The following is a 71,222-nucleotide window of genomic DNA, read 5'->3' as shown; positions in this document are numbered from 1 at the left end:
AATAAATAGAAGTAAATTAAATAAAGTATTGATATAATTGGAATTGCGGAAGCAAATACCAATTTACTAAAAAAAGAAAAAATATCTAATCGAAATCGAAAGAACTTTTGTTTAAGATTAAACAAAAAGGTTCACAAATAAAAGTGCTAGTGCCACAACTAGTCCATGAATTTTTAAAGCTTTCATAAAAGCTAGACTAAGCAATAAAGTACCTCGTATTTTACCTTCTGCTTCTGGCTATCTCGCAATACCTTCTACAGCTTGTCCTGCAACAGTACCTTGACCAACTCTAGGTCCAATAGAAGCAAGCCCTACAGCCAATCCAGCAACAATAACAGAAGCAACAACAATTAGTGGGTTCATGGTGAGTACTTCCTCGTGTCAACAAAATGGTTAAGGATACAATCAACCAATAAATTCTTACTTCTAAGCTCTATTGGGGAGAAGTAAAGTAACTAAAGTACAAATTGAAATGATAATGTGAATTGTCCGGACTACATAGAAGGGAATTCCATATCCATATATCGGATTAGATAATGAATCTAACCTATAGGAATATATAATATAATATCATACACACACACACACACACAAACACACACACACACATTTGTTTCTTCTATTTTGTTTGCATATTTTCTCATTTTGTATTGAACTGGATTCTAAAATCATTGCTTAAAGTGGAAACCCGCATAAAAGAGGACTCCACTTATAGACATTAAGGATATTATAGTATAGATCATATCCTGACTCCACCATCCTTAATGCATCTGTACTTTGAAAATTCCATAATATAGTCTATTCTATTCTCTCTCCTACAACTCTAGGCTATATATTCATACGCATTTCTAACTATTTTTTTGCAACCAAGCAGATTATCTGGACCCATGCATGAATTGAGCTAAGCTGCAAAAAAAATACTATTTCCAAAACTAGTCAATTCAATGATGACCCTCCTATACCTATATAGGTCGCGGTTAATGTTGCAAAAATAAGAGCTGGAATACCGCTTGTAAATAATCCAAGAAAAATGACCGGTATAGGGATTACTAAGGGGACTAAAGAAACAAGAACAACAATGACTAATTCAAACGCCAATATATTCCCAAAAGTCAAAAGCTAAGCGATAATGGTTTTGTGAAATCTTCTATAATGTTAATTGGTAAAAGGATCGGAGTTGGTTTAATATATTTCTTAAAAAAGCTCAATCTTTTTTGCTAAGACCAGCATAAAAATATGCCGCTGGCATGAGTAAATCTAAAGCAACAGTAGTATTTATATCATTCATGGGCGCAACTAATTCCCATGGGGTAACTCTATCATTTTCCAAGGTAAAAGAGCACCCGACCAATTCGAAACAAAAATTAGGAAGTCTTGATATTCTTTCATGGAGTCCCTTCTTGAATCTTAGATTGAAAAAAAGAATGCCCCTTAGGGACCTTTCTTTGGATACCAAGATTTCTGACATCTTATCCTCGTATTTTAAAATTCTCAAATCGAATCAATTAAGAACCAATTCAAATTCATATATATGTTTGATTTGGGAGGCTACCAATTCTGGAATTTCTTCTCGAGACATCCCTGTCAGTCAACTTCTCTTCGGGATGGGTCGTTGGTCTTTGTGGGAGATAATGCGTCAGTCATGGTAGAAGTTACTCCCTGAGTAGGCATGGGCACCTGCCTAGCTGAAGGAATTTTCTCATCTTGAGGTGTCGGGAGGAGTAAAGGAGATTGACTCTTCTCTGTCATTAGCCTTTTTTATTGACACTTGCTCTTTATATAGTCAATTTTTTGGAGTATCGGCACAGATCATTGGTATTGGATGTATCATTAGGTTGTGTCGAGTCAAATCAGCGGAGCTTATTGTACGAAGCTACTGGAGCCAAGTCATACATGTATGAATTGGGCGGCTCTATCCCAGCCAACTCAAACAGCGTACGAACGAATCGCATGCAGGCGAGCCGAAGGACGACAGTACGTACATAAAGATAGGGGCTTTGATGCAAAACACGCATGACAGACCAAACCAAGAATATCATATATATCATAATAATTTTGAATATCAGCTATTGGATATGCTCCATCCAACAGTTGAGAGACGGCAAATCTAAACAATACCATCCATGGATAAAGTTTTATCTCACAAGATTCTGCCACGTGGGTTTTAATTGAATCCACACTGTCGTCTCATATTATGCTAGTAGTATTTTTTTTCCCATGCCAAGAATCTGATTCTCCAATAAAAATTTTAGAAAAATCTAGATTCTATAGACTTGGGCCCTATCTAATATGATTCGTATGGAAGGAAATAAAATATCGAGAATACATTTCACCCTGCTATTATATATTTCCCGGCGTGCAAAGCATGTATAATTTACTAGTCAGGTATAGAATAGAAACTAGCGGTTATATATGAGCCAACGCAATGTCTCGCTTAGCGTGAGACCTAGCATGCTCTCGCGTCAGGCGCCTCCCTAATGGACCGGTGTAGTGCGCACGAAGCCACATGACCCCTTTTTCACATTTGTTTCTGTTTTCGCTTTATATTTCATTTTTTATACTTCCAAATATTCTAAATATATTTATTATAAAACAATTTAAATCAAATATTTGAAAGATGTTCCTCATGTAGACCAAAAAATGAATGCAAAAAATTTAAAATGTGTATGAAATAAGTTGATCATTTATTTGAAGAAATATCAATCAAACAATTGTAAAATGTTAAATGTGCATAAAAAATATTTATCATGTATAAAAAAACTATAAAAGAAAAAACAATGTGTATGAAAAAAATGGTAAGCATGTATAAAATATTTAAACGTGTATAAAAACTATTCCCGCCGTATACAAAAAGAATGTACAGCATACATAAATAAAAGGAGACATTGAAAATCATGTATTTAAAAAGGTAATTATGTATTTGAAAGACGTTTAACATGCATATAAAGATGTTCTTGATGTATATAAAAATGTATATTGTGTGTGAAAAAATGTTTATTTGCCATTAAAATGATGGTCACCGTGTATTGAAAAATGGTGACCATGTATTTCAAAAATGTTAATAAAATATTTGTGAAATGTCAAACGTGTATTAAAAATATATTGGATACATACCAAAAACGTACAATGTGTATGGTCGAAGCAGGCATAAAAATAGTTTTCAAAAAATATTAATCATGTATATAAAATGTGTTTATTATTTATACAAAAAATGTTGAATGTACTGAAAATTTTGACAAATATTGAACAAAAAGTAAACCAATGATATTCGACAAAGAAACAAAAAACGATGAAACCCAGTAAAAACTAAAAATACAAGGAAAACAGAAAAATAAAAGGCAGAGAAAACCAATGCAAAACAGTGAAAACCAAGAAAAAAACAGAGAAAAACGATGGAAACCAAGAAATAAACAAAGGAAAACAAAAAAATGAAGAAATGAGAAAAGGAAATTAAAATAGCCCACAAAGAAATAAAGAAAAATGAAGGAAAAAAACCAGTGCGTGAAAGAAACGAAGAAACCTGATGAAAGAAAAACCAAGAAAAACCAAAAAATGAAGAAATTTGGTGAAGAAACAAAACAAACGGAAAAATCCTAGTGCAAGAGTCCATCGAAACCGGTTGAACGAAACCAGTGAACTCAATCGAAATGTAGCAAACGGAAAATAAAACGAAAATTGGTTGGCCCGGTGATACATAGGTAAGGGGAAATCCTTCAGCGAGACGGAAGTTGTAGTCATGTTGAGCAGAGATATATATGCATTGTCCGCGCGCGGCGCAAAAGAAAGCTTCACTTTGTTGGGTCGTAGGCTGGCCCATATGCTTGGTAGTTCCATTTCAGTTACTGGCTATCGGTTGGTTCTTGCCCACTGAATGAAATAGATAGAATTCCATGGGAGCCGGACGTACGGCCCCCCGACCCCCGACGTGTGGGTCCGGATTTATATGTCAGTGTGTGTGCAGTATGCCAGAGGAGCCACGTCATTCATGTGTGTCAGAAGCTGAACCCGCAGAGATGTTTTCTAAGAAAATAAAATGTCACTGAGCCAGAAGCAGAAGGCAGTCGCGTCGACATCCCTGGGCCGAGAAGCACCGAAGCTGTGAAGCAGGCTCGGAATTCCATGTTTGTGATAAGCCCCGGGACTGTGGTCAGGCTTGGGCTGCGCGGCGGAAAGCGACCTGACGGCTTCGTTCCGTCGCTGCACTCGCCGTCCCGTACAAGGCATGGCATGCATGCCGCCGTGCGAGGCGTGCTCCCTTGGAATAATGGAGAGGAACCTCTGACGCAGCCGGAGTAGAGCGCAGGCGGCGCCTGTAGGCCGGATCGGGCGGAGCGCCGCCGTCCATGACGCGAGGAGCAGGGCAAGGACGATCGACCAGAGCACTAGCAGCAGGCTGTACTGGCGCGCTGCCCTGAGCCACCGATACGTCGTTGCCGGCGTACGTTGCCTACGTGGGCCGACCGAACGGTAATGCCGCGATGCAAACGGCGCCCTGCCGTGCCGACTGCCACTTAATCCGCAGCCGGGACCGCGCAAAGCACCACTCCCACACCTACGTCAGTACTACTACGCTGTAATGGCACTCTAGCTGGGCACCGTAGTCGTTCTTCAGAGACCACGGCGCACATAACATCACCACACGTCACCGTGCCGTAGGGCCTTTTTTGTGAAACTCGTGTGCGCGCGTACGTCTACAATGCCGTTCCGTTACTCCGAAATCGAACGCCGGTGGCGCACGATCTTTCCGCCACCGTGATACTACTATCTGTTGGAGATCGAGAAGGGCGGTGGCAGGGTGTGCTTTACTTTGCTTGGCTTTGCTTTGCCTCGGCAGGCATGTTGTGGCAGCTCAAGTTCAGGATACCGAGGCTGCCGGAACGGGGACAGACGACAACGACCACTGGGAAAACGTAAAGAGAAACTTCTGAACAAGAACGTCGTAAAAGAGAAAGCCGGTGGCCGAGATTCGATCTCGATCGAAGGCAAAGGGCACATTCGCAGCCGGCCCGCTCCATGCATGCCACATAGAGGAGTACGTACGTGCTACACAGAGCGGTGCCCGGCACGGCCGACTGTGCTCGTCCGCTCATGTGACCGAGGCGACGCAGGAAGCAGCCAGCGCGGAATCCGAGGATGGCCTACGTATCTCGGCCGGACGATCCGGCCAAGGTTTCATGGGCGCCACCATGTGCTCGAATCCATTCCCCTCGCTTTTCTTTCTCCCGCTTTCGCCGGTGCGCGTCGGCGTCCGGCGTCGGTCGGATTCGATTCCTGCCGGACGGCGCGCGCGCACTACCGCGTCCGAGGGCTATCCATCTATCCATCTATCCGGCCGCCACCATCCACCGTCTCGTCCGTGCTCAATGATGACAAGACGACGGCGGCGACGACGCTTCCTCCCTCGTTCCCGGTGGAACCGCCGTGATCCCGTTCGGAGTAACTGGTCCCGATCGAGAGGACGGGACGGGGACACCGCGGCGCGCGGCACGTCCGTCCGTACGCGCATTATTGGCAGGCACCGGCGAGAGCAGGTTAATCATCAGGTGACAGCTAACTGTAAACCGACGCCTTGTGCGTTAGGTCGGGCAAAGCTTGGAGCATTTGATACAGATCGGCTCTTCCTCCGGGGATAGCTCGCTGTAGGCACCGTATGATTAGCTGCGGCTTACTTTACTATGCCGCACGTACGTACAGAGGAGTACTACGTGAACAGATAGTAATATACTGTCATGGATCCCGCGAGATTTTTACGGGCTTTTAAATTTGGGGGACAGGGGGGGCGAGGGTCAATAATTTATACTGCCGGTGCAAGATCATGGACCATGTGCAAAGGCCCTCCTGGTGGCATCTTTCAGGTAATAAAACTAGTTTACATTTGAAATTCAGAATCAGAGAAGGGGGCAAGAGAGGTGCATTGTAGCCTCGACGAGGAGATTGGTAGACAAGTTGACAATGGCTACCATCGAGGTTCGAGGAGAGTGTGCTTGTCTAGCCTTGGTTCTCTTTTCTTTTTTTACTTTTGTATGTATAGGGTTCGTGGCGGATCGGTGTAATTTAATACAGAGGTGTTGTCTTATAGGCCACTGAGCAAATTTTCAGCCCAAAACGAATCGACGAGCCGATACGTGTATTTTTTAAAACAAAAACGATAATCCACCAGGGCCTTATCGTTTCTCCCGTACTAGATTATCCTCCACCGGTAGGCCCCAACAATGGCAGGGGACGAAATAAAATTACGGTGAACTGAGTTTCTTTTACCTTCTTGTCCCCTGACCCCGCATCGCCTGAGCCGGGCGACACAGGAAAACCCCTAGCCGTCGCCAGCCAGACCCTCTTCTTCCGCCCACCCAGAATAACCAACCTAAACCATATGATAATGGATCTTTGGTACGGCCTAGAAGACCCAGGCAATCTTAATTTGAGGGAGATTTTTATGCCTTTTTTTTTAATTTAGGGAGACAATTGTGGCGAGAGTCAATAATTTATCCTGGCAACGCAAGATCATGGACCATGTGGAGAAGCCCTCCTGGTGGCATCTTTCAGACTGAAAACCGATTAAAAATTTCTTCCGCAAAAGAAAACTAGTCAAAACCTTGATTTCAGAATAGAAAACGATTTTAGTTCAGACAAGAAGAATAATGTATCAGTAGGTGCATTGTACTACTAGCAACTAGGGCAGCTATGCGTTTGAGCCTCGGCGAGGACATTGGCACGCAAGTTGACCATCGCTACCATCGAGCCATCGAGGGCAGTATATGCCGATGCATTTCCTTTTTTTTATAAGCACCCGCGGCGGCGCTCGGCTTGCTCGTGCCGATCGCATTACCGTTTCTCCCATGCTCGACCATCTCGCCAGGTCAACATGGACACACGCAAAACTAGCCTAGGGCACGGCGGTTATGTTATTGCAGTCGATTGTTTCCACCGCCAGCCCGTCAGAAACTAAACTGGAAGGGAGTTTGACATTCGTCGCCAGGCCAACTCGTTTCCCCGGCGCACTCCTCGAGAGAGACACTTGGGATGGTTTCAATCGTTCTTGAACTTTTCACTAGAGTGGCGTGCACCCTGGGAGGCAGGGCGGCCCCCTGGGTGGCGTCCGGCGTCCGCGTGGCACGCATTGCCCAGGCCACGCATTGAAGCACGCCGTGAGCTGCCTGCACTGTGCTGCACGCACGTTAACTGATCCGGCACGGACGTCGCCATGGCGCGCCTGCGGTGCACGGACGGCTCGCACTGTGGGCTTCATCACGGCCCGATTAATTTTCACCGGCGCAGCGTACGTGACTGACTGCCACCTCCGTGCGCCGGGTGGTTTATTGCTCCACTGCCGCCGCAGCGGCGCGCCACACGCGACCGCGCACGGCACGGGCACGGGCACGAAGCAGTTGTTTAACTGCGCAGTGACTTTCACCGTGCAGGCTCGATCGGTAATTCCTGGGCGGGGCGGGGCGGGGCGGGGGCGCGTCACCAGACAAAGATCGCAGAGCGCATATGCGGGCCTGCGGCACGCGAGGCGAGACGTGGAAATCAGCTCCCCACTTGATGTGATTGATGATAAATACGCGTGTCAAGTCGCTTCGTACGCCTCCCTTTCTCGTTCCGCCCCCATCCCCATTCCCATCTCCTCGCTTCGCAAGCTGCGCCGAGTCCCTCCCACCCATGCTGTCCTGCACCTACTAGCTGAGCTCGCTCGTGCTCCCCGTCCGAGCCCAGGCCGCGTTCGTGGGGGGCTGGATTGCTCGGCGAGCGGGCGATGGACGTCGTCGTCGGGCTGCCGTCGTCTCCGCCCGAGTCCGGGCGCTCCTCGCCGTCTCCGACCGCGTCGCCCGAGTTCGAGTTCTGGATGGTGGGCAAGAACCCGGGGACATTCCCCTCCCCCGCCCTGCTCACCGCCGACGAGCTCTTCTCCGATGGCATTGTGCTCCCTCTCCACACCCTCCAGGCCCCTCCTCCTTGCCCCGACGCCGGCCAAGACGACGGCGAGGAAGACGCTGAGGAAGATGCCGACCCCAACGTCGACGTCAACGACTCCTCGGAGCCGCCGGAGGAGGAAGGGGAGCCTGCCGCGCAGCCGCTCGCGGAGGCCTGCGCCGTCCCGACGCCGGACCTCCCCGCGGTCACTTTCAAGTGGAAGGACATCTTCAAGGCCACCGGCGAGTCCAAGGAGCGCGCCAAGAAGGCGGAGCGCCGCGTCAGCACCGTCAGCGGCAACGCCGAGCTCATCAACATCAACATATGGCCCTTCTCCCGGAGCCGCTCCGCTGGCCACTCTACCTCCGGCGCCGGCGCCGGCGCTAGCAGCAAGGCCAAGGCGAGCACTCCCAGCACCGGCAACGCCAGTGCCGCTGCTGCCAGCACACCGGTGGCGGCTACCGCGACGGCGGCGGGGCGCAAGGTGAGCAGCGCGCCGTGCTCCCGGAGCAACTCCCGCGGCGAGGCCTCCGGGTCGGGGGTGCCGGCCGTCGCCATCGCGGCGGCAGCGGAAAAGGCCGCTGCGCAAGCGCCCGCCACGTCCATGCTGAGGCGGTGGGTTCCCGGCGGTCAGGGCAGAGCAGGCCTGAGCGCGAACGGCATCCGCCTGGGAAGAGCCAGCCCAGTCTGGCAGCTGAGGCGCAACAAGCTACAGCAGCAGCAAGCCGCCGCCGAGCAGAAGCAGAGCAGCAACGCCACCGCCAGCGGCAAGAACAAGGCCGTCCCGGAAGACGACGCGGCGACGAGCCAAGTCCAAGCGGACGCCGGCGAAGCAGCAGACAAGGCGACGGCGTCCGCTGCTGCAGACGCAGCGCCGGCGACCGTGAGCGCGCCAGCCGCCGCGTGCCGGAACAACGCGGCCTGCGCGGAGGTGGCCGGCGAGGAGTGCGTGCCGCCGCAGGGGCTGTTCGGCCTCCGCACCTTCTTCTCCAAGAAGGTGTACTGATCCCGACGAGCCACACCGCGCCATGCGTTGCCGTGGCGCACTCGCTGAATGTACATAAGACTCGAGCCGGTACAGGCTCGTCTCTCTCGTCGATCCCTTGCACGACCCCCTCCTCCGCCACCCGTTCGTTCGCTAGCTTAAGCATTCTTTTTCTCTTGCTTATCTCTGCACTGTACCACGCATCGCCATGAATGATAGCTCAGCTCAAGCTGCCGTCCCCTCCATCATGAACCGTCCAACTCAATGTCCATGTACCACTAGCCAGTAGTAAAACCGTAACACGCAAAAAAACACATCGATGTGGCGTGTAACTCCCTTGCACGGCGAGACATTGGTTAATGGGGGTTGGTTGAGTGGGAGATGCTAAATGATTTGGGGGCAAAAGGCTGGAAAAGTCAGGGAGGCCTCTGCGGCGCCTGTCCCGCCCGCCGTCCATGCACGCACCGGAGCCGGATCGACGATGGATGGATCGGGGCGGATGGGCATGCACTGCTCTGGGCTGCATGCCGCCACGGGCTACGCAACAAGGCGTACGCCGTTGGACGCCTCTGCACATGCGCCCGCTGGCTTGCTAAATCTGCTGGGATCTTGTGTGGTAGCGGCCTGTATTATCGATGGCGATGCATCACACCACACCCCAGTCGACGGTTCAGGACTCCTCCATCAGCCCCGTGCCCACGCTGTGCTTGTTCTAGGCCGCGCATGACTCGTGGCCATGGCCATGCATGCAGACATGCGCTGCTGTCTGCACCATGATAGCAAGAAACAATTTGCTCATGGGACCAATCTCGATAGATGGATGGATGGACAGAACCAGCAAAACGGTGGTAAAACTGGTCTGCTAGCGTGGTGCCGAGCGGTGTAAAATTAAGTAGCCTGTGCAGATGGCGGCGTTAAAGAAAGAGCCGATCTCTCCTCCTTAACTGTACAGCTACCGAAGCTAGCTAGTGGTGGCGAGCCGGTACTGCGGTGAGGTTCATTGCTCCTGCGAGGGAAGTAGCCTCTTGCAGAAGGCAGAGGGACTAGCAAGTGGCGGTGGTGGTGCTGGCGTAGTGCTACTACTCCTCCAGATCAACCTTGCTTCGAGTTAAAGATCGGTGATGGTCGAGCCTTGAGAGAGGTTAAAGCGCGCAGCATCTGGTGCTGCTGGTGTGGTGCTAATCGTAATCTAATCTCTCGACTCAGAGTGAGACAGGCAGGCAGTGCTGATTAGTTGGTTGAGAAGAAAAGAAAAACGGCGAGGCAGTGGTACGGCTGCGTGCGCGGGGGCGGGGCGCAGGACGTGCGGCGGCCTGCCTGCCGGCAAGTGGGCCGGCAGCGGCTGACCCCGGCTGCCCGGATGGCGAGTTAACTTACTGCTTGATTGGCTCCACGCAGAGAAGTCCAGTGAGCCAGTCCGGCCTTCGAGGTGCAACGCAACGCAACGTTGGTTCGTGCTTGCCTCTGCACTGGCCGGGCGCATCTGGCGATCTTTTCCTTTGTGCTGCGGCTTTGCCTGATTTTTCCATGGGGGGAGGGTACGGCCGGGGCCGGGGGCGGAGGAATCAAATCGGCTTTGACGTATCATACGGCCTGCGATCTGGGGAGGGGCGCCCATCCCGAGCGGAGCCGGCCGGCCGGCCCGCCCGCCCCGACACGGCGAGTGGAGCGGCACCCGCCGGGTGCCGCATTGATCGGCTGGTGGACGGGCGGGGTGGTGGCGGTGCCGTGGACGTGGGGGCGGGTGGCCGCGCGCGGCAGCGCAGAGCGGGGGGCACATGCCGTTGTCGAGGTCGGGCTTTGGCTGGGGGGAATGGGATCGATGGGGCCGTGGTGATTCTGTGTGTTCTCATCGGACGGTTGTGTTTTGTGGCGCCCACGGATTGGACGCCCTGGATCCTCGTCGGGCAGAGTTGGAAAACAAACGGCCAGTTTGGTCGATGGATCATGGACGAAGAAGGTAGACTGGCTAATTGCGTCCCAGGATGAAAACTTATGGCAGGCACGAAAACGATATTTTAAAGTTTCGGAAAAATCTAAAAAGAAAAAAGGATGTTAAGAGGATGATTTTTTTTTGCGGGTAAATAACTTGTACTCCCTCCGTTTCTTTTTAGTCTGCATATAAGGTTTGATCAAAGTAAAGCTTTGTGGAGTTTGACTAACTTTATATTAAAAAATATAAACATTCACAATATGAAATTAATATTATCAGATGCACCATGAAACATATGTTCATACTATATAGTTTTAGTATTGTAGATGTTTATATTTTTTTATATAAATTTGATCAAACTTTGTGTAGTTTGACTTTGACCAAATCTTATATGCGGAATAAAAAAGAAACGGAGGGAGTATTACTCGACTCATAGAATTACAATCATCAACAGCTAGCTGGACAGTTTTCTCAGGACCAGAACCCAACCAAGTCATGGTTCTACCTTTGGTACGAGCAAAACTAGCTAGACTGTCACTAATCCTATTTTGGGATCGAGATATATGAGTAATACATGATTCACGAAGACTCAAAAGATATCTAATTTCAGTAACTATGGAAGAATACACCGATCTATCAACTTTTTTAGACTGAACAAGCTTAACTGCCACAATGGAATCCATCTCTATGGATATCGGACAATTGCTTCTCTGCAAGGAAAAGGAGAGACCCTCCATGCATGCACACAACTCCGCTTCAAGAGCATCTCTGCACGAAAACAGTACTTGACAGGTTGAGAAAATGATATTACCATTGTTGTCCCTGAGCACCATACCTGCACCGGCAGATCGCTCGTCCGAGAATGAGCCATCACTGTTTAGTGTAACCCAACCCGAGCTAGGAGGCTGCCAAGTTTCAGGGGGCCGCAGCAGCACCTTATCACATGTGATAATCTGTTTTCCTTTCTCCGGGTCAGAAGCTAAGTCCACCTTCAGGCACAAGATCGAATTCAAATAGGACACAAGAAAACGCTTCGAAGCTTCCATGGTCGGCATTGGTTTATGATGAACAACCTCATTGCGGATATGCCAAGAACGCCACAACGTAAAGAGAACCATAGAACGCTCCACGTCTGGAAGTGGCTCAAGAACGTTTAGCAACCACTCGCGCCCATTGTTCTGGATTAAAGAGAGGGTCGGCAGCCGCCATACTTCTGACATAGTATCCCATAATAAGCGTGACTGAGGATGTTAAGAGGATGATGTTCTATTGCCATGCAAAATTTAAAGTTCAAACATATTACGAGATGTGACCTATAAAAAAGACAAAATCAACATTGAATAGTGCCGAATATTAACATCACTACTCGTTCTGAATTTGTCCTTTTCATATCTCACGTTCCGTAATGTGTTTTTACTTAAAATTTCACATACAATAGAACATCATCCTCTTAACATCCCATAATTTTTTTCTTCTTTTTTGAAACTTCCAAATTTGGTTCCATGAAGTTTCTTTTGAATTTTTGTTTCCGTATGATATTCTCCCCTTGACTACATTTGTTGTTTCTTGATCCGCACGAAACTTAAAATACTTCGAGGTTGGATATTGTTGGGGAACATAGCAGAAATTCAAGATTTTCCTACGTGTCACCAAGATCTATCTATGGAGAAACCAGCAACGAGGGGAAGGAGAGTGCATCTACATACCCTTGTAGATCGCTAAGCGGAAGCGTTCAAGTGAACGGGGTTGATGGAGTCGTACTCGTCGTGATCCAAATCACCGGAGATCCTAGTGCCGAACGGACGGCACCTCCGCGTTCAACACACGTACAGCCCGGTGACGTCTCCCATGCCTTGATCCAGCAAGGAGAGAGGGAGAGGTTGAGGAAGACTCCATCCAGCAGCAGCACAACGGCGTGGTGGTGGTGGAGGAGCGTGGCAATCCTGCAGGGCTTCGCCAAGCACCACGGGAGAGGAGAAGGACTTGGGAGAGGGGGAGGGCTGCACCAAAGGCAAAAAGTAAGAAGTCCTCCATCTCCCCACTATATATAGGGGGGGCCAAGGGGGGGCGCCGGCCCTAGGAGATCCAATCTCCTAGGGGGGCGGCGGCCAAGGGAGGATTCCCTCCCCCCCAAGGCACCTAGGGGTGCCTTCCCCTTGTGGGACTCTTCCTTTAGGGTTTCCCCCACACTAGGCACATGGGCCCTAGGGGAAAGTGGCGCCCCAGCCCACTTTGGGCTGGATCCCTTCCCACTTCAGCCCATGGGACCCTCCGGGATAGGTGGCCCCACCCGGTGGGCCTCCGGGACCCTTCCGGTGGTCCCGGTACAATACCGATGACCCCGAAACTTGTCCCGATGGCCCAAATAGGACTTCCTATATACAAATCTTTACCTCCGGACCATTCCGGAACTCCTCGTGACGTCCGGGATCTCATCCGGGACTTCGAACAACATTCGGTAACCACATACAAACTTCCTTTATAACCCTAGCGTCATCGAACCTTAAGTGTGTAGACCCTACGGGTTCGGGAACCATGCAGACATGACCGAGACGTTCTCCGGTCAATAACCAACAGCGGGATCTGGATACCCATGTTGGCTCCCACATGTTCCACGATGATCTCATCGGATGAACCACGATGTCAAGGACTTAATCAATCCCGTATGTAATTCCCTTTGTCTAGCGGTACGATACTTGCCCGAGATTTGATCGTCGGTATCCCGATACCTTGTTCAATCTCGTTACCAGCAAGTCTCTTTACTCGTTCCGTAACACATCATCCCGTGATCAACTCCTTGATCACATTGTGCATATTATGATGATGTCCTACCGAGTGGGCCCAGAGATACCTCTCCGTCACACGGAGTGACAAATCCCAGTCTCGATTCGTGCCAACCCAACAGACACTTTCGGAGATACCCGTAGTGCACCTTTATAGCCACCCAGTTACGTTGTGACGTTTGGCACACCCAAAGCACTCCTACGGTATCCGGGAGTTACACAATCTCATGGTCTAAGGAAATGATACTTGACATTAGAAAAGCTTTAGCATACGAACTACACGATCTAGTGCTATGCTTAGGATTGGGTCTTGTCCATCACATCATTCTCCTAATGATGTGATCCCGTTATCAACGACATCCAATGTCCATGGTCAGGAAACCGTAACCATCTATTGATCAACGAGCTAGTCAACTAGAGGCTTACTAGGGACATGGTGTTGTCTATGTATCCACACATGTATCTGAGTTTCCTATCAATACAATTATAGCATGGATAATAAACGATTATCATGAACAAGGAAATATAATAATAACTAATTTATTATTGCCTCTAGGGCATATTTCCAACAGATATGATGTCGAGATCGCCACCACGCATGAACCAATGCTGGATAAACCCGTTGTACGATAGGTCCGGATATGATGTCGAGATCGACACCACGCATGAACCAATGCCCTCTTCTCCGTCTATCCAGCCAAGTCGCACCACCAACGAATATCTTCGCACCAGACCCCGCTGGGCACCGTCAACTTCACCAAAGTCGTCCTCGCACACCGCCTGATGAAAGCCGCCACTCGAGAACACATCTCCTTCGTCGTCCCACAACAACCCTTCATCACTTCCACAAACAGGCCACCCGATCCGGACCTCTCCGCCACAATCGGTGCCGCGTGGGCTTTGCCCGACGACGTACCCTGACGCGCCCCAACGTAAACGAGAGGGGCAGATGACGGATGGCAACTGAGGTTCGTTGATGGCCTGCCTCGTCGCTTCACAAAGTTTTTGTGAGCCTCTTACCTTTCAAGGGGTAATAGTAATGCTAAACATTGGATTGCATAAAATGAGCGGCTCACATTAGTTGGGGCCATCTTAAACTTTCTATAAGAAAAAAGAACGAAAAAGTCGGTTCATGTAGGATTCTTTCTTTCCTTTGCAAAGATATTCATATATATCACAGAAGTTTCAGAAGTACAAACCATTTCAAACATAATAATAAATACATCAATGTCTCTAGTCTACCGAATGACCACTACCGCCGTCAGAATGAGCCACCGACGCGCCGCCGCCGTCGCTCCCCTATCGGACTTGGCTTGACCTTGAGGATGACGGGCGAGAACTCTTTGTGCACGTGCCCGTAAGGACCAGCACTCTGTAGTCGCGGTCGTCAGTTCGTCACAATTGAGCCCTTGAATTGAATAGACCTGACACAACTAACAACAATTCTCACAATCACGCACACATGGCAAGAAACCCTAATCTGACCGTCCGAAGAAGACGGCGGAAATCTACGACGAAGCTCCATCAACTATCTTCAAATGGACAAAGTTGAAGAGGGCCGAAACCCAGGAGACAAACTCAAAGAATAAGCATCATCATCTGCATGAGTGCCACACCCGCGAGCGCTAAGAATCTCAACATAAACTACTAGCTGAAGCGAAGGGACCGGGATTTTCTCCCCACTATCGGCCACTGGAGGGGCAGGCGGAAGAAAGACGAATCCACGGTTGGCGGCAATGCCTAAAGGGAGAGCCGAGGGGAAGGAGAGAAAACTGAGCTTGTGTCACACACATGTCGTCATATAAAATTGTTGGATCGAGTAGGATTCTTTGCATCCATAAACGTGGCATGATTGTCTATAAATTGGTGTTGTGCTGCATAGGGCATAGCTCGTCTCTCTGCATAAATACTGGTGGTGTAGTTGAGCTGGCAGCATGGCACAGACTTTGTCCGAGCCTACCCGCTCATGCAACGAGCGGTGACGTCGTCACACGCATCGCACGCACGGCGGCAAACGTGTGCCACCACGCCCACGATCATGTCGCCCCAATCCCAGTAAGGCTGGTCACAATGGATAAGAACAGCTAGTAACTTATACACTTCCCTAAACTATGTTACTACCTTCATAGTGGATAGAAACATCTATGTAGTGTCATGCAATGATATATTTATTAGGTTATAAACTCATTATTTCTTGGAGTGTGTGATGTTCCAGTAATTTAGCTAGTTACCACAAGCACCTATCTTTTCATTAAATATGTGTCACATAAGCAAAGTTGTATTGGAATGTGTGATGTTAATCTTAAGCTCCTTCCCAACCAGCCTAACACGGACAGGCAGAGACATGCATGGGGCGCCCGGCCGCGCGCCAAATCAAGAGAGAGGTGCTCCACAACTTTACCCAGCTGATCGGTGAGGTGAAGATAGAAGGGGGAAAGATCGGGGGTGGATCTGGGAGGCGATCCGTACAATGGCCAGCCGGCGCACCGGTCGGCACCTCCATGTGCGCGGCGCTGGGTGCTGCTCCTGCTCGCTTTGCCCTGTCCAATCAGACACCCACTCCATCCAATTCATACCTGCCACTGCAAATTTGTTATGAGCAGTGTACCGTACGTGCTCCAACTATTTACCTCTGTTACGTGGTCTGAAAAGTCTCGCCCGACACGGACCAAAACTGCAAAAACCTAGCTTCACGTGTGCGTTTTTCGCTGACTGACTGAGATCCAATCCTTCTCGGCCAAGCCGGGTGCCCCAGCCGTCAGACTGCCTGTTTCTGCCGGGTCGGGAAGAGAGATCAGCATGACTGCACAAAGAACCTCATCTACTGGAGTAGGAGTATGTCCGAACACTGTAAAAAAACTCAGAGATGGCCCGAGTCATGGGTGCGCACATCAGTTTTTTGTATCCATACTTGGCGATGTGACGCGACACTTGGCCAGAGTGGTGCGATACGCCCCATAGCGGGCTGTGTTCTGACGGAGGTGTGGATCGACTGCTGTAGTTGACAAGACTGTCCCTCCTGCAGTGCAACGGCCGGCTGGATCTACAGCGGAGCGGTCACATCGATCGTCCATTTCCTCGCAAGTGGCATGCAAAGGTCCATCCAGCGGACGGAGGTGAAAGGTGGAGACGGAGATACGACCCGACCCGTACATGCAGTAGGCACGGTAACAATAGAGGACAAAATTTCTATTCTGACATCTACAGCAAACTTAAGCACGAATTGACCCTCCTTCTGAAATATTTTCGATTCTGTCCTTTTTTTGGTCACGCCAACATCCATGGCGTATAGGTTGCATGGGAGACGCCGCGGTGTCTGGCGTTTGGCCCTGACCCACACTCGTCTGGTTGGCGCTGACATGGCAAAGACGAAACGCCATTGATCTTGACGTCTGGTCGAAACACCGAAGCCGTTGGCGTTTGGTCCTTTGTATTTCTCAGCCCGCACATATGCATACAACAATTAATCGGTTTCTTCATTCTTTGTCCTCGTCCGATGCACCACGCCAGTACAACGTTGATTGGAACTTTAAAACTCAAAAGAACATGTCTATAAATTCTTGCACTCCATCTCCTCATTCTATAATTCTGTGCTCAGTCCTTTCCACTTCTCTCCTTTGTCATTCTACTCCAGTACTCCTATGTGCGCCTCGTTGATGCCGCGGGCTGAAGTGGCAGTGGCGCCGCTCGTCTGGGTGTGCCCGTCGCCAACAGAGCCCGGAGCACTAATGGCAACCCTGGGCGCGCGCAAACACAAAGTAAAAAAGAGTACCCTACAAAACGTAGCTTAGCTTTTTGATAGTTTTCTCTTTTATTAAGGCATCTTCAAGGCAGACTCGCAAACTCCCGCAAACGTTTGGACCGCGCTATCCAGACCGCGCAAGCAATCTAAAATGGTCCTGTATCGGTTCGCAGGGCAGTCTAACCGTGATTTATCCCGCAAACCATAGACAAACGTGGGGCCTTTGCGTGATTCCGGACCGCTCCCAAGCTCATTTCTGACCGCCTGGCTCACCAAAAAAACCACCCGCCCCTCTTATGCTTTTCTTCTAAGCACGCGCCGCTAACCACGCCGCATTCATGCCGCCGCAGAGCATACAACAGCCGACACTGATGCGGAGATGTGATCGGAGGGAGGGAGGATGGCGTTGACCGACGCGACCTCTCGGCAGCCGCCGCTTCAATGCGAACGCAAGTTCTCGAGGAACCAACTGGCTGATGTGCCGCATTGAAGCGGACCGCCCCTTCGCTTGGCCCTCGCCACAGCTATTGAACCAGATCGAACGCCGCGTGAAGGAGGAGCTGGCCACGCCCCCGCACCACCGTGGCGTCTAGATCAGACACCACGTAAAGGACGAGCCTGTGTCCCCGTCACACAGCCGGTACGGCCGCATTGACGTGACGTTCTCGCCGCCGCGCCGCCACCGCCTCATCGTCAAGGAGGAGGTGCCGCCCGCGATCAAGAAGGCGCGGGTCCGCCTCCTCCACTACCGCAGCGGTCCCTCGGTCTCAAGGGCCGTCATGTCTAAGGCGAAGTGCGCAGCTCGACAACAGGAGAGGTATGACCAGCACAATGCCAGTCGCCGCTCCGCGTTTGCCAAGGGCGACGTGGCCGCCGAACTGGGTCCGCAACGACCCAAACCTCGCCACCGTGTGCGCGCTCAACCGCTCTGTGACCACCGCGGAGACGGCCGTCAGGCGTCGCCGCTGCCTTGACGGCGAGTTCGCCAAGATCGACGAGGAGTGATCGCTTAGCGACTGCTCTGCCAACGCCAGTCGCGACAAGGCCGCCGCTAGGGCTCCGAAGGCCACGTCGGTAGTGGTCACAACGACACTCCGCACAACGCAGCAGGAGGCGGAGCGGCTCCCCTGCGAGCGGCAGGTAGTCGCGGCCCTCCGGTGTCGTACCTCCGCTGGAGGGACCACGACGATGACGACGACGGAGGCGGCGGTGCGGCAGGGCGTGGCGGCCACGAGTACGAGGTGGTCGTCGGGCATAGGGTTTATGTTCTTTTTCTAGTTTTTTAGTTAAACGGTCAAAATATCGACCTTTTTATGTAAATTATATCCGAACTTGAATGAAATCCGTCCGATTTGATCGAATTTCTTGAGGTTGGTTTGAATTGTTAGCTGGATGTACACGGCTGGGTTGGATGTCGTCCTCTCGTATCCGTGTCTGCGGACTGATCCTCGCGCCTTTTCATGGACGAATGCGGAAAAAAATTGCTGATTACTGTTAAACATGTTCTTAGGTGTTACTCCCTACGTTTATAAATATTTGTCTTTCTAGATATTTCAAATGGACTACCACAGTATATAGACATATTTTAGAGTGTGGATTCATTCATTTTGCTTCGTATGTAGTCACTTATTGAAATCTCTAGAAAAATAAATATTTAAAAACGGATCGAGTATAAGAGAGAAGGGAAAGAAAGCACCCGCGTTGCACATACAGGGCCAAGGCATGCATGCATTGCATGCACACCAGGAACAGATGAACAACCAAGCGAGGAAGCATTCGTGTACATGCATGCGTATAGATGGTGACCAAGCGCCAAGATCAGTGCGTTTCGTCTTTACCATGTCAGCGCCAACCGGACGAGTGTGGGTCAGGGCCAAACGCCAGGCACCGTGACGTCTTTTATACAACCCAGACGTTATGAACGTTGGCGTGACAAAAAAAAGGTCAGATTCGAAAATATTTCAGAAACAGGGTCAATTCGTGCTTAAGTTTGCCGTATAGCTTAGAACAGAAATTTTGTCCAACAATAGACGAGCATGGAGCGCCAAGGGTGGTGGTACGCGTGACGTGAGGCGACGCACGGTCGATCCCCGTACCTGGGGTCTGGGGCCGGCGGGGCAGCGGCCATTGGTCACGCACGCGCGCACGTACGCTGCTGCACTGGCGACGGCGCAGCGCGAGCGCGATGTGCCGGCCGATGCGGGGACAGCGGCGGGTCCGCGCCTCCCCACGCCGGCCACGCACCGTGACCCGCACTGTCAGCGGCTTCGGTGGCTCCGCCCAGCTTCAGCCAGCGATCGACGCTCGGAGGAGATCTGGACTTGATGGATGGATCCTGACGCGCGGCTACGGGAGCTCTGGTGATCGGTCTGCGGCGGCAGGCGGCAGCGGCGACGGCCTGTGGCTCGGCGAGGGTGACGAGAGAGCGTGTGTGCGTGCGTGCGTGCAAGGGGTTGTGGGGAGATGGGTCCAAGGCCAACTGAACGTGGGGATCCCGACTGTCTATTACAACAAGTTGTGTCCGACTTCGATGATGGAGGGGTGATGACGATGGCGCGCCTTCGGCACGCTTCAGTGCGTGTAGTCGTCGCTAGGTGGTCTATAGATCTAAATTTAATTTTTATTTTTGGTGTTCGTTGTACTGCTATGATTGAAGATGAATAGATTGGAAATTTTTGCAAAAAAATAATCTCCCCTAAATTTGCTACTGGTTTGACGGTGTTGGATGTCCAAACCGCTCCGCGAACATTTAATGTCCCTCGTTGGATGACCAAAAGTGTTTGAAACACACGGTTCGACGATTTGCTGAAGAGCGTTAGAGTTGCCCTTAGAGCTCCGAATCACGTAACGATTTTATACACGGTGTATCATTTCTTAGGGAAGGTGTCTCGTTTATTTTTGTGAAAGAGGATTTTCACGGTGTAGTTTTGTGGCACTCTTGGGAACTTTATTTTTTTAGAAGACCTTGGGATCTCGTTTTCTGCGTGACTTAGTTCTCTGCTTGTTTTTAATGTGTTTCTTCCTTATTTAGTCTTTTTATATTTTTATTGTTTTCTTTATTTTCATTTTATGTATGCAATTTTTTTCCATTTTTCCATCTATTCTCTTTTCTTCTTCCTTTTTGCACTTTTGTTTGTTTGTTTTTTTATGTATTATATGTGGTACAGAAAGCGAATATTTTTTACGTAATAAATATACATTTATTTTTGAATATGTGACATTTTGGTTTTTAAAAAGTGCATGAACATTTGTTTTCACAAGCAGAATTTTTTGTTGATCAACATGGACATATTTCTTTTCCAAAAATGAACATCACATCAGCAAATAATGATTACCCTATTTTCCAAATACAGAAATAATATTTTATACCTGGTATATAAATCAGTTATAAAATAAATAAATGGACACTTCTTTAAAATACACCGATACTTTTCCATAAGTTTGAATCTTCTATTTTCCGCAACACTTGAATATCTCCATTTTATAAAACTGGCAACATCAAATCAGTGGAAAAAATATTTATAAAGATTTATATGGGAAATACTGTACCTTTATATGGCCCATTTAAATTTCGTTGCACGCGAGCTGGAAGTCAGAGCTCGCAATAACTGAGCTATAGGGGCGCGCCTGATATCTTTGGACCCTGCCTGCGGACTGCAGTCGCGCTAGGATAGTAGATGCCGAATCTGCTTAATTTTCAGTTTGTATTCACTGCTCGTTCGACGCTCCATATAGGCTTTGAAGTTGCAAGTTTCAGACAGAACAATTCCCAAAAAAAGTTGCAAGTTTCGGACAGAACAGAGAGGGAGCACATAGGAAGTTACACCAAAACTGGGCCGCAATTTTGAGGTAAAAGCACAGCAGACCCAGGAACTTGTCCGGCCCGTGATGTTTCAGCCCATAAACTTGCAAAACTCCACTCCGCCACCCACAAACTTGCAGCCCATGTGCAAAAACACCCAAAGCCAATCCCGTTGCGACATCTGGCCGAGGCGGAGCCGAGGCGTTCGTCGCTCCCTTTTGAAGAAACCCCCCTGACATTTACCAGTACTGAACCCGCACTCCACATCTATGGCGACAGTTGATTCAGTATAGAAAGAAGACTGGCTGTACTAACACAAAATGCTACTTGTATTCAGTTGGCAAAGGACAATAGAGCACAACGGTAGATCCTGGGTTCGAAACCCGGGCCAAACCCTTTTTTTGCCATTTTTAACATAGAAAAGATTCAGACTGAAACATAGAAATCAGTTCAGAATTTGCTGTACATATGTGGTTTGGCAAACTCTGTTTTGCCCTGTCGTTTCATCTCTCCACAGAACTCGCGCGCTGTGGCGACGGTTCCGCTCCAAGATGACGTCATCCGTCTCGGCGGCGTCGCCGGCGACCGGCGCAGGCATGGAGCCGCCGGAATCCGTCGGTTTCGTCCGTGAACCTGGAGCTATCCCCCCCGACTATGGTATGCCCTGTTATGCTCTGTTCTGCGCCAGTCTTGTTGCGTCTTTTGTGGGGGTGGGGGTTTGGTAGGGTTCTTGAACTAGGACGATCGGTTGGATTCAGACGGATATATAGATGATTCGAACGGCTGTTTGCAGATGAAGTAATTAGGATGGATGGATCTTCTTGGTTAGCCGATGGATTTGTGCTAGGGTTTGCTTGTTTCGGTGTCTGTAGTTTGAAATTTGGTTGGATGTCGTATTACATGTCAAAAATTGTTACTTTTTATTGGATTGTATGTGCACATGCATCTCTCCACAGAACTCGCGCGCTGTGGCGACGGTTCCGCTCCAAGATGACGTCATCCGTCTCGGCGGCGTTGCCGGCGACCGGCGCAGGCATGGAGCCGCCGGAATCCGTCGGTTTCGTCCGTGAACCTGGAGCTATCCTCCCCGACTATGGTATGCCCTGTTATGCTCTGTTCTGCGCCAGTCTTGTTGCGTCTTTTGTGGGGGTGGGGGTTTGGTAGGGTTCTTGAACTAGGACGATCGGTTGGATTCAGACGGATATATAGATGATTCGAACGGCTGTTTGCAGGTGAAGTAATTAGGATGGATGGATCTTCTTGGTTAGCCGATGGATTTGTGCTAGGGTTTGCTTGTTTCGGTGTCTGTAGTTTGAAATTTGGTTGGATGTCGTATTACATGTCAAAAATTGTTACTTTTTATTGGATTGTATGTGCACATGCATTGCTGCTGCTGAAGATGGTTTGTGATTTGAGCATTTCAACAAGATTTATATGTGAAGAGGGATTTTGATTGCAGCATCATTATTAGGCTGTATGTTTAATTTGTAGCTAATAAACACAACTTGTGTTTGCTGTTTTGCAGTTTGTGATTCTGCAATGGGAGTAGCAGTTGAGAGCATCTTCTTTACTCTGGAAATTGAGCACAGTGGTCTGTTTTGTGGGCCAAGCAATAATCTGGAATATTATGGGGCTACTCTAGAGATATTGGATTATTGCAGTGCAGCTAATTTGAGCTATTCTGTCCTCCAAGAGCATCTGAAGTGGCTAGGCTATGGTGTTGATGAGCAGAACATGTACTGGTGCAGACCTGGGCATGAGTTATCAGATGGATTGGTGCATATTAGGGGAGATGCAGATGTCCAAGATATGAGCAAAGTAGGTGCAGATCACAAGGTACTTCACATGTTGGTTGATCATTCAAACTTCATACAAATCTGCAGGGATGATGTGATATATAAAGGAAGCCCAACATTGGCAGTTGTTAGCAGTCCTACAAAAATGCCAAGTAGGGCTGTTTGTGAAGCTCAAGTTTTGAATGAAGATCCCATATCTGAGATGGCACCAAAAGCAAATAATGCCAATGAAGATGGTAATGAGGAAGCAGAGCTAGCAGACACAGATACTGACTTCAGTGATAGTGATTATGAGATTGATGAGGGAGATGATGATTTGTTTGATGACAACATTGATTTTGATGTGCATGAAGAAGAGGAGGTGGAGGAGCCAGATGTGGAACCTGAGTATGTTCTTGATGATGAAGATTTGCACCTGACAAAAGAAGAAGAAGAGTACTTGAATTACAAATTCAGGGCTTTCAATGCAAAAGTTGACATGAAATCACCTATTTTTAAAGTTGGTATGGTTTTTGCTGATGTGAAGGAGCTCAGAAATGCTTTAACAGCATACTCTATTAGGCAAAGAGTTAAGATCAGGAAGGTAAAAAATGAGCCATCTAGGCTGGATGCAGTATGTCAGAAAGGTTGCCCCTGGATGTTGAAGGCTGGTAAAGACAACAGAACAGGGGGTTTTGTCATCAAGGCATATGCAGCTGAGCGCAGATGTCCAAAAAAATGGAAGTTGAGGTCCCTCACTTCAAAATTTCTAACAGCATACTTCATAGATGAATTTAGGGATGATCAGAAGATGTCACTTGGAACTTTCTCAAGGAAGGTTACAAAGGAGTTCAATGTGACACCAAACAGATGAAAGTTAGCTAGAGCAAGGAAACAAGCTCTCAAGGAGATACATGGAGATGAGGAGGAGCAATTCAACAAATTATGGGACTATGGAAGTGAACTGAGAAGATCTAACCCAGGTTCCAAATTTCTCCTATCCACTGCTCTTGTGAAGGACACAAATTTTCCATTAGGGAGGAAATGCTTGAAAACCCTTTACAGGTCTTATGATGCATGTAAAAGAGGCTGGCTCAAGGGCTGTAGACCAATTATTTTTATTGATGGATGTCATATGAAGACCAGGTTTAAGGGAATTTTGCTGAGTGCTGTTGGCATTAACCCAAATGATTGTATATTCCCTATTGCCATGGGCTGGGTAGAAGTGGAATGCACTAGTTCGTGGGAGTGGTTCTTAACCACAGTAAGAGATGATCTTAATGTGAGAAACACTACTCCATTTACAATAATGAGTGACAAGCAAAAGGGCTTAATAAATGCAGTTAAGAATGTTTGGCCAGATTCAGAGCATAGATTCTATGTGGGACATATATACCAGAATTTCCATGAAAAACACAAAGGGGAAGTGCTGAAGCAGGATCTATGGGCCATAGCAAGATCTCCAAACAAAGTTAAATGGAGAGAGAACTGCCAAAGGATGGATGGGCACTGCTCTGCTGCATTTCACTGGACTGAAAGATTGGATGTGAATACATGGGTTAAAGCTTATTTTAGTGATTTCAGCAAGTGTGACATTCTGCTAAACAACAATTCAGAGGTTTTTAACAGGTAATTTGTCACAAAATGTTGTTTTGCTTATCATATAAACACACTTGCATATTATCATGTTTATTGTGCTTATCATATATAGCCTATTGTGCTTATCATCCATAGCCTATTGTGCTTATCATACATATGTTCTAAATGGCTTATCATTTCCATGTGCAGCTATATTCTGGATGCCAGAGAGATGGCAGTTCTATCTATGCTAGAAAATATCTTTTATAAGATAATGCACAGGATGATGATTAAGCAGAGAGAGGCAGTGGAAAAGTGGACAGGAAACAGAATTTGTCCTAAGATTTTGAAAAAACTTGAGAAAAACACAGCTTATGCTGCTAATTGCCATGTTTCTCCAGCTGGTCAAGAACTGTTTAGAGTGCAATCAGGCAACTCCAGCTACTTAGTGGATATGTGCTTGCACAAATGTGAGTGTAGAACGTGGCAACTGTCTGGTGTTCCTTGTGGGCATAGCATTGCTTGCATGAGGGAAGAGAGAATTAACCCTAAGGACATGGTGCATGATTGCTACACAGTGCAGACCTACCTGAAAGCATATGGTTATACCCTGGTTCCTTTAAGAGATCCAAAAGACTGGGAGAAGATTGAAGCTGACAAAATCTATCCTCCAGTGTTCACAAAGCAGGTGGGAAGGCCAAAGAAAAATAGGAAGAAAGCTCCAGAGGAGAAAATCAAAGGTGGTGTGAGGTATTTGAACAAAAAAGGAGTAACTATGCATTGTTCTATTTGTGGCAAGCCAGACCACAACAGGAAGGGCCACTACAAGTACCAGGAGGCCCTACTTGGAGGAGGATATGAAATAGATGAAAATTATGATGACCCTTCTTTTCTTCAGGTAACTTCTACAAATATGACATTTTTTCTCACTTTGTTGTTAAAATGTTAGAGCTCCTTCTGATGATGATTGTATGCTATGTGCAGAACATTTTCCCTGGGCTGGCAAATCCTACACTAGATCCCTCACGGCAGCCACAATCAATGGTCTTCAACATGGCACAAAGAGAGAGATCATTCAGAGCTCCTCATAGAGAGCATGGACCATTGCCTCAGCAATCCTCTTTTGTTGCAGCTGCAGGTGATTCCATTCCACAACCTAGAGTTATTACAATCGAAATGAACATAGGCAGGAGTACAAGAGCAACCCGAAGAGCTGAAACAGGGGAAGGATCACAACATGTTGCAAGAGGTAATAAAAGACAGAGGGGAGCTGGAAGAGGAGCTGCTGATATTGCAGGCACATCTGTAGCTGCTGCTAGGGGAAGAGGAGCTGGAAGGGGAAGGATCTCTGGAAGAACTGCAGGAGGTAGAGCTGGAAGAGGAGCTGGAAGGGGAAGGAACACTGCAGCAGCTAGTACTGGAAGAGGTGCTGGAATATCTTCAGGTGTTGACACATCTTTAGGACTTGGATTTGGTACTGGAAGAGGTGCATATTACTGGTTGTTTGGAGATGACAGGGCTACAGAAATTCCAGATCTCAACTTGTAGGCCATTCCATTAGTACACCTACAAGTTCATGAATGAACTTCATTTTGTCTCACCAAATGTAAGAGTTCATGGATGAACTTTCTTTAGTGATGTATTTTGTGACAGCAAACTCCATGGTGCTGCTGCTAAACTTAAGTGTATTCTATGACAGCAAACTCTTTTATGCTGTACTTGTTTAAATGATGTTTGAACTAATCTCTGCTGCTTAAAATATGTGCTCAATTTCTGCATTTTTCAGTCATTGTACATATGTACATCAAATTCTGAATTTTTACTGTCATGGTACATATGTACAGCAAATTCTGAATTTTTTCAGTCATGGCACATATGTACAGCAAATTCTGAACTGATTTCTATGTTTCAGTCTGAATCTTTTCTATGTTAAAAATGGCAAAAAAAAGGGTTTGGCCCGGGTTTCGAACCCAGGATCTGCCGTTGTGCTCTATTGTCCTTTGCCAACTGAATACGAGTAGCGTTTTGTGTTAGTACAGCCAGTCTTCTTTCTATACTGAATCAACTGTCGCCATAGATGTGGAGTGCGGGTTCAGTACTGGTAAATGTCAGGGGGGTTTCTGCAAAAGGGAGCGACGAACGCCTCGGCTCCGCCTCGGCCAGATGTCGCAACGGGATTGGCTTTGGGTGTTTTTGCACATGGGCTGCAAGTTTGTGGGTGGCGGAGTGGAGTTTTGCAAGTTTGTGGGCTGAAACATCACGGGCCGGACAAGTTCCTGGGTCTGCCGTGCTTTTACCTCTTTTTTTCTTATAGAGAAACAAGGGAAATGTTATTAATCAGCCGACTGATCATAACTTGCGCATCCGCCGGGCGCTGCACCGTCGGATCGCTTTGTGGCGATTTCACTCGGGCCGTGCTGGAAGTGTTCACAAGGAAGCGTGCAGGCCCTGCGGTCCACTGGTTGATACTTTCAACATTCAGATGAGTACGTGTGCGTTTTGACATACAACCTTCGACGTCATATTGCATTGCTGCCTAACTAGTACTTGTAGCTACTTCCTTCATTTTGTCGCCACTTCGCTCACACAAGACGTGTCTCACGTGACATGCTGGCTTCTGACAATTTTCTTTTGCAATTTCTGCTACATCACCAATGTTGAACAAGTTTCTTTCGTAACATTCGCTATGTTGCAAAAAAATGAGGACGAAAAAGAAAATCTGCAACAAAGCCTTTGATGCAAAAATAAAAATCTACAACAAAATCGCAGTTGTAAGAAAGTTTGTAAAAAGATGAAGATGGAAAAATAAATTCTGCAACAAAGCCTCTGTTGCAAAAAATCTGCAACAAAATTTCAGTTGCAAAAATAATTATGCAACAAGACCTCTGTTGCAGAAATTTTCTGCAACAATACCTATGTTGCAATAATGAAGGGCGCCTATGCACCAGATCTGATGGCCCGCGAGCCGGCCGATCTTTTAAAAAGACCAGCCGGCCGGCCACGTAGCGGTCTCCTTTTTTAATGGGAAAAGATTCCCTTCAACCGACTGATTTTTCCAATGCACCCGTGACCTCCCATGGACGACACGTGTCCCAGTCATCACATATACCGCTTCGTCCTTGATGCCTTATCTTCTCCTCCGAGCACTCCCATCCACATCTTCTCTCCTTCCCTAACTCATTCAGTGTCCTCCACCATGCACGCATAGGATGGAGAGCACCCATGAACGTAGATGCAAGCAGCAGCTAGTGACTTCAACAGCAAGCACTCATGGGAGCATGCGAGGTAGCCGGCCGACGTGACCGGCGACAAGGTTTGGCAACGCTCAGGATGGGAGCTCGGGGATGGATGGCCTTGCGGTTGGTGCCAGCGATGGCGGGGATGAGCAGCACCGCTTGTTCCTGCGGGCGCACGCCGGTAGCGGCACGATGGTGGGGATGAGCGGCTCCGCTTCCCCTCGTCGTCGTCCCACGGGAGCTCGTTGCGAACGACAATGGCATTTTTCTGCAACATCCAATAAGTTGCGAGAAAAATTTCTGCAACATTGGTCATGTTGCAAAAAATTATTCCGTCACACGATATAAAGGTGAAGACAAAGAAAATAAATGCAACATCACCTCAGTTGCAAAGTTTTTCTGCAACAATACCGCTGTTGCAAAAAAAGTGAAAATGAAATGGGAAAAAAATCTGCAGCACAACCTACGTTGCGAAAAAATCCCGCAACACAACCTATGTTGAAAAAAATATCCACAACACAATCTCTCTTACAAAAAAAATTCTACATTTTTTGCAACATCACCACAGTTGTAAAGTTTTCTGCAACAATACCATTGTTGCAAAAGTTACATCACATCTCCGCACAAAGTCTCTATTTCAGCAACAACCAACTTGATGCAATTTTGTGATGCTCGTGTGGGGAGATCTAACAGCGTGGGAGGTGGGCTTGTTTCTGCAACACCGCGCTTGTTGCAAAAGGGAGGTGGGGAACGTGGGTTGTACATTGGATGGCCAGCAGCGCGTCCATCCAACGGCCAGCCAGGCGGCGGATGTTTCCAATTCATCCACCGGCGGACGCCTAGTAGCCCTCGAGAAACAATGGGTCGCAAGTGAAATCATGAACTTAGTCATACAAACGGCCCGGTACACACACAAAGGTAAATGAGGAAAGTATCATTTTCCCCCTCAAATCCTGTCTGATGGACCGATTTCCCCCCAAAGTCTAAAACCGGATCAATCAGCCCCTAAACTCTCCAAAACTGGATCAATTCTCCCCCATGGTGGTTTTGCACCAGATTTAGGTGTTTCTGACTAGTCTCCTTGCTGACTGGACAGTGCTGACTTGGCAGATGCAACTTTCCCCAATTTTTAATTGCAATCCGCTCCCTCGCCGCGTAGCACTCTGTCGTCGTCCCCCTCGCCGCGAAGCACTCTGTCGCCGTCCCCTTTGTCGCCCCCTCGCCGTCCCCTCGCCGTCCACTCGCCGCAGTCCATGGCGTCTGCTAGCTCGTCAGGCAGTCATCGGTTGCCGCGGTCCATGGCCTTCTCAGGGCAGTCGCCGGTGCCATATCGGGAGCCACCGATGGCGTACTCGCCTGAGAAGGTGTGCCACTGCAAAGTCAAGGCTCCGAGGTGGATTTCGTGGAGCATTGCCAACCCCGGTCGTCGATACTACAACTGCAGCCAATCTCTGGTAACTAGATCTGTGCCCGCCGTTTCTGTTTGTTGTTTCGTTGAGCAGCAAAGTTATAGTCTTTGCGTGATTCTTTTGACAAAATTGCATAATTTTTTGAATAGGGATATGACTGTGGGTACTTCAAGTGGCATGATGATCCCCTGGATAAGTTTGTCAGTACGCTACTAGGTGACCTGCGAGATGTTGTGAATCGGCTGAAGACAGAGGTTAGGAAGCTCAAGACCGAGAAATCACAGCTGGAGCATGCTCTCATGGATGCCAAGTGCAGCATTGGTGATGCTGATGTTTATGTGCTAGATTTGAAAGCGCAGCATGCTCAACAAATGGATGTTCTTGCTAAGGAATTTCAGAGAAGCAAAAAGATGTACAAATTTGCCATCTTTTTCTGCATTGTGTGTGTTGTTATCATGGCTTTGAAGATGTGATGTAGTATCTTAGTGAACCACCTATGTAAGCTCGAGTGAACAAATGTATTTGAGTTTAAAATTTCAAAAGTCTGAACTTGTGTCTGAAGTTAACTGAACTTTTGGTTGTCTGAATTTTTCTGAAGCGTTGTCTGAAGTTAACTGGACCCACCGCTTTGACAGCCACCCATTTAAGGCCAGCGCTCGCCCAGACAGCACTAGCCCACCCACTCTCATCCACTCGCCATTCCCCATTCTCATCCACCCCCTTCGCCTCTCGCCCACCCACTCCCATCGCTTCTCGACGCCGGCGATGGCGCCCAAGAAGAAGACTGCAAGAGATGTTCGCCGTGCTCAAGACCGGTGGGAGGAAACTGTGAGAAGGTTCTGCAAGGGGGATTCAGAGAAAAGGGCCGATGTGGAGGAGATCTGCAACAGATTTCCGAGCTTGCAGATGTGCGTGGACCACGCTAGGGGCCTCATCGTTGTGGCAACTGATGTTGAGAAGAAGACAATGTTCCCCGACGGCCGTCCCATTCCAGCTATCTCTGTTTTCCTTTAGGCTATGAATGAGGCGGAGAAGTCACTAGATCCGCGCCAGCGTGCCAGGTGGTACGAGTACCGCTCCCGCCGTCGCCCCCCTCCACCTCCAGTTGAAGGTCTCGTCGGCGTCGTGGTCGCTGTACCAGCTGCAGTGAAGCAGGTTATTGTGCACTCTAACAGTGACGGAGAGTGCAGTGAAGATGTGGAGGAGGACAGCAAGCAGGAGCAGGATGTGGAGGACAGCGAGCAGGAGCAGGTGGTGCTGGATGTGGAGGACAGCGAGCAGGAGCAGGTGGTGGTGGATGTGGAGGACGACAGCGAGGGGGAGGTGGCGCCTGCCGACGACGACGTGTACGTGGTGGCGCCGGTGATCCTGTAGCTCGGCGACAGGAGCATGCCAATCGAGGCGGAGACTTACATCTGCGTCGGCATTCGCCACTCCGACCGCATCAAGAATATGAAGGACATGTAGAAGTGAAGACAGAGAAGTTAAGTTTCTAGTTCAGTGTCTAGTTCATTATGCACTGAGAAATGCAGTTAAGTTTGTAGTCAGGACTGGAGAAATGCAGTTAAGTTTCTATGTTAAGTTTGTATGAGGTACTGGAGAAATGCAGTTAAGTTTCTATGTTAAGTTTGTATGTTAGGTACTGGAGAAATGCAGTTATGTATGCACTGTCAGAGTTTCTAGTTAAGTACTGAACAAATGCAGTGATCAAATGTACTGAAGATGTTCAAGCATAAATGTTTTCAACTCTGTTGTCCTCTTTGTTTTAATCCAAAAAATTATAGTAGCAGAAATTGTGCCTCAAATTAACAGAAGCAGAAATTTAGGACAAGTGTGGCACAAATTTAGCACAGTATCACAAATTTTGTAATCAAATGGATGGCCCTTTCTTAGCATTTAGTGCCTCCTTGTATGCAACAAGGTTGAACACACAATGTTGTGGAACTCTAGGTTGAGAGCTTGGTTGTGAGCTCTGTTGAGAGCTTGGCTGTGAGCTTTGTTGAGATGTAGGTTCATTGATCCTCAGGGTTCCTGGTTTTCTTCTAACTTCCAACTTCTTTGGCCTAGGTTGCACAGCCATTGCCTTGCCTTTTATATCAGCAGCCTGCAAACAAGTTTTCATTAGTATAAACAAAAAAGCAACCAAGTTTTCATTAGTAGAAACAAAAAGCAACCAATTTTTCATTAGTACTAACAAGTGTCATCTTAACCTGCTTTTCAAGCACAACTTTCTGAGTCTGAAGAGCATCAAAAGCCTCTTTGTCTTGCTTCTTTTGTTTTGCAGCTTCTCTGACCAAATGAGCATTTCCATGATGTTTAGCTGCATCATTGTTCTTACAGCTTGATCTATTATGTCCTTGCCTTTTGCAAGAACTACAAGTGATCTTGCCACCTACTTTGCTCATATTAGTATCCTTAGGTTTTTCTCCTTCCTCTCTCCTTCTTTCTGTTTTAGGCCTTCCAGGCAAGCTAATGTGACTAGGTGGTTGTGGCTTTGGATTTGTTGAAATAGGCCAACTCTCCTCTCCCTCCAAAGGTTGTAAGCAATGATCATATATCTTGTTGTACACTTCTATGGAGTAGCAAGGAGCAATATAATCATCAATTTTCTGTCCTGTTTTATAGATAGCACTAATGGCATGGCAGCAGGGTAAACCTGACAGCTGCCAATATCTACATGAGCAAGTCCAGAGCTGTAAGTTAACAGTAAATTTGAATTTCTCATTCTCTTGCACTTCAAATCCATCTTTCCCATTCCACAGCACATGGCAGAAACCTGATCTCCTTATGTTTTGCTTCAGTTTTTTGAAAATGTTGGGACATATAGTTCCTTTCCAGTTAACTGACTTCCCTCTATTTTCTTGTACCCTCACCATAATTTTGCACCTGATCCACTCAAGCATTGAGACAATAGCAAGGTACCTAGCTAACAGGATGTAGTTGTTGAAAGATTCACACATGTTGTTATCAACTGAATCACAATTAGACCCCAGCTTCATGTAGGCCCTACTCCAATGTACTGGATCAGTGTTCATCATATCTTTTGCACCCTCAACAGTAAATTGTGCTAGCCTGGCCCTGTTGTAGTTGAAAATCACTTTGTTTGGTGATTTTGCACATCTCCAAAACCTTTTCTGAAGATCATGGTCTGGGTGTTTTCTCTTCCAATTAGCATATATGTGTCTTGCACACATTCTATGCTCAGCTTTAGGAAAAATATCCTCCATTGCCCCTATAAGTCCCTTTTGTTGATCTGACATAAATACATATCCATCTCCTTGATTGCTTATTTTCAAGTCCTGGTTTATTTTGGCAAGAAACCAGAACCATGACTCATAATTTTCTTTCTCCACAACAGCCCAAGCAATAGGATACATCTGGTTATTTGCATCTCTTCCTATAGCACACAACATCTGTCCATAGCAAGCACCTTTGAAAAAACAACCATCAAGGCCAATAACTTTTCTACAACCTGCCAAGAAACCTTTCTTCAAGGCATCAAAACACATGTAAAACCTTTGAAATACATGTGACCCATCCTTTTCATTATGGTCCAACTTCACCGCAACTGTGCTTCCAGGATTAGTTCTCAGCAGCTCTAACTAATAATTAAATAATTTTGAGTACTCTCCTTCAGTGGAATGCAATAGTTTCTGCATGACCATTCTCTTTGCCTTCTTGCACTGTGCAACTGTCACATCAGCAAATAAGTCCTCAAGTACAGTTTTCCTCAAATCTTCTAACTTCCAACTTGGATTTGCTCTTGTAAGCCTGCCATATTTTGTAGCAATAACAGTTGATGTGACCAGTTTGTTATCTCTTCTTGGAATGCAATGGTGCTCATCTACAAAGGTAGACACATGTAGCCACTTATTTCTAGTAGTTTTAGAAGCATAGATCATCCAGTTGCAGCCAGGCCAAGTACACTTTGCACCTACTTTATGATTTTCATCCTTTGTGAAAGCAATATGCACATGTTTCTTAATGCCATATTTTATTAGAGCTTTCTTCATCTGATGTCTTCCTCTAAAAACCATTCCTATCTCAAATGTAGGAATTTCTGATTTGCTGTCATATTTTCTCCATTCACTTTTCCTTCTCACTAGCTGTGTGCCCCCCTCACCATCACTTTCCTCATCAAAAGAGTAGTCATCATCTGATGACACAACATCATCTTCTATGCCATCCAGCTTCTCATCACCAGACAATCCTTCAATCACATTATTATCTTTGATGACAGGCCCCACAACATCCCCTAATTTCTTTGCTCTCTTCTGCCTCCTAATTTCCCTTGCTAATTTCCTTAATTTCTCTGCCTCTGATTCTTCAGCAGAACTGTGCTCTGACAAAGGCTGGTAGTCAATGTCACTTTCATCATCACCTTCTTCTCCTTCTTTTCCATTTTCATGTAATACTTCATTAGCACTTGTTCCAATTTCAACATGATCTGTAGATGTATACTCAAATTCAGAAGTAGCTGCTGGGTTCTGTCTTTGAGTAAATTGTGGCATTGTTCCTCTCTGTGGTGTACCTGCTGTTGCTTTGGTCTTTGCAGATTTTGCTTTATTTCCTACTGGAGCTAAAGAAGATGCAACTGGACATGAAGAAGATGCACCTGGACATGAAGAAGATGCACCTTGGGTTGCACCTGGAGTTGGAGGAGGAGCACATGCACCTTGAGCTGCACCTGAAGATGTAGTTGTTGAAACTGGAGCTGCAAGAGGTACTTTTCTTTTTTTAGCTGTAACTCTACTTGCTCTACTTTTCTTAATCTTCACTGGACTCTCAAATGTAGTAAGAAAGTCATTAGCCTCACTTATTATCCTCAAATTTTCTTCCTCAGCAGCTGTCCTTTTCACACCTACAACAACTTCTGGCTCTACTCTTTGTTCTGCTAAAGCTGAAGGAAATATGCCCTAGAGGCAATAATAAAGTTATTATTTATTTCCTTATATCATGATAAATGTTTATTATTCATGCTAGAATTGTATTAACCGGAAACATAATACATGTGTGAATACATAGACAAACAGAGTGTCACTAGTATGCCTCTACTTGACTAGCTTGTTAATCAAAGATGGTTATGTTTCCTAACCATGAACAAAGAGTTGTTATTTGATTAACGGGATCACATCATTAGGTGAATGATCTGATTGACATGACCCATTCCATTAGCTTAGCACCCGATCGTTTAGTATGTTGCTATTGCTTTCTTCATGACTTATACATGTTCCTATGACTATGAGATTATGCAACTCCCGTTTGCCGGAGGGACACTTTGTGTGCTACCAAACGTCACAATGTAAATGGGTGATTATAAAGGTGCTCTACAGGTGTCTCCAAAGGTACATGTTGGGTTGGCGTATTTCGAGATTAGGATTTGTCACTCCGATTGTCGGAGAGGTATCTCTGGGCCCTCTCGGTATGCACATCACATAAGCCTTGCAAGCATTGCAACTAATGAGTTAGTTGCGAAATGATGTATTACGGAACGAGTAAAGAGACTTGCCGGTAACGAGATTGAACTAGGTATTGAGATACCGATGATCGAATCTCGGGCAAGTAACATACCGATGACAAAGGGAACAATGTATGTTGTTATGCGGTCTGACCGATAAAGATCTTCGTAGAATATGTAGGAACCAATATGAGCATCCAGGTTCCGCTATTGGTTATTGACTGGAGACGTGTCTCGGTCATGTCTACATTGTTCTCGAACCGTAGGGTCCGCACACTTAACGTTATGATGACAGTTTCATTATGAGTTTATGTATTTTGATGTACCGAAGGTTGTTCGGAGTCTCGGATGTGATCATGGACATGACGAGGAGTCTCGAAATGGTCGAGACATAAAGATCGATATATTGGAAGCCTATATTTGGATATCGGAATCATTCCGGGTGAAATCGGGATTTTACCGGAGTACCGGGGGGTTACCGGAACCCCCCGGGGGGTTATTGGGCCTACATGGGCCTTAAGGGAGGCAAGAGGTGGCCGCGTGCCCCTCCCCTTCCTAGTCCGAATAGGACAAGGGAAGGGGGGCGGCGCCCCCCCCTTCCTTTCCCTCTTCCTCCTCTTTCCCCTTCTCCTTATCCAACTAGGAAAGAAGGGAGTCCTACTCCCGGTGGGAGTAGGACTCCCCCTTGGCGCGCCCTCCTTGGCCGGCCGCCCCCTCCCCTTGGCTCCTTTATATACGGGGGCAGGGGGGCACCCTAGGACACACAAGTTGATCTTCGTGATCGTTCCTTAGCCGTGTGCGGTGCCCCCCTCCACGATATTACACCTCGGTCATATTGTAGCGGTGCTTAGGCGAAGCCCTGCGACGGTTGAACATCAAGATCGTCACCACGCCGTCGTGCTGATGGAACTCTTCCCCGAAGCTTTGCTGGATCGGAGCCCGGGGAGCGTCATCGAGCTGAACGTGTGCCAAGAACTCGGAGGTGCCGGAGTAACGGTGCTTGGATCGGTTGAACCGGGAAGACTTACGACTACTTCCTCTACGTTGCGTCAACGCTTCCGCTTCGGTCTACGAGGGTACATAGACAACACTCTCACCTCTCGTTGCTATGCATCACCATGATCTTGCGTGTGCGTAGGAATTTTTTTGAAATTACTACGTTACCCAACAGTGGCATCCGAGCCTAGGTTTTATATGTTGATGTTATATGCACGAGTAGAACACAAGTGAGTTGTGGGCGATATAAGTCATACTGCTTACCAACATGTCATACTTTGGTTCGGCGGTATTGTTGGACGAAGCGGCCCGGACCGACATTACGCGTACGCTTACGCGAGACCGGTTCTCCTGACGTGCTTTGCACATAGGTGGCTTGCGAGTGACAGTTTCTCCAACTTTAGTTGAACCGAGTGTGGCTGCGCCCGGTCCTTGCGAAGGTTAAAACAGCACCAACTTGACAAACTATCGTTGTGGTTTTGATGCGTAGGTAAGATTGGTTCTTTCTTAAGCCCGTAGCAGCCACGTAAAACTTGCAACAACAAAGTAGAGGACGTCTAACTTGTTTTTGCAGGGCATGTTGTGATGTGATATGGTCAATACATGATGCTAAATTTTATTGTATGAGATGATCATGTTTTGTAACCGAGTTATCGGCAACTGGCAGGAGCCATATGGTTGTCGCTTTATTGTATGCAATGCAATCGCGTTGTAATGCTTTACTTTATCACTAAGCGGTAGCGATAGTCGTGGAAGCATAAGATTGGCGAGACGACAACGATGCTACGATGGAGATCAAGGTGTCGCGCCGGTGACGATGGTGATCACGTCGGTGCTTCGAAGATGGAGATCACAAGCATAAGATGATGATGGCCATATCATATCACTTATATTGATTGCATGTGATGTTTATCTTTTATGCATCTTATCTTGCTTTGACTGACGGTAGCATTATAAGATGATCTCTCACTAATTATCAAGAAGTGTTCTCCCTGAGTATGCACCATTGCGAAAGTTCTTCGTGCTGAGACACCATGTGATGATCGGGTGAGATAGGCTCTACGTTCAAATACAACGGGTGCAAAACAGTTGCACACGCGGAATACTCAGGTTATACTTGACGAGCCAAGCATATACAGATATGGCCTCGGAACACGGAGACCGAAAGGTCGAGCGTGAATCATATAGTAGATATGATCAACATAGTGATGTTCACCAATGAAACTGCTCCATCTCACGTGATGATCGGACATGGTTTAAGTTGATTTGGATCACGTAATCACTTAGAGGATTAGAGGGATGTCTATCTAAGTGGGAGTTCTTTAAGTAAATTAATTGAACCTAAATTTATCATGAAACTTAGTACCTGATAGTATCTTGCTTGTTTATGCTTGATTGTAGATAGATGGCTCGTGCTGTTGTTCTGTTGAATTTTAATGCGTTCCTTGAGAAAGCAAAGTTGAAAGATGATGGTAGCAATTACACGGACTGGGTCCGTAACTTGAGGATTATCCTCATTGCTGCACAGAAGAATTACGTCCTGGAAGCACCGCTGGGTGCCAGGCCTGCTATTGGAGCAACACCAGATGTTATGAACGTCTGGCAGAGCAAAGCTGATGACTACTCGATAGTTCAGTGTGCCATGCTTTACGGCTTAGAATCGGGACTTCAACGACGTTTTGAACGTCATGGAGCATATGAAATGTTCCAGGAGTTGAAGTTAATATTTCAAGCAAATGCCCGGATTGAGAGATATGAAGTCTCCAATAAGTTCTATAGCTGCAAGATGGAGGAGAACAGTTCTGTCAGTGAGCATATACTCAAAATGTCTGGGTATAATAATCACTTGATTCAATTGGGAGTTAATCTTCCAGATGATTGCGTCATTGACAGAATTCTCCAATCACTGCCACCAAGCTACAAGAGCTTCGTGATGAACTATAATATGCAAGGGATGAATAAGACTATTCCCGAGATCTTCGCAATGCTGAAAGCTGCGGAGGTAGAAATCAAGAAGGAGCATCAAGTGTTGATGGTCAACAAGACCACTAGTTTCAAGAAAAAGGGCAAAGGGAAGAAGAAGGGGAACTTCAAAAAGAACAGCAAGCAAATTGCTACTCAAGAGAAGAAACCCAAACCTGGACCTAAGCCTGAAACTGAGTGCTTCTACTGCAAGCAGACTGGTCACTGGAAGCGGAACGGCCCCAAGTATTTGGCGGATAAGAAGGATGGCAAGGTGAACAAAGGTATATGTGATATACATGTTATTGATGTGTACCTTACTAATGCTCGCAGTAGCACCTGGGTATTTGATACTGGTTCTGTTGCTAATATTTGCAACTCGAAACAAGGACTACGGATTAAGCGAAGATTGGTTAAGGACGAGGTGACGACGCGCGTGGGAAACGGTTCCAAAGTCGATGTGATCGCAGTCGGCACGCTAACTCTACATCTACCTTCGGGATTAATATTAGATCTAAATAATTGTTATTTGGTGCCAGCGTTAAGCATGAACATTATATCTGGATCTTGTTTGATGCAAGACGGTTATTCATTTAAATCTGAGAATAATGGTTGTTCTATTTATATGAGTAATATCTTTTATGGTCATGCACCCTTAAAGAGTGGTCTATTTTTATTGAACCTCGATAGTAGTGACACACATATTCATAGTGTTGAAGCCAAAAGATGCAGAGTTGATAATGATAGTGCAACTTATTTGTGGCACTGCCGTTTGGGTCATATCGGTATAAAGCGCATGAAGAAACTCCATACTGATGGGCTTTTGGAACCACTTGATTATGAATCACTTGGTACTTGCGAACCGTGCCTTACGGGTAAGATGACAAAAACACCGTTCTCCGGTACTATGGAGAGAGCAACAGATTTGTTGGAAATCATACATACAGATGTATGTGGTCCGATGAACGTTGAGGCTCGTGGCGGATATCGTTATTTTCTCACCTTCACAGATGACTTAAGCAGATATGGGTATATCTACTTAATGAAACACAAGTCTGAAACATTTGAAAAGTTCAAAGAATTTCAGAGTGAAGTTGAAAATCATCGTAACAAGAAAATAAAATTCCTACGATCTGATCGTGGAGGAGAATATTTGATTTACGAGTTTGGTGTACATTTGAAAAATTGTGGAATAGTTTCGCAACTCACGCCACCCGGAACACCACAGCGTAATGGTGTGTCCGAACGTCGTAATCGTACTTTACTAGATATGGTGCGATCTATGATGTCTCTTACTGATTTACCGCTATCGTTTTGGGGATACGCTCTAGAGACGGCCGCATTCACGTTAAATAGGGCACCATCAAAATCCGTTGAGACGACGCCTTATGAACTGTGGTTTGGCAAGAAACCAAAGTTGTCATTTCTGAAAGTTTGGGGCTGCGATGCTTATGTGAAAAAGCTTCAACCTGATAAGCTCGAACCCAAATCGGAGAAATGTGTCTTCATAGGATATCCAAAGGAAACTATTGGAAACACCTTCTATCACAGATCCGAAGGCAAGACTTTTGTTGCTAAATTCGGAAACTTTCTGGAGAAGGAGTTTCTCTCGAAAGAAGTGAGTGGGAGGAAAGTAGAACTTGACGAGGTAACTATACCTACTCCCTTATTGGAAAGTAGTATATCACAAAAACCTGTTTCTGTGACACCTACACCACTTAGTGAGGAAGCTAATGATGATGATCATGAAACTTCAGAACAAGATACTACTGAACCTCGTAGATCAACCAGAGTGAGATCCGCGCCAGAGTGGTACGGTAATCCTGTTCTGGAAGTCATGCTACTAGATCATGATGAACCTACGAACTATGAAGAAGCGATGGTGAGCCCAGATTCCGCAAAATGGCTTGAAGCCATGAAATCTGAGATGGGATCCATGTATGAGAACAAAGTATGGACTTTGGTTGACTTGCCCGATGATCGGCAAGCAATTGAGAATAAATGGATCTTCAAGAAGAAGACTGACGCTGACGGTAATATTACTGTCTACAAAGCTCGACTTGTCGTAAAAGGTTTTCGGCAAGTTCAAGGGATTGACTACGATGAGACCTTCTCACCCGTAGCGATGCTTAAGTCTGTCCGAATCATGTTAGCAATTGCCGCATTTTATGATTATGAAATTTGGCAGATGGATGTCAAAACTGCATTCCTGAATGGATTTCTGGAAGAAGAGTTGTATATGATGCAACCAGAAGGTTTTGTCGATCCAAAGGGAGCTAACAAAGTGTGCAAGCTCCAGCGATCCATTTATGGACTGGTGCAAGCCTCTCGGAGTTGGAATAAACGCTTTGATAGTGTGATCAAAGCATTTGGTTTTATACAGACTTTTGGAGAAGCCTGTATTTACAAGAAAGTGAGTGGGAGCTCTGTAGTATTTCTGATATTATATGTGGATGACATATTACTAATTGGAAATGATATAGAATTTCTGGATAGCATAAAGGGATACTTGAATAAGAGTTTTTCAATGAAAGACCTCGGTGAAGCTGCTTACATGTTAGGCATTAAGATCTATAGAGATAGATCAAGACGCTTAATTGGACTTTCACAAAGCACATACCTTGACAAAGTTTTGAAAAAGTTCAAAATGGATCAAGCAAAGAAAGGGTTCTTGCATGTGTTACAAGGTGTGAAGTTGAGTAAGACTCAATGCCCGACCACTGCAGAAGATAGAGAGAAAATGAAAGATGTTCCCTATGCTTCAGCCATAGGCTCTATCATGTATGCAATGCTGTGTACCAGACCTGATGTGTGCCTTGCTATAAGTCTAGCAGGGAGGTACCAAAGTGATCCAGGAGTGGATCACTGGACATCGGTCAAGAACATCCTGAAATACCTGAAAAGGACTAAGGATATGTTTCTCATATATGGAGGTGACAAAGAGCTCATCGTAAAAGGTTACGTTGATGCAAGCTTTGACACTGATCCGGACGATTCTAAATCGCAAACCGGACACGTGTTTACATTAAACGGTGGAGCTGTCAGTTGGTGCGGTTCTAAACAAAGCATTGTAGCGGGATCTACATGTGAAGTGGAGTACATAGCTGCTTTGGAAGCAGCAAATGAAGGAGTTTGGATGAAGGAGTTCATATCCGATCTAGGTGTCATACCTAGTGCATCGGGTCCAATGAAAATCTTTTGTGACAATACTGGTGCAATTGCCTTGGCAAAGGAATCCAGATTTCACAAGAGAACCAAGCACATCAAGAGACGCTTCAATTCCATCCGGGATCTAGTCCAGGTGGGAGACATAGAGATTTGCAAGATACATACGGATCTGGATGTTGCAGACCCATTGACTAAGCCTCTTCCACGAGCAAAACATGATCAGCACCAAGGCTCCATGGGTGTTAGAATCATTACTGTGTAATCTAGATTATTGACTCTAGTGCAAGTGGGAGACTGAAGGAAATATGTCCTAGAGGCAATAATAAACTTATTATTTATTTCCTTATATCATGATAAATGTTTATTATTCATGCTAGAATTGTATTAACCGGAAACATAATACATGTGTGAATACATAGACAAATAGAGTGTCACTAGTATGCCTCTACTTGACTAGCTCGTTAATCAAAGATGGTTATGTTTCCTAACCATGAACAAAGAGTTGTTATTTGATTAACGGGATCACATCATTAGGTGAATGATCTGATTGACATGACCCATTCCATTAGCTTAGCACCCGATCGTTTAGTATGTTGCTATTGCTTTCTTCATGACTTATACTTGTTCCTATGACTATGAGATTATGCAACTCCCGTTTGCCGGAGGAACACTTTGTGTGCTACCAAACGTCACAACATAAATGGGTGATTATAAAGGTGCTCTACAGGTGTCTCCAAAGGTACATGTTGGGTTGGCGTATTTCGAGATTAGGATTTGTCACTCCGATTGTCGGAGAGGTATCTCTGGGCCCTCTCGGTAATGCACATCACATAAGCCTTGCAAGCATTGCAACTAATAAGTTAGTTGCGAAATGATGTATTACGGAACGAGTAAAGAGACTTGCCGGTAACGAGATTGAACTAGGTATTGAGATACCGACGATCGAATCTCGGGCAAGTAACATACCGATGACAAAGGGAACAACGTATGTTGTTATGCGGTCTGACCGATAAAGATCTTCGTAGAATATATAGGAACCAATATGAGCATCCAGGTTCCGCTAGTGGTTATTGACCGGAGACGTGTCTCGGTCATGTCTACATTGTTCTCGAACCGTAGGGTCCGCACACTTAACGTTACGATGACAGTTTCATTATGAGTTTATGTATTTTGATGTACCGAAGGTTGTTCGGAGTCTCGGATGTGATCATGGACATGATGAGGAGTCTCGAAATGGTCGAGACATAAAGATCGATATATTGGAAGCCTATATTTGGATATCGGAATCGTTCCGGGTGAAATCAGGATTTTACCGGAGTACCGGAGGGTTACCGGAACCCCCCGGGGGGTTATTGGGCCTACATGGGCCTTAAGGGAGAAGAGGAAAGGAGGCAAGAGGTGGCCGCGCGCCCCTCCCCTTCCTAGTCCGAATAGGACAAGGGAAGGGGGGCGGCGCCCCCCCTTTCCTTTCCCTCTTCCTCATCTTTCCCCTTCTCCTATCCAACTAGGAAAGAAGGGAGTCCTACTCCCGGTGGGAGTAGGACTCCCCCTTGGCCGGCCGCCCCCTCCCCTTGGCTCCTTTATATACGGGGGCAGGGGGGCACCCTAGGACACACAAGTTGATCTTCGTGATCGTTCCTTAGCCGTGTGCGGTGCCCCCCTCCACGATATTACACCTCGGTCATATTGTAGCGGTGCTTAGGCGAAGCCCTGCGACGGTTGAACATCAAGATCATCACCACGCCGTCGTGCTGACGGAACTCTTCCCCGAAGCTTTGTTGGATCGGAGCCCGGGGAGCGTCATCGAGCTGAACGTGTGCCAAGAACTCGGAGGTGCCGGAGTAACGGTGCTTGGATCGGTTGAACCGGGAAGACTTACGACTACTTCCTCTACGTTGCGTCAACGCTTCCGCTTCGGTCTACGAGGGTACGTAGACAACACTCTCACCTCTCGTTGCTATGCATCACCATGATCTTGCGTGTGCGTAGGAATTTTTTTGAAATTACTACGTTACCCAACAAAAGCTGCTACATTTGATAAAAACATCTCATCGACCATGTCTGTCTCCACAGCATCCACATTTACCAATGCAAATCTGCTACCTTTATGCTTGGAATATGTTTCTGAAACTACCACAGGCACATCATCTACCACATGCACATCATCTACTCTGTTTTGCAACTGCTTTACTGCTTGTTCACACAACTGCACTTCCTCCACATAGATCTCTGCACATGACCCAATAGGTGTTGCATTCCCCATCTTCTCCACACTTGAATCATCAAAAATAAATTGCAAACCCTCACTCAGTTTTTTCCCTGGAACAAGCCAGTGCATCTTGTAACTATAATCCCCCCTACAATGTCCTCTTTGTACATGATACATGTCCTGAGCATAAGACAACAAAAGCTCAAACTTTAGGCTTTTCCTATCGAACGGAAAAGTAATCATCAGACCTCCGTTGTATACAAGCAATCCATCCACTGTCTCAAATTTGCCAAAATAATGTAGTGACACATAACTTATTTCTTCTTCATCTGCTGCCTCATCGACAAGACCTGCCCAAAAAAACAATCTTTACCTTATTACATAGCTCAGGACCTACCCATAAAAACAATCTTCCTATGATCTACCCTACACCTCCACGATCTGCCTGCCATGGCAGCAAAATTGGGTGCAGTAGATGACTTCTAAGCGTAGCTCTGATTTGTCCTAAACTAAGATCATGCAGTAGATGACTTCGACGGGAAAGAAAGGGGGGCGGTTGACTCACCATAGGGCGGTGTGGAGGCCGGCGGCATGGCGGACGCCATTGCGGCGTGGGCGGACGCCATGGCAGCGTGGGCTGACGCCGCCGGCGTGCTTGACGCCGTCGCGGCAAGGTTGGGCGTCGTCGTCCAGGCACAGGGAGGTTGGTCGATGCACAGGGACCGAAATCACCTGAATTGGGGGCTGATTGGTCGACCGGCTCCCCCAATCGATGAAAACACCTGAAATCTGCCAAGTCAGCACTGTCCAGTCAGCAAGGAGACTAGTCAAAACCACCTAAATCTGGTGCAAAACCACCATAGGGGAGAATTGATTCGGTTTTGAAGAGTTTAGGGGCTGATTGATCCGGTTTTAGATTTGGGGGGAAATCGGTCCATCAGACAGGATTTAAGGGGGAAAAGATACTTTCCTCAAGGTAAATTGGCCGGAAGAGACCGGCCCAACGAAATTCCCGATGCGAACCTCTTGTCCCTATCGTGACGAACGAGAAAGGAGGAGACGAGAAGCAGCGAAACTTCGTCCAAGTTTCGATTTTTTCGAAGTTTCCAAGGCCGCGCGGCCTCGCCGTTCCCCCCCGGACCCCTACTTCACCATGGACGCGGCGGTGCCTCCGCCCCTCCCACCGCGCCACTCCCACCTTCGGGACCACCGGCAAGCACAGCCTCCCCGACCCCCGACATGGCTCCACCGTCCGCGGCCGGCGCGGCGGCGAGATGGCTGGTGTCGCCGCTGCTGCAGTGCCTGGGCGACCGGGCCAGGTCCTTCGCCGACGACCTCGCGCGGTACCTCCCGGGAGGATCCGGGGACGCGCCCGCCGACCTCGCGCGCCTCTCCGGCGAGCTCCTCCGCCTCCAGGTGAACGCCGCCGACGTCGAGCGCGCCCGGCGCCGCCCCTCCGACCCCGCTCTCGTCGCCTGGCTCCACCGCCTCAGGGACGCGGCCCACGACGCCGACGACCTCCTCGACGACATCCACTACGGCCGCCTCGCCGACTCCCTCGCCGCCCCACGCCATAAGCTCCGCCGCATCCTCGACTTCTCCCTCTCCATCTGCCGCCGCCTGTTCCGCTCCGACGAGCCCCTCAATCGGCTCCCCTCCGTCCTCAAGAATCTCACCGACGCCTCCGCGGCCTACACAGAGATGGCCCACCGCGGCCTGAAGCTGGACGCGCCCGCCTCTTCGTGGCTTGGCAACGAATCGGCTACCCCTCCGCGGCTTGGTAACTTTAGCTCCGCCCTCCCAGTCGACAGCACCTTCTTTGGCCGCGGCCGCGAGCTCGCTGATCTGCTGGAAAGGTTAGTCGGATGCAATGGCCCTGCTCAACTCGGGAACCAGGGTGTCCCGGTTGTTGCCATTGTTGGCGATGGCGGCATCGGCAAGACGACGCTGGCGCAGATGGCCTTCAATGATGTGAGCATCCAGGCTCACTTCGATCTCCGGATGTGGGTGTGCGTCTCAAGCTGTATGCATGTGATGGAGCTTACTAGGGAGATATTGCAGCTGGCCAAAGAGGGGAAGGACTATCGTGGTGTACTCAATTTTAATTATCTGCAGGAGTCGCTGGTTTCTGCCGTTGCAGGGAAGAGGTTCTTGCTCATCCTTGATGATGTTTGGAATGACAACGGGAGTGAGCTTTGGCAGAACGTAGACCAGGGGAAAGCTTTACTATCACCTCTGCAGAATGGTCAGCAAGGTAGCAGAATAGTCGTGACTACACGCACGAAGATGGTGGCTGACATGCTAGGTGTAAGGATCCCAATGATGTTGGTTGGATTGGGTGCCGAAGAGCATTGGTTGTTGCTCAAGAAGCACGCGTTGGTTTGTGAGGAGAGTTCTGGATATTCTCAGTTGAAGGAGATTGGGAGAAAGATTGCTTTGAAGCTAAGAGGATCTCCTCTCGCAGCTAAAGTTATTGGCGGGACGCTTAGTGGTACTCGAAGGGCAAGGGATTGGAACAGTATCTTGGAGACAGATATTCATGGTGACATTGTCGCCACACTTTTGTCAAGCTATTACCATCTGCCACCACACTTGCAGTGTTGCTTTGCATATTGCAGTATATTTCCGAAGAACTGGAAGTTTGAGCCAAAGAAACTTGTTAGGATGTGGATATCACAGGGTTTCATTCAGATGAAAAATGGCAGAAGCATGGAGGATTGTGGTAAAGAGTATTTCAAACAACTTTTGTTGAGGTCATTCTTTCAGACTGTCAAGCAAGGAAACAAAAGGCTCTATCTCATGCATGACTTGATTCATGACTTGGCACAAATGGTTTCTGATGGTGATTGTGGGAGGGTCGAAGGTGACATGTCCAAAAACATACTGCCAACCATCAGACACTTGTCAGTTTCAAGTAACTGTTTAGGAAAGATAAAAAATCAAAACTATCTGAAGAGATTAAGGACACTGATTGTGTTTAGAGATCCTTTGATGCCCCCGAGTCCTATCCCAGATGGTTTTCTCGCTGAGATAAAGAATGTGCGCACGTTAGATTTTACCGGATGTGATATATCCAAGTTACCTGAAGCAATTGACGTACTAACTCATCTACGCTACATAGCACTTCCTGATACTATCAAGACCATACCTGAATCTGTGAGCAGATTACTGCATCTTCAGACTTTTGATATTCCAAAGAAGTGCCAGCTTGATGGATTTCCTGAGGGTATGCACCAGTTGACCAGCTTGCGACATCTTGGCATCGAGTCAAAATACATCTCAACAATAAGAGGTATTGGTAGTCTGGTTAACCTTCAAGGTTCTGTTGAGTTCCATGTTAAAAAGGAAAAGGGGCGAACCTTAGAAGAATTGAAGGATATGAGGGATCTTCATGGGCTTCTTAGCATCAAGAATCTGGAAAATGTTCAATGCAAAGAGGAAGCTTGCGAAGCTCAATTGGCAAATAAGCAACATGTGAACATTTTAAAATTTGAATGGAGTGTTGCCAATTTAGATTTTGGTCCCAACATAGATGCTGAAGTATTGAACTGCTTACAACCTCATCCCAATCTGGAAGAACTTCACATTGCAAGGTACAAAGGGGCATCATCGCCGAGGTGGTTGCAGCTGAAAACGTTGTCCCACCTGAAATGCCTGTATCTAGCTAATTGCAGAAGGTGGGAGTGGCTTCCTCCTCTGGGGCAGCTTCCATCTCTGAGGGTGTTGCACCTGAAGGAAATGAATTCTGTTGCTGAAATTGGCCCTTCGTTCTATGGTGGCTTGATGGCATTTCAATCTCTAAAGGATCTTGAATTTGATGACATGCCGAATTTAGTTCGCTGGACAGGAGAAACTGGTAACTCATTTCTCCCTTCCCTGCAAAAGTTGAAGATTTCAAACTGTCCAAAGTTGGATGAAGTGCCCTTGCTTCCTTATACAATAAAAAGAGTGACGGTAGAACGAAGTAAAGTTTCACATCTCAAGTTGTCCCCTCATTGTTCATCTAGATCAAGCAAATTCATGTTGGAAATTTCTTCCACGAGTATTCTGAGTGAAGGGTTCTTATTACATCAGCAACACCTTGAAGCTACCGAGGTTCTAAACATTAGGGGTTGTTGGGGATCAGTGGCTGCCGAAAAATTTAAGTTACTAACATCACTAAGAAAACTACGGTTATGGCAGTGCGACATGGATGATGCAAGGCTTAATTTGTGTTTGCAACACTTAACTGTTCTCGCTTCCTTAGAGATAATTGACTGCAAGAATATCAAATCATTTGTCTTGCCAGTTGGTTCAAGGTATTTTACAACACTTCAACACTTGTGCTTTGAGAATTGCCTGAACCTTTCCTCCTTGGCTACCTTGGAAAGCTCCATTTTCCTGAAAAGTTTGATCATTGAGAGGTGTCCAATGGTCACAGCAGTGTCCCTACCTTCTGAGATGAAGAGAATGACATCTCTTAATAAACTGAGTATATCACACTGCCAAGGGTTTCAGTCATTGCCGAGCAGTATCCCGCCATCCCTGGAATTTCTTCATTTGGTTGGGTGTGACTCGAGGTTGACTGAAGGGTTACTTGAGAGGCAAGGTCCAGAGTGGGAGAAGATTGCCTTTATCTCCCAAATCACAGTATACTAATTGTATGGCTTGTGTTAGTTTGTTGAACGGTATGTTCTCTTACAATACAATGATGTATTGCTTGATCTTTTTGCAGTGTTTTATGATTTTAGTCTTTAAACTAGTCATGAACATATTTATTCTATATGCTAGAGTTAACTAATCAGAGGTCCTTGAGGATCACTCTGATAACCCTTGATATCTTTATGGTTAGGAGCTTTAAGTGGTGGCCACTGTAAAAAATAAATATATTTAGTGTTCCACACACTAGCGTATCGTCCTGTGTTTACTTCGAATCTTTACTGTCTAGTGCACATCTTTGTTATTCTATTCTTTTATTTTGCACTAATTTAGTTGCCGACTAGGATTACTGTCTTGGGGTAGTTTGCTTGTAATTAGGGTCCACTAGCTGGTAGGATTGTTGTTTTACCTCCGTGAGGATTTATTGTCTTGCAACAGATTAGTACATATTGACAGCAAGTCGCTGATGAAATTACTTAACTGGTAAGACTCAGGCAATAACAAGAGCTAGTAACTTTTGGCATCGCAGTGTTGTGCCTTCAACAAAAGCTAGGTAGCACCAATTATAGTATGCCCCAGTTTATCCCCGTCTTTGGTCTTCGATAGCTGCTGTGTTAGTTTGATGACCAAAAACTAAGAAAAGTCACTGCTTCTGCAGAAGTCCCTCTTGGTTCCATTTTTCATTCAACTACATCCCATCTCTAGCTTCCATTACATTGGTAGCAGAATAGTATGATAATAGTTGCATTGAGGGGGAAATTTGAATTTGTCATTTTTTTGGTTCCATTTGGCAATGCAATTGGTTAAAATGTTACTTAAGTATTTCATACCTTGGTTCATGGTTTATCACCATCATCAATTTTTATTTTTAGGATTTGGATTCTGGACCATGGTGTTCCTCATAGTTCATCTTCTGCTCACCTCTGCTAGGTTTCTGCCGATAGTTTGTGTGTCGTTATGGAGCCAATATCTGGATTTCATACATGAAGCTAGCACTCTACGTACACCTGAAAGCATACCTACAAATAGAATTGGAATGTCTTGATGAGATTCTTGGGAACTCCAAAGCTTTGTGAAGAAGCAATCACTATCTACTGGCCAATGCAAATGCGGTTGATCATTCGAAGGCATGGCCTACTTATGTACCGCAAGCTAAATCCGCTGGAACTTATGGAGTAGAAGCTCTTGTGGTCATAGTTTAAAAACCTAATTTGACTGCATTGCCTGCCAGCATATGGAGTCTCCATCTGTCACTTCACTTACCCATGAAGTTGCTTTGCTTTGCTTTGGCATTTCAGTTAATCTCTAAGATGTATGACTCTCGGAAGGTATAATCCCAGAAAGGTGAAGATCAAGTGTTAATGCAAGTGTTTCAAGAGAGAGCATACCACAGGTTTTGTGAGACACTAACTAGTTACTGCAATGTAAATGCTGCCATATGAACAGGATAAATGGATTAGTGCTCCCTGTAAATTGTGTAGTTGTTTCCGATAGTAAACATCAACACCATACATATAAATGGTTGAAATTGAAATAATGTGTATGTTGTACATAAATTGCTGGCATACTACAAGTTGTACTGAAATCCTTGTTTCCTCATTATCGTGTGCCATATAGTAGGAGTTGCCATTCTTTACTTGACATGAGACGTTTTTGTAATGTGGGCCTTCACCAAAATATTTGTCCATTTCAGGACCATAAGGTGTGATTCAACTCCATTGGGGGAGTGAAATAGGGGAATCACGGGGAAAGAATCAGGGGTATCTTTTTGTTTTGTGGGAAAGAATTAGGGGTATCTGGTTGCCATATAAATCAAATTTGTACTTAATTGTACTTTTTCCGTTCCAAACTACTCCCTCCATTCCAAATTACTTGTCGTGGTTTTAATTCAAATTTTTTACTGTTAGTTTTATATGAATACGGTGTGTAAAGGAGTCGGGAAATATTATGAAACCTATGCACGACAAACCTAATGAGTACAATTTCAACATAACCAACTAAAATTGTGTTACTAATTATTACTTTTCAAAGATAGAGAAGTTTGACTGCACATCTAAAGCATCATCCATTTTGGAATGGAGCTAGTGGCAACTAAAAGTGTGTGTGAATACGCCGTTCTGTCTGTGTTAACAAGGATGATCATTGTACCCGACGTACAGAACTAGACAGATATGATGCGTTGAGCATCAGAACTTTGGTTTTACCTCTCCTTATTGTCCCATTCAGATTCGGAAATTTCCTTGAAGCTGACAGAAACTTGCCCTACACTCCTTCATAGAATCATTCCTTCAAAATCAGAATATGCTGTCCAGATAAGCCCATTGTGGTTTGGAGTTATTCTTTGTTTCCTAGCGACCTAAGAGAAACTTAACTCCATCTTTAAAACAATAATCTACCATTAACAGAGGGCATTGCGCATCTGTGCAGACAATAAACCACAGAACACAGACCATCTGGGGATTCTAAGTACAGGTGGAGCTAACATGTGCATGCATGTTGTTAATTAATGCACTAAAGGAAATAAAGGACAGCAGCGCTCATGGATCTGGCAACTGTACCTCGACCTGCAAGTGAGAAGGTACACCTGGCAGTGGGGGATGATGTTACGCAGTGTCGGCTTACTCTCCGATGGGCTTTGCACTTCATCCCACCACATATGTTGTTAGTTCTTGTCCACATCCACAGGCCAACTACCCCAAGTAAGAATTCTCTTTTTTGTCTGCTTCTAGTTTGTCTGATGTTATGTAACCCCTTGATTCTAATGAATCACAAGTTGTCATGCTGCTTGGAGAAAATTTACAGATATTTTTCACCTCTTAACATTTTGTAGCTGTTTGTTTCAGCTGTATTGGGAGCTTCAGTTGCAGCAAGCAAGTTGACAGAAGATCATGTTAGCGCGCACAGGATAAGTGAGAAAAACGTGATTGAGAAGAACTTAAAGGAGTGCTTGCAAATGTGTAAGGTGAATGCTGAAACTGAAATGATTAGTCCGTGGCTGTGTTCTTTCATATACAATGCATTTTTTTTAAGGAAAGAGCAGGGCACTGATATTGCGCATTTCTTCTAGGTCCAAGCAGAGATACTCATAATTGACAAAGATGATGTGATCGCTGGACTTGGGGAGGCAGTCAAAGACCAGAAGGTTACTACACTCGTTATGGGTGTCAAAAGAAGGTATATTACTACTTACATATGTTTCCTGGGTGCTGGTAGCAGCCTGGCGCAGTATTATATCGCCCCAACTTTCTAATGTATTTCATGTGACCTCTGGGTTTTGATATAGAAAACATGGCTGGAAGAGCAAGACAGCAGATGCTTTGGAAAAACAAGCCGACTGTTTGTGCAATATTCTGTATCTTCATGAGGGAGTTCTCGTTGCCAGCAGGTACTGAACAAATCCTTAATCAACCTTGCATGTTCTTTTGGGGTTTATATTTTAGACCATGAAGAGGAACTGCATGTCAATGCATTAAGATAGTAAACGAGTCGGAACAACCAAGAATGGCCAAGCACTCAAAGGAACGATACGACTAAAGAAACAGAAACTGTACCGAAATAAAATAAAAACTGTACAAGGCTAAGCCAAAACTCGCAACAGACCCTTTGCTCCCACCATGTACCAGAGCTTGTATTCATCCTTGTCTCTGTCGATGAGCTGCTCTACCAACATGGGCTCATTGTTGAAAACCCTGTTGTTACAGTCCTTCCAGATGAACCAAGGCACCAAAATAGTCGTCGTGTCGAAGCCCCTCCTGCTCATTTTGGTGAAGGCCTGACGTGCAATGCAGAAGACCAAGCCAGGTCAAAACACCGTGGTAGATGATACTGCTAGGTGGGAGGTTAGAACACAGTTGAACTGTTAGGCATCTATGAAAATCGACAAAACAAACTCACCTCCTTCCCTTTTGGTACCACTTCAAGCTTTTATAAATTTCCCTTGCCGGCATATATCCTGCCTATTAATAGAAAAAAAAACTAAGTGCAGTTCCAGTAATCAATCACAAAATGATAAGTTTTTTTAATACATAAAAGGAGACACAAGCATTCATTTGAAGTCCATTGTTTTATCACGTGGCATTTTTTTCCAGCATATCCCCTTTTCTCGGTTTTAAGGGAACATGATTGACTGTACTTTTTTTTTCCTGCCAGAGTAAACGATTTTATTACAGTTCCCTAATAAAACATAAAATTTATTGTTACCCTGACATGACAATCTTGCTAGCTTCTATGATCTGTTCATCAACATTTATCTTAGCCTCTCGTTTATTTACAGGCATCAGCACACAGATAGGAAAATTGGCATGCCTTCTTTGGTAGGTTGCCACTTCTCAGGCAGTAATAGTAACACCACGAAATCCTCTTCTTTCTTCAACTCTCGAAGCACCGCCGACACCTTTGACACGGAGCATCTTGATGACCCTTCCTTAGTGATGAATTCAACCTATATATACCATGATTGTAGGTTCAACACTATAATTGGTCTCAAGTCATTTGACACTTTTAAGGAGCTAGTAAAGCAGCAAATTTTAGCTGAGCACTCAAGGGACTTGTACCAGGCATTCAACATCAAATACTGTGATATCTTCACTGGGTGCCAGTTAATTGGTGGCTTTGACTCACTCATTGGAGTAGATCCCCAACATTTAGGGGAGGAACATTGGAAATCCATCAAGAGCTGGCCTGCAGTGTTGGAGTATATTGTCAGTGTTCTCAAGACATTGCAGATGCAGCTCCTCATGCAGAATCATCGTGCACGCAACGGATTTACACATGATGACCTTTCAGAAGCAGTGAAAAAACCTATTAAGCGTCTGTTCACTGTTGCTTCAATTGTATCTGACCATGAGGTGCGGAAGTCACCAGAGAAGCTATTCTGTGTACTGAACATGCACACAGCACTCATAAATGCTGCCCCCACTCTCAGGAAAGTCTTCTCTACAAAATCCATCAGAGATGTTCTTCAAGAACTGGAGGACTCTGTAAGGGGAATACTTAAAGAACTTAAAGGCTTAATTCATACATACAACTCACCAAAAGTAGTGCAGGATGGAGATATCCTGCCGATATGTGGGTACCTCATGAGATACATCATGCTCCTAGTGAAGCATAAAGGTTCACTTGATAGGATTCTATCTCATGATTACACTGACAGTCTGTTGAAAGTTGAGGGAATGAGTTTGACAAGTGATCTAGTGTCTGGGCTCATTACTGATCTAGAATCAGTAATTGATAAACATTCAAAGCAATGTGCTGCTTCTAAAGGACTCCAGTTCATATTCTTGATGAACAACATACATTTCATACTTCAAGAAGTCAAGCAATCAGACGTACAGCTGACTGTAAAAGTCAAGTGGTTTGAGAAACGCCGATCCTTGATCAAGGGGTACATAAAGAGTTACCTATCTGCATCATGGGGACCTGTTACGTCCACCTTGGAGGTTGCAAAAAGCATGCCTCCCACTAAAAAGGCAAGGATAAACTTGCTCAACTTCTGGTACACGGCTCCGCCAATGACTCCCTTGCAGAGTTTTGCTTCGTCTTTCAATGAAGCTTGCAGTAGCCAGATTTGCTTGAAGGTACCTAGTCCAACTCTTCGAGATGAGCTTCGTGTAAAGATCCTTGAGTTTGTTAGTCGAGCGTACCATGGACACTTGGCAAGTCAGAGACAGTCTGCAGAACAAAATGCGAGGGAATTTGAATCGGAGTGGAAAACCAAAATTAGCGAATTGTTTGAAGGATGAAGTAGCAGTTTAATTTCTGTCTGTGAGCGGAAGTGGATGAAGACCACAGTGCAAGTAGAGGCTTTGTATATTGTACCTATGTTGCTGCCCCTTGTGTTTGTCCCTGTATAATTAAAGACATATTTTTGCTATGGAGGTGCTATTTATATCTTTAACGTACATACTTAAGAACTTATATCTGTGTGACACGAATAAGGTTTCAGTCTTGGGACTTCGGGATGTCAAAATAGAAATGCCGTCTCCCCTATATATTTGCTTCACACTTCCATCCAATCATCCACTAGTAAATGCATCGAGGCATGGTATCTTCATTCGTCTTTACTTTGTTACTGTATTAATCATACGATGAACACAACTTTGCTGCCTCATGTGCTATGTTGGCTCTACTTGTACTTTCTTGCTTGGAGCTATTTCCTAAAGACATCCTTTCCTGTTATCTTTATGAAATATATGTCATTCCCTCCTGAATAAGAATGTGACAGCGAAAACGATGGAGATGAACAAGCAGACAAGGCCAGCTACCAATAACCGCTACAACAATTTGTTTGCGGACCATATTTCTTTCAGGTGAATTTGCTGCCATATTCTTCTGGAAGGAGCGGGGAGTGTGTGCCGCTCCAGGCAACAAAACACAAAGAAACGTTCTCGGTACTTTCTGAGTGGGGGCATTCCAAGATCGAGACCAAGGATAGGGGAGCCGGTGCTTCTTCAAGAAGACAAAGACAGACAAGGTACTAGCTTCCTGGCAACATGTAACACATTGTTTTTACAGCACGCGACATTGTTTTAACAGCCAACCCGACATAGTTTTTACAGTCAACCCGATTTTTCCTAGGTATGTCGTTCTCTTCTATCAGCTTTTACTAAGCAAATTTTTACATGTTGATACTATGAGATGCTAGAATTCGTTTGCAACAAGACACGCCAATTAACCAACCAATAATCTTCCGATATACTTATAAATCTAGTGTCCTCTCTTCCTTTTTTAAGTATATATTGGTTGTGTGATTGCATCTGAAGACTCGAGGCAGATGATACACCAGTCTCTCCCCAGGTACAGAATCATTCCATCTGTAGAAGGAATCATCTGGGAGCGTTATCTTCGATAAAAACTAGGAAGGGCCAGGTGATGGTTATCGTCCAAGATGATGCATGCGGCAACCGCATTAATTCCAGCCTGCAGATGGGAATGTGTTCCGGCGACAGGTGATGTCAGGCAATGCACATTTGATGATGCACTGCATTGTTTGAGAACTGCCAATCACGTTATCTTCGATTGGTAACACTGAACCTGGCTTGGCTTTTACAGTCAGATACCAGGTTCAGTGTTACCTTCGATTGGTGCTTTCAAGGAGCTAGCGGCCGACCAATCACAAGAACCGAACAAGGCACTGACTTTGTACTAAATGTATTGAGATATTGACTAGGTGTTGGATCATACTCCTAGGTGGTATTGACACGGCTGCTGGTGTAGACTACAGTTCTTTTGAGATGGAAGTCCGTCTGTCCAAAGCTGGCCTGCAGCATTGGAGACTCGGAGTGTATCGTCACAGATCTCGAAGCGACAATTTTGCAACACAGTGAGGATCATGTCACCGAGGTTCTCAGTACGGCACAGATGCAATTGCCTGAGCAGACAAGCCATGCTTGCAGTGTGTTTCAGAGGCAGCAAAAGGAAACCTCAGAAACTGCTCAGTATCAACCGGGAAGCTCTTCTGCATACTGAACATGTACAGTGTAATTTGCAGCGCCACCACTGCTCTCTCACGGGATCGAGGGAGCGGTCTCAGCACGGAGGGATTCTGCAAAGGAAAAGGAATGCCGCGCGAACTCAAAGTCCAGATTTGCCCGAGGAAGGTACCAAAGCATGGCCGCATTTCCATGATGGCAGGATACCTCATGGAACACCACAGCGTGCTGGTAAGCAGCGGCAACGCACACTGGGTGCTTACGCAATGCTGCTACGCCGCGGTGTAACCTCCCCCGTTGCTGGTATATGATAGCCGACGTGAGGTCTTGCTCCAGTCGCCTGACCTGAGGAAGAAGCAGAAGAGAAAACGAGAGGAGAGTGGAGGAGAATTCAGGGTTTCATTCCTCAGTTCAGACTTGCCTTTTCAGTTACAACTTCAGGCTTGTGTAACCGAACACCTCTCCTTTTTCTTTTTTGCGAAATAGCCGAACACCTCTCCTGACTCACTGGTCACACTTTGAACATCTTTTGTATGTTTTACATTGTATAATTTTTATTATATGTCACAAACATTTTTTTGAAACACGCGAACATTTTTTGAAATGTAATGTATATTTTGTTGAATGGTACGCATTTTTTTAATTATGTGAACATTTATAACATTTTAAAAAATGTACTTGACCCCAATAACCGTTAGAGCTCGGCGGTTAGGCCTGCCAGCTCGAGCTGGAACTTTTCCATGTCGTCCTTGGGCAGGCAGATGGGCACCACGGTGCCCTCCTTCCCATTGCCGTTCTTCGACCCCAAGAAGTAATTGGCAATGCCGGGGACCGGCCCTTCGCCTCCCCATTGCGGGTTTTTACGTTCGCGTTCCGTATGCAACGCGAATCCGAGCCTGCCATCATGCATGTTGTCCAATCAATTAGGCTCAACGTTATGTTAGCCATGCACCAGCCACGGGCTAGTAGATTCGTTTCTCTAGCTAGGTTCTGTGCATTCTCTGTGCACTTTTCCCTTTAGTGGCAGGCCGGCCTCATAATTATATATGGCGTGGATAATTAATGTCGCTAGTTACTTCTTTTTGCAGGATAATGCCACTAGTTACTGTGGGATTATTACATGTTAACCCACAACTTCACTAAAAAATTCACGCGCGTGCAATTTTTATGAAGGCTCTGTCGGACTTTATGAAGGATGTGCCTGAACTTTGCCAAAAAAATCAGAAGGACTTTTGAAACAACCAATAAAAATGAAAAGTTCTTTGAGTTTTGGCGACAAAGTTTCAAAAATAAGGTTAAAACATTTCTCTACCTCTTTTTCAAAAATTGCGAGCTATGCCAGAGTTTTCCAAAAGTTCTTCTATTTGTCATGGCAAAGTTCAGATACCAGTTTAACAAAGTTAGGTTCTATTTTTTTTACTGGATAAAGTTTGGTTCTATTTAAAACTATTTAAAGAACATTCGTTGAGAACAATTTCAATAACAGGATATTTTAATTTTGTGATGCTTAAATTACTTCCAACAACATAAACTAGAGAGATAATCGCAGGAATTAATTCCACAGCCAGAGGGGTAAAGTGAATCTAGCAACAACGTCACCTACTACTGGACAAGACTAGACCGGGACCTAGCGAGGCTCTTCTTCGTTTTCTCACACGCATCATGGATAGATTTGGCCAGTAAAGTTACACGCTGTGAACAGAATGCGAATGTAAATGCCTTTTCCCACAACTTCCCCCACCCGAAGTCCACGCCCTTGAACCCAGCGTGGCTCACGTCCATGACACGATGTACGTCTGCGACAGCGCGAACAGCGGCCGCCCGGTGAGCACCATCAGGTCCGCCACCGACAGCAGGTAGTCGTACGTCACCGCCGCCTTGGCCTTCTTCACCAGCTCGAGCGCGTGCCTGAGCCCCCCGCCGCAGAGCTCCCCGGTGGTGGTCGCCGCGGCCGAGTACGCGAACGCCCGTAGAAGCCTTCTGGGGGAGGGGTGCTGGCGTGACCGCGAAAGACCGAAAGTTGATGATGAAAGACAGGCGCACCTCCTCGTCGGCCGCGTAACCGAGCGCAGCTATGCGGCTGCGCCAGATGCAGGCGACCATGAGCTCGAACCGGGAGCAGCCGCCGCGCATGTGGGGCGGCGCCCGCTGCCGCAGCCCGAAGAATCTCTCGGCGCCTGAAGAAGAACGGGACGCGCACCATGTCGCCTGGGGCCGTGTTGACAGCATCCGGTCCGGCCCGCCCGCCGGCTCCCGGTATTCGAGGTGCGAGTACGACGGCTGCGGGTGCTGCCGCACCATGAACACCTCCCTGCCCCACGCTGGCGTCATCGTCGGCGCGTCGGCGTCCCGCGCAAGCTCGCCCATGGCCTTCTCGAACTGCATGCAGCCCGGCGCGTCCACCATGCAGTGGCAGGCACGATGCCCAAATATGCAGCCTCCACACTTGAGCCTCGCCACCTGCACGTAACGATATTAACAGACCGAGACTTCGTTGTGTCTCAGTCGATGCTATATTTTTTTGATCTCGCATCGAGATTCGTACAAATTAATTTATTCAGTTTTTGTTCTTTTATATACCATGTCATTTCTTTTATATACTATTACGTCATTTGATTGAGATTTGGTTAAATCTCAGTCGAGTGGGATCTAGCCACAACCGAAAATAAATTGTAGCTAGCTACGACTTTATATAGCTTCTGACACAGTGCCACTGCCCGTTGACGCTAGTAGTTCAGACTTTAGACGATCACATATTTTTTCTAGAGAAAAACGATCACAGATTCACGGTGCGCACCTGAAAATAGAGCAAGGGGCGGTCAATGACCGGCTCTACGCCTGCCTTGGAGATGCCCTCCAAGACGAACTGCTGGAAGCAAGGGAATGGGGGGCTTTGGAGGTCGCTGAAGTCGTCCGCCGTGAGGTCGGCGTCTGCCTCCGCGAACAAGGCGCCCTGTTCGCCGCAGTCCACGACGAGCTTCCTCCCGGCCTCCACGCGCAGACGGCCATCGAGCGGGTAGCCGGGTACTAGTGGACGACGGCCCTGGCCAGCGCCTCCCGCACGACCCTGGCGGGATCCTGCCCCTGCCTGGACAGGTTGCCGCGGTACAGGTGGATGCCCGAGCTGTAGAACCGCATGCCCTCCGCGTCGTCGATGTCCGACAGCGGCTTCACCTCCCGCGGCGTCGGCGCCGATGGCACCACCAGCACCGGCTCGCCTCGACGCACCGCGAATGCCGGCAGTGACAACGCCATGAACGATCGATACCAAATCCAAGACGTGAAGAAAAATAAAATGCAAGTTGTAGAAACGTACGCTATGGGGTGCATGCAGTGGAATGTACGTGCAAAGTTTGGGTACATTTTATAAGGCCGGAATGAACCTGGGGTTGGTGCCAAATGCCAAATACGGAAGGGCAGCATGTGTATGGAGAGCCAGTGGTGGCTAGCAAGGTCAGTATAGCTCAAATGTATTTTCCACGCAGCAGCACTACTCCTGATCATGATCATGTGCCCTGAACTCCTGATCATGTCCCAATGGTCAAAGTATCCAAGAAAACGGCGCCATGTGGTGCCGTTTGTTTTCTTTCTCTATACGTTGCGTTTATTAGCCGGTGCATGCCGAGTCGTAGAAATGACACGCACAATTATTAGCCGGTGCCCAGCCTGACAGCCTGCCACAATTTTGTTACGAGTATCTTTTTCTTGATATGTTTGTTGCGATTACTTGAGATGCGAGATGGTTAGTTTTTTTTCGTCGGTCGACTACGAGGCGCATGTGACAATCTTGAGATGTGATGTTGGCTCAGTATCTTGGAGATGTTCAGAGATAGGATACAGGAGTAAGCGTAGGTGCGTGTATGTAGACTTTTACCATTGTCTTGTGTTGAAAAAATGACAGGGACCTCCGCGAACGCAAGAACGCCCTCCTGACCGCCATCCAAGCCCTGGACACCTGCGCTGACACTTTCGGGATTTCCCCGGATGAGTGGATGCTGAGATATGATCTCGAGGATCAGCTCTTGATCATATACACGGATGAAGAAGCATACTGGAGGCTTCGCGGTACTCAGAAATGGGTGCTCCGTGGAGAGGCCAATACGGCTTACTTCCAGGCGATTGCGAATGGGCGGCGACGACGGAACTCCATCCATTGCTTATGGGATGGGGATTCCTAGATTGTCTGTCCATCGGACATCCGTGCCCACGTAGACGGTTTCTACAAAGCCCTATTCTCCCCCACCCTTCGGGGTGGGGCCGCACTGGCCCTCGACACTTGGTCGAGTAACCAGTTAGTGTACGATGAGGCAAATGCCGCCTTGGTGGCGCCTTTTTCGGAGGACGAGGTCCTCACGGCCATAAAGGGTATGAACCCCTCCTCGGCCCCGAGACCGGATGGACTGCCTGTGACTTTTTTCAAAACGTTCTGGCAGACTATCAAACTGGAAGTCATGGCCCTCTTCGACGAATTCTTCTCGGGGACCATGGACCTTGGGCACCTAAACTATGGGGTCATCACTCTCATCCCCAAAGTTCCGGGTGCTTCTGACATCCGCCAGTTCCGGCCTATCACTGTGATCAATGTGATATTCCGGATCTTGACCAAAGGGTACGCCAATAGGGTGACCCTCTTAGCTGACACTCACTGGCGGAGCTTCGGCAAGGCCGAATGGGCTGTGGCCCGCCCAACATTTTGACATTTGTACACTAATTCATTTACTCCTAGGCCTTGAAACATCAGCCCACAGGCTACTTAATTCTATTTGTCTGATCAGCCCGCCCAACAATTTGCCTCAAGCTCCGCCACTGCTAACACTATCACTCACCCCAACCAATCTACCTTCATTCAAGGGCGGTTTATTCTGGATGGAGTTTTGGTGTTCCATGAGGTCCTTCATGAAGTCCGGTCCAAACACCATCGAGCGGTCTTCCTGAAGCTCGACTTACATAAATCCTATGATACGGTTCACTGGCCCTTCCTTCGGGAAGTATTGCTCCGCAAGGGTTTCGATGACTGGTGGGTGACCAGAGTTATGCAACTCGTCTCCTGCGGTCGGACCGCGGTTAACATTAATGGTGAGGTCGGGCCTTTCTTCCCCACTCTCTGTGGGGTTCGCCAGGGCGACCCATTCTCCCCGTTTCTGTTTAACATGGTGGTCGATGCCCTTGCGGTCATGCTGGATAAGGCCAAATCTGCTGGCCATATCCACGGCATTGTCCCTCACCTGGTAGGAGGGGGAGGGGTCTCCCTCCTACAATATGCAGACGACACCATAATAATGGTTGAGGGCTCCGCGACCGACATAGCCAACCTAAATTTTCTCCTCCTATGCTTCCAACAAATGTCCGGGCTCACTATCAACTTCGATAAGAGCGAAGTGATGATCCTTGGCTATCCTCCGGAGGAGGCCCAGGCCATAGCTGATCGGCTAAACTGCCGCCTGCGTACTTTTCCCACGACTTATTTGGGGATACCCATTAGTGACTCGCGACTCACCGTGGCTGACCTCCGCCCGACAGTGACCCGGATGCAGCACCGGGTCGAGCCCTGGAAGGGGAGGTGGCTCTCGAAGGCGGCCCGGGTAATCCTCATCAACTCCTCGCTTGCCAGCCTCCTATGGTCCTCATGAACTTCTACAGCCTGCATGAGATGCTCCATCAGGAGATCGCCAAGTACCAGTCTAGGTTTTTCTGGGCAGGCGAGGGTGACAAGCAGAAATACCATATGGTAAGTTGGCCCGACATTTGCAAACTCAAGGACCAGGGTGATCTGGGGATCTTGTCCTCTCGGCGCATGAACATTGCTCCCCTGACTCGTTGGCTCTGGCGTATCGCCAATGGGGAGGGAGGCCTCTGGCTTACTATCATTCAAAACAAGTACCTTCGGGGCCAACCCCTAACTTTCTGTCAGCGTTCTGGTGGCTCCCAGTTCTGGCAGGTTGTGATTCAGCTATTACCTGTGCTCCGCATCGGCACGTCCATCTCGGTTGGCTCTGAGTCCTCGACCCTATTCTGGTTCGACCGCTAGTTAGGGGACTCCCCCCTGGCCACTCGATTCCCGGACCTATTCGCCATAGCGGTCGACCCTCGGGTCTCTGTCGAGACTGCCCTTATTGACTTAGGGCGTCTCGCTTTCCGGCGCCCCTTCGGCCCCCTTGAGGTTGCCTCTTGGGACTCCCTCCTCCAGGAGATCGCTCTTATTTCGATGGACGTCGAGGGTGCCCCTGACTCCATCTCTTGGCGTCTGGAGCCATCCGACCGTTTCTCCACTAAGTCCTTATACGCGACCATCGCACCCTCGTCGGCCCCTGAGCCCTTTAGCATGATCTGGGACATTCGCCTCCCCCTGAAGATCAGGATCTTCCTGTGGCAGTGGATCCGGGGACGCCTTCCCTCTAAAGTAGAGGTCCTCAAGCGTAATGGACCAGGAGATGGGATGTGTCCCTTGTGCGGCACGGTGGAGGATACTAACCACATCTTCTCCTGCTCCACAGCCCAATTCCTGTGGTCATGCTTTCGCGAGACGGTCGGTGGGCACTGGTGCAACACCAACTTCCCCGACTTTCTTGCGGAGATCCACGCCTGCCCCTCGCTACCACCATATTAGATGGTTGTGCGTTGGGGTCCTCGCCTGGACGCTTTGGACCATCCGCAACAAGCTTGTTTTTTCAGAAAGTGCCTCTTCGACGTGCGACTGATGCGATCTTCAAAATGTGTGGTTACTTGCAGCTCTGGCGGCCGCTTAGCCGCCCCCAGGACTGGGACGCCATCAACACCCTCCTAGCCGACCTTTGCTCGATGGCCTTCCGCATGGCGCCACCGCTACCGCCCCCTCCGTCGGAGCCCGATTAGACCTGCTGCGCGGGTTGCTGTGTGTGAGTGTGTTGCTTTGTTTTCAGGGTTTGTTGAGCTGTGCCCTCAGCATTAACCCTATTTGCTACCATGTATGTTTGTGAGACGTGTGTGTGTGTGTGTGTGAACCTTGTTGGATGTTTGGCTCGGGCGATTTGCTTTATAATATGAAGCGGGGCGAAAGCCTTTTTCGGTATAAAAATGACAGGGATGAGGCACATTTTGCGAATGGATGCATGCTAAGTTATTGGATTTTAATCAATTCAATCCATTATCAAAGCAGTACCAAAAACACTAGAAGTAAAAAATTTACATCTTACATGTAGACTATCTAGCGACTATAAGCAGTGGAGTAAGCCGAAGATGCGTCATCGTCTTTCCCTCCCTCACGAAAGTCAAACAAATCTTGTTGTAGTAGAAAACCAGAAAGTCATCGTGTTAAAGCCTCATAGGACCAGTGCACCGGAACAACAACCGCCACCAACAAAGAGAAGCATACATCGAAAGGATCCAACTTGTAGACAGACGAACGGAATGAAGACCGGATCCAATCGAATCCATCGAAGACAAACACATAATGAATCTCACAAGAACGACTGGAGACACACCTGCATACGCCCTCCAACGATACTGGACGCACCACCGGGATAAGGACTAGATAGAAAACCTTATTCCATCTTTCAAGAGACGTCGCCACTGATGTCTACTACACAACCTTCTTCTTGTAGACGTTGTTGGGCCTGCAAGTGCACAGGTTTGTAGGACAGTAGCAAATTTCCCTCAAGTGGATGACCTAAGGTTTATCAATCCGTAGGAGGCGTAGGATGAAGATGGTCTCTCTCAAGCAACCCTGCAACCAAATGACAAAGAGTCTCTTGTGTCCCCAACACACCCAATACAATGATAAATTGTATATGTGCACTAGTTCGGCGAAGAGATGGTGATACAAGTGGTATATGAATAGTAGATAAAGGTATTTGTAATCTGAAATAATAAAAATAGCAAGGTAGCAAATGGTAAAAGTGAGCGTAAACGGTATTGCAATGATGGTAAACAAGGCCTAGGGTTCATACTTTCGCTAGTGTAAGTTCCCTCAACAATACTAACATAATTGGATCACATAACTATCCCTCAACATGCAACAAAGAGTTACTCTAAAGTCACTAATAGCGGAGAACAAACGAAGAGATTATGGTAGGGTACGAAACCACCTCAAAGTTATTCTTTCCAATCAATCCATTGGGCTATTCCTATAGATGTCACAAACAGCCCTAGAGTTCGTACTAGAGTAACACCTTAAGACACAAATCAACCAAAACCCTAATGTCACCTAGATACTCCAATGTCACCTCAAGTATCCGTGGGTATGATTATACGATATGCATCACACAATCTCAGATTCATCTATTCAACCAACACAAAGGACCTCGAGAGTGCCCCAAAGTTCTACCGGAGAATCACGACGAAACGTGTGCCAACCCCAATGCATAGGTTCATGGGCGGAACCCGCAAGTTGGTCACCAAAACATACATCAAGTGGCACGCGGTATCCCATTGTCACCACAGATATCCACGGCAAGACATACATCAAGTGTTCTCAAATCTTTAAAGACTCAATCCAATAAGATTACTTTAAAGGGAAAACTCAATTCATTACAAGAGAGAAGAGGGGGGAAGAAACATCATAGGATCCAAATATAATAGCAAAGCTCGCGATACATCAAGATCGTATCATCTCAAGAACACGAGAGAGAGAGAGAGAGATCAAACACATAGCTACTGGTACATACCCTCAGCCCCGGGGGAGAACTACTCCCTCCTCGTCATGGAGAGCACCGGGATGATGAAGATGGCCACCGGAGAGGGATTGCCCCCTCTGGCAAGGTGCCGAAACGGGTCTAGATTGGTTTTTGGTGGCTACGGAGCCTTCTGGCGGCGGAACTCCCGATCTATTGTGTGTTCTGGAAGTTTTAGGTCACGTAGGTATATATGGGTGCAGGAGGTACGTCAGGGGAGCCACGAGGGCCCCACGAGACAGGGGGGCGCGCCCTAGGGGGGTGGGCGCCCCCCACCCTCGTGGGCAGCTCCCGTATCTTCTGACGTGGGGTCCATGTCCATCAGGTGTGTTTCCTTCCAAAATAACTTCTTCAGTTGATTTCATTCCGTTTCGACTCCCTCTGATATTCTTTTTCTTCAAAACACTGAAATAGGCATAAAACAACAAATCTGGGCTGGGCCTCCGGTTAATAGGTTAGTCCCAAAAATAATATAAAAGTGGATAATAAAGCTCAATATTGTCCAAAACAATAGAGAATATAGCATGGAGCAATCAAAAATTATAGACACGTTGGAGACGTATCAGCCACCTCGCATCCTGAGCAAGACATAAACCCTAACAAAACTAAAGAAAACACCTAAAAACATAGCCCTGTCGCCGGCAAAGGTTGAGATCCATCGCACATCCATGACCCTAAGTCAAAGGAGATGAGGCAGGCCGCGGGCGCCGACACCAACAAAAGGTGTGGGAAACCATATGCATTTGTGTGCCTTTGCATTCGCGTGCAAAGGGATGCCTCATCTCTTCTCTAGGTTATCAGATTTACTGTACCACACATCAACACTGACTGCAAGTCACGCCTGGATGCATGGATCGGTCCTACTCCGCTCGCCGCCGATGGTATACATCACTTATTGCGATGCGAAAAGTAGCCCTCACCTCCAGGGACAATGAAAGTAGGCCGGCTCAATAAGTGGTAGCCACCGGTTCTGAAAAGCAAGGATGGATTCATTGAACTTTCCGTCCAATTTTGGCTAGTTTTGAGAAGGTTCTATCTGTTTCTTTTCTTTTGCATTTTCAAGATACATGCTAGCTTCTCTTAATACAATTGAACATTTTTCATATGTAGATAAAACAATTTCTAGATACAACATTTTAAAAATACATGTTAAACATTAGTAAAATACGCATTGGACATTTTCAAACACATTTTTATCATTTAAAAAAAGTAAAAAATGTGTTCAAACATTTTTTATAAATGTCACAACCATTATATGGGACTTTTAAAAAAATTGCACAAATAAATTTTTACATTTCACGAACATTTTTTACGAATTACCTGAACGGATTTTTTTAAAAACTATTTTTAAACGTGTGACCAATTTGATATGTTAAGAATTTTTTTTGGAAGGTACAAAAATTTATTAAAAATTGCGCAAACAATTTTTTAACATAGCATGAATATTTTCCGAGTGCACGATGAATGTTTTAAAAAATTGAAGTAAATGTTCTCACATCTCAGAAGTATTCCAATTATATTTGTTAGAACTTTTCAGAAAAAAGAAAAAAAAGGAGAAAAACGGACGATGGTAAATGGGCTAGCCCAGGCAGACGGCTCGCTCTCGTCACACACTGAGCCTGGCCCATTTACCAGGGTTGTGCAGGCGACGCCATCCTTTGGGGTCTTTATAAGCGACCTTTAGGCTTTAGGCGGGCAGTTCCCATGTGACGCATTAGGCTTTAAAATGTCCGACCTTCGCACGGAAAAAAAAGGAAACTACCAATCAGTTGGGGCCTGCCCATTTAAACTCGATTCGGTTCTGAGAACATTCTTAAAAGTTCCAACCCTAGTTTTTACTGGTTTTGGGAACCTTCTAGGAGGTTCCTAAACTAGGTTTTTCCTGTGTGTTTTCTTTTATTATTTTCATTACTTTTTACATTTTTCTGTTTATTTTCAAAATTTTAGTTTTTATTTTTCTTTAAATTTCATTTTTTCCAAAATGTTTGAAAATTTGAAATATTGTCTGGAATTTCGAAAATGTTCCCACTTACAAAAAATATTCAAATCAAATATGTTAGTGCCTTCAAAATGTATTGAATTTTTTTAAAATTTATGTTTTCTAAAACAGAAATTCAAAAAATGTCTGTGATTTTAATTTTTTTACATATTCAAAAAATGTCCGTCATTGTAAATTTTGTTCGGAGTTCAAAAAATTACTTCCACTTTCTAATTTTTTCATGTTTCCAAAAAGTATTCTTGTTTTCAAATTTTGTTTAGAGTTTTCAACAAATATCCTGTTTTCAAAAAAAATTCCATGGATTTTAAAAATATTTGAGATTTTCAAAAAATATTCGCGTCTTCATAAAATGCTTGATATACCGCCCACAAATTTGAAAAATGTTCGCATTTAAACAAACACTCCTTTTTCAAAAAAGCTTTTGTGTTTTGAAATTTTAGAAAATGTTTTTGATCATGCACATTTGTTTAGTTCTTAATGTCTTTGTGTTGTCTATTAGACACAAGCGCTAATTAGCTCTAGTGGTTAGCAACCCTCTTCACTATCAAGAGGGTTGTTGTTCGATTCGTCGCGAGGGTAATTTGGTTTTTGGGGAATTTTTAACTGTCCGAAACATTTGCTACAACATCATTCAGTGCCCTTGGCGAGGTACATAAGAAGTTGAGGTCTGGCAACCTATTGGAAAAAAGTTTGTAAGCTTCAAAATTGCCTTGATTGTGGAGCGTCAGAGGAAAAAGTTGTCCCACATCTGTGTGAGGTGCTTCAGCAAGAGGAAGTTTGGTTAAAACATCGCTCTTGAGTGCAATGGTTTCATGAGGGCAACCAAAACACACGCTATTTCCAAGCTGAAGTTGCTCATCCAAAAAGAATCAATCACATCACCTTAGTGGAAAAGACGGATGGCCAGATTTGTGTGGAACCAATGGAGGTGAAGGACAAAATCAGTAGCTTCTATAAAATGTTGCACCAATCACGAAGGTACCGACCTATGATTGAGCTTGCGAAGGTACTGATACGTCTCCGTCGTATCTACTTTTCCTAATGCTTTTCCTTTTGCTTTGGACACTAATTTGCATGATTTGAATGAAATTAATCCGGATTGACGCTGTTTTCAGCAGAACTATCACGGTGTTGTTTTTGTGCAGAAATAAAAGTTCTCGGATTGGAACGAAACTTTACGAGGATTTTTTATTCAATAAATAAGGATTTCTGGAGCCAAGAACCACATGAGGGGGGCACCTGGGTGGCCACAACCCACCAGGGCGCGCCCCCCTCCAGGCGCGCCCAGATGGGTTGTCCCCACCTGGTGGCCCCGCAGACTCCAACCCGGATACTATAAAATCACATATTTGGAGAAAAAAAATTCAGCGAGAAAGAATTATTGTGTGTCATGAGATGGAGCCGCTGCCACCTCTTGTTCTTCATCAGGAGGCCAGATCTGGAGTCCGTTTGGGGCTCCGGAGAGGGGGATTTTCGATCTTCGTCATCATCAACCCTTTTCCATCGCCAATTCCATGATGCTCCCCACCGGGAGTGGGTAATTCCTTTGTAGGCTCGCGGGTCAGTGAGGAGTTGGATGAGATTCATCATATAATTGAGTTAGTTTTGTTAGGGCCTGATCCCTAGTATCCATTATGTTTTGAGATTGATGTTGCTATGACTTTGCCATGCTTAATGCTTTTCACTTTGGGCCCGAGTGCCATGATTTCAGATCTGAACCGTTTATTTTATCACCATTATATCTATGTTCTAGATCCGATCTTGCAAGTTATAGTCACCTACTACGTGTTATGATCCGGCAACCCCGGAGTGACAATAGTCGAGACACTTCCCGGTGATGACCGTAGTTTGAGGAGTTCATGCATTTACCATGTGTTAATGCTTTGTTCCGGTTCTCTATTAAAAGGAGGCCTTAATATCCGCTAGTTTCCAATAGGACCCGCTACCTCGGGAGGGTAGGACAAAAGATGTCATGCAAGTTCTTTCCATTTGCATGTATGACTATTTACGGAATACATGCCTACATTATATTTATGAACTGGAGCTAGTGCCGTATCGCCGACTGTTATATAATAAATATCATCCAACGAATTCACCGATCCAATGCCTACGAATTTCTCTTATATTGTTCTTGCTAAGTTACTACTACTACTGTTACTATTGCACTTGCTACAAAATCATTGCTATCACTACTGCCGTTACTATTGCTGTTGCTACTACTATCAAAGCCATCATACTACTTTGCTACTGATCACTTCGCTGCAGATAATTCATCTCCAGGTGTGGCTGAATTGACAACTCAACTTCTAATACTTGCAAATATTCTTTGGCTCCCCTTGTGTTGAATCAATAAATTTGGGTTGAATACTCTACCCTTGAAAACTATTACGACCCCCCATACTTGTGCGTTATCAAGACCTTTTTCTGGCGCCGTTGCCGGGGAGCATAGCTATATTTGTTGATTCACTTGGGATTATTATCAAATTATCACTATGAAGAATTTGAAGGATGCTAAGACTAAGATTTTTTTCCTCTAAGACGAGGGGAGGTAAGGAACTGCCATCCAGCTTCGCTTTAGATTCACCTTCTGTTATAAGTAGACTTGCAACACCACCACATGCTATCAATTCTGATATGTCACAAGTTATTGATGATGCCACTTCTGCTATGAATGCTACTCATGATGATGCTAGTACCTTGCTTGATGATAATGTGCCACTAGGTGAATTTCTTGATGAACAAATTGCTAGAACTAAATCTTTTGTGAATGCTGAAACTGATGAAATAGTTGAAACTGATAAAGAGCCTGAAACTGAAAATCTTGAAACACCTACTAAATCTAGTTCTCCTAGATATGAATTGCCTAAGATACCAGAAGGTTATGTTATGGATGAGGAGACAACTAGAGACATTCTTGCTTGTAAGGATAGAGATGATTTGGAAAAATTATTATGCAAGTTTAAAGAAAAGACTTTGAATGCCAAAATGAAATGTGATCCTTAGTTTGCTACTTCACCTATGTTTGTTGATGATAAGGATTATGAATTCTCTGTCGACCCAGAGTTAATTACCTTGGTTGAATCTGATCCTTTCCATGGTTATGAAACTGAAACTGTTGTGCCGCATCTTACTAAGTTGACTGATCTAGCCACCCTTTTTGCTCATGATGAGAAAATTTGCTACTATTATATTCTCAAATTATTTCCATTCTCGTTAAAGGGTGAGGCTAAGACTTGCTATAATACTCTTTCTCCTGGTTGTGTGCGTAGTCCGCAGGATATGATTTATTACTTCTCTGAAAAATATTTTCCTGCTCATAAGAAACAAGCTGCCTTACATGAAATATTTAACTTTGTGCAAATTGAAGAAGAGAGTCTCCCACAAGCTTGGGGGAGGCTTCTCTAATTGCTTAATGCTTTGCCTGATCATCCTCTTAAGAAAAATGAAATACTTGATATCTTCTATAATCGACTAACCGATGCTTCTAGGGATTTCCTAGATAGTTGTGCTGGTTGTGTTTTCAGGGAAGGAACTATTGGACGGGCTGAAGAATTATTGAATAACATATTGAAAAATTATGATGATTGGGCTCTTCCCGAACCACCGCTTAAATCTACTCCAAAGAAGAGGGGTATCTTATATCTCAGTCCTGAAGATATGCAAGAGGCAAAGAAATCTATGAAGGAAAAAGGTATAAAGCTGAAGATGTCAAAAATTTACCTCCTATTAAAGAAATACATGGGCTTTATACACCACCACCACCTAAGGTGGTAGAGGTAAATTATTTAATGAAGTTCAATGACAATGACAATCCTTATAATATGCATCCTAGCCAATGCCTTTATGAGTTTGAAAATTACATTAGAAAGCAAGATCCTTCAATGCAATGTTATGAAACAATTGAAATACAATTCTGATATGATTGCTCTCTTCAGTGACTTGTTATTTAGAATCTCAAATGATTTTAGAGGTGTGGGAAAACATGCTTCTATGGTTCAAACTCAATTAGAACAAGTTGCTAAATCTCAAAGAGAATTGCTTGATTAAATGAAGAATAATATCAATGATCATGCTGCTAGAGTAATGAGTAGAGGAGGTAGAATGACTCAAGAACCACTTTACCCTAAGGGACACCCAAAAGTAATTGAACAAGTCTCACACTAATGTGCCTAGTCCTTCTAAAAAGAAAAAGAAGAAGAAAAATGATAGTACTTTGCATGCCTCTAGTGAACATGTAGTAGAAAAACCTCCTGATAATGATAATGAAGTTTCTATCTCTGATGTTGAAACTCAATCTGGTAGTGAACCCTCACCTTCTGATAATGAAAAAGATAATGATGAGGTTCATGAAAACACTCAAACAAATAATAAAGAACCAGACAATGATGTTGAGATAGAGCCAGTAGTTGATCTTGATAACCCATAACCCAAAAATAAAAGATATGATAAAAGGGACTTTGTTGCTAGAAAACATGGTAAGGAAAGAGACCATGGGTTCAAAAACCTATGCCCTTTCCACCCAAGACAACTAAAAATAAATATGATGAAGAATTTGAATGCTTTGTTGAAATGATTAGGCCAGTCTTTTTGCGTACTCGCTTGACTGATATCTTAAAAATGCCTCCTTATGCAAAGTACATGAAAGACACCATCACCAACAAAAGAAAAATACCGGAAGCTGAAATCTCCACCATGCTTGCTCCCTTCTGATGGTGGGTTAGTAGAGCCTAGGCCCACGGAGTTTGATGGTTTTTATCATACTCTGATAGTGGGGGATGACATAGGGGTGTCAGGTTTCACCGCCACTAGCTTACACTTTTCTGCTGTGCATTATTTTTATCTATTCATTACGAATGTTTGCTTGCGAGAGAGAAGGTAGGTGCACTCAGTGCCCCAGACTTTGCTGTTTTACGCCGTGCACTTTACGGCGACAACACTTATAGCTTGGGAGTTATTGTGGCACGTCGCCTCCACATTAACAGATCCAAGGGTAAAATACATGGTGGCATTTATGCCACTCGCCTAGCGAATCACTTTAACGTCCAGATATGCCAGCATGATTATCCCTTGCCGAAGGTTTACCTAGATCGCGTGGCTATGGCATACCACCACTTTATTAATATCAAGAACACCACTATGGATGACCCTTATAACTTGGTCTTTAATGAGATTACCCGTGATGTTATTCCCTTGCCTGCACCTGCTTTGTTTGATCCTATTGCCAGGGGCGGATACATGACTATGCCTGAGGACATCGTCGCCTACCGGAACAACCTAGCTGCAGCACAGGCAGAACCACATTAGTGGAATCCTTAGGTGCCCGCTCCCCAGCACTTCAATGTGGGACCTGATGGCTTCTTCGAGTGGTGATTACTAAGTTAGATCAAAAGCCAAAGCTTAGGGGAGTACGTATTTCCACCGACATTACATTCATGTTCACACATTTCATTCCACTTGTCGGTGTCCACACTTTTTCATTGTATCATCCATGTTAAATTTATTTTCTTGCTTTCTTCTTGTGTGTTTGAAAGACTTTGAGAAAATCCAAAAATATATTTCC

At 46.1% G+C, this 71,222-nt stretch overlaps 5 protein-coding genes and 1 pseudogene across 7 annotated transcripts; 4 read left to right on the top strand and 2 right to left on the bottom strand.

The window, feature by feature from the left end:
• Positions 1-7,579: 7,579 nt before the first annotated feature.
• On the top strand, positions 7,580-9,144 carry LOC125545763 (serine/arginine repetitive matrix-like protein). Its single transcript, XM_048709797.2, has one exon. It carries the CDS (start codon positions 7,754-7,756, stop codon positions 8,915-8,917), a length of 1,164 nt encoding a protein of 387 aa, XP_048565754.2. The 5' UTR covers positions 7,580-7,753; the 3' UTR covers positions 8,918-9,144.
• Positions 9,145-31,024: 21,880 nt separating this feature from the next.
• Positions 31,025-33,488, bottom strand: LOC147981107 (uncharacterized). Its single transcript, XM_087515867.1, has 2 exons — positions 31,365-33,488; positions 31,025-31,258 (listed from the first exon to the last, which is right to left on the bottom strand). The coding sequence occupies exons 1-2, from the start codon at positions 32,661-32,663 to the stop codon at positions 31,025-31,027; spliced, it is 1,533 nt and encodes a 510-aa protein (XP_087371993.1). The 5' UTR covers positions 32,664-33,488.
• A 10,371-nt stretch (positions 33,489-43,859) lies between these two features.
• On the top strand, positions 43,860-48,947 carry LOC125526836 (putative disease resistance protein RGA3). 3 transcript variants are annotated; one of them, XM_087513798.1, is made up of 2 exons: positions 43,860-47,614; positions 48,884-48,947. In XM_087513798.1, exon 1 carries the CDS (start codon positions 44,187-44,189, stop codon positions 47,583-47,585), a length of 3,399 nt encoding a protein of 1,132 aa, XP_087369924.1. In that variant the 5' UTR covers positions 43,860-44,186; the 3' UTR covers positions 47,586-47,614; positions 48,884-48,947. The 3 variants fall into 3 exon arrangements, with proteins under 3 accessions (XP_087369924.1, XP_087369923.1, XP_087369922.1); XM_087513797.1 differs by having other exon boundaries at positions 43,862-47,614; positions 48,458-48,947; XM_087513796.1 differs by having other exon boundaries at positions 43,865-47,614; positions 48,516-48,947.
• A 1,177-nt stretch (positions 48,948-50,124) lies between these two features.
• On the top strand, positions 50,125-53,614 carry LOC125526837 (exocyst complex component EXO70A3-like). The gene is made up of 5 exons (XM_048709796.2): positions 50,125-50,284; positions 50,429-50,547; positions 50,653-50,759; positions 50,869-50,970; positions 51,859-53,614. The coding sequence occupies exons 1-5, from the start codon at positions 50,125-50,127 to the stop codon at positions 53,324-53,326; spliced, it is 1,956 nt and encodes a 651-aa protein (XP_048565753.2). The 3' UTR covers positions 53,327-53,614.
• A 2,095-nt stretch (positions 53,615-55,709) lies between these two features.
• Positions 55,710-58,270, bottom strand: LOC125547122 (benzyl alcohol O-benzoyltransferase-like; annotated as a pseudogene).
• Positions 58,271-60,189: 1,919 nt separating this feature from the next.
• LOC147981106 (uncharacterized) lies at positions 60,190-61,043 on the top strand. The gene is made up of 3 exons (XM_087515866.1): positions 60,190-60,597; positions 60,678-60,743; positions 60,954-61,043. The coding sequence occupies exons 1-3, from the start codon at positions 60,190-60,192 to the stop codon at positions 61,041-61,043; spliced, it is 564 nt and encodes a 187-aa protein (XP_087371992.1).
• Positions 61,044-71,222: the final 10,179 nt, after the last annotated feature.

Source organism: Triticum urartu, chromosome 3A (genome assembly GCF_056163025.1).
Source record: "Triticum urartu cultivar PI428250 chromosome 3A, HENAU_Tu73, whole genome shotgun sequence".
NCBI classification, from domain to species: domain Eukaryota; kingdom Viridiplantae; phylum Streptophyta; class Magnoliopsida; order Poales; family Poaceae; genus Triticum; species Triticum urartu.
The sequence above is the reverse complement of the archived record's forward strand: the minus strand, read 5'-3'. Positions and strand labels throughout refer to the sequence as shown.

Coding starts and splice junctions, on each gene's coding strand:
- LOC125526836 (XM_087513798.1), top strand. CDS start 44,187: ATGGCTCCACCGTCCGCGGCCGGCGCGGCGGCGAGATGGCTGGTGTCG.
- LOC147981107 (XM_087515867.1), bottom strand. CDS start 32,663: ATGTGTTTTGATGCCTTGAAGAAAGGTTTCTTGGCAGGTTGTAGAAAA. Junction 31,259..31,364: donor AAGTTGTGCTTGAAAAGCAG/GTTAAGATGACA, acceptor ACTTGTTTGCAG/GCTGCTGATATAAAAGGCAA.
- LOC125526837 (XM_048709796.2), top strand. CDS start 50,125: ATGGATCTGGCAACTGTACCTCGACCTGCAAGTGAGAAGGTACACCTG. Junction 50,548..50,652: donor AGTGCTTGCAAATGTGTAAG/GTGAATGCTGAA, acceptor CATTTCTTCTAG/GTCCAAGCAGAGATACTCAT. Junction 50,760..50,868: donor GTTATGGGTGTCAAAAGAAG/GTATATTACTAC, acceptor GTTTTGATATAG/AAAACATGGCTGGAAGAGCA.
- LOC147981106 (XM_087515866.1), top strand. CDS start 60,190: ATGCTGGATAAGGCCAAATCTGCTGGCCATATCCACGGCATTGTCCCT. Junction 60,598..60,677: donor GGCTCTCGAAGGCGGCCCGG/GTAATCCTCATC, acceptor ATGCTCCATCAG/GAGATCGCCAAGTACCAGTC. Junction 60,744..60,953: donor ACAAGCAGAAATACCATATG/GTAAGTTGGCCC, acceptor CAGTTCTGGCAG/GTTGTGATTCAGCTATTACC.
- LOC125545763 (XM_048709797.2), top strand. CDS start 7,754: ATGGACGTCGTCGTCGGGCTGCCGTCGTCTCCGCCCGAGTCCGGGCGC.